At 43.2% G+C, this 71,075-nt stretch overlaps 3 protein-coding genes across 5 annotated transcripts; all 3 read left to right on the top strand.

The window, feature by feature from the left end:
* The first annotated feature begins 5,090 nt into the window (after positions 1-5,090).
* Positions 5,091-9,514, top strand: LOC149919793 (trypsin II-P29). Of its 2 annotated transcripts, XM_090149752.1 has the most exons (5): positions 5,091-5,278; positions 7,097-7,259; positions 7,959-8,212; positions 8,527-8,663; positions 9,289-9,514. In XM_090149752.1, exons 1-5 carry the CDS (start codon positions 5,272-5,274, stop codon positions 9,436-9,438), a joined length of 711 nt encoding a protein of 236 aa, XP_090005878.1. In that variant the 5' UTR covers positions 5,091-5,271; the 3' UTR covers positions 9,439-9,514. The 2 variants fall into 2 exon arrangements, with proteins under 2 accessions (XP_090005878.1, XP_090005868.1); XM_090149742.1 differs by lacking the exon at positions 5,091-5,278 and having other exon boundaries at positions 6,791-7,259.
* Positions 9,515-24,617: 15,103 nt separating this feature from the next.
* Positions 24,618-29,041, top strand: LOC149919792 (trypsin II-P29). Of its 2 annotated transcripts, XM_090149734.1 has the most exons (5): positions 24,618-24,805; positions 26,624-26,786; positions 27,486-27,739; positions 28,054-28,190; positions 28,816-29,041. In XM_090149734.1, exons 1-5 carry the CDS (start codon positions 24,799-24,801, stop codon positions 28,963-28,965), a joined length of 711 nt encoding a protein of 236 aa, XP_090005860.1. In that variant the 5' UTR covers positions 24,618-24,798; the 3' UTR covers positions 28,966-29,041. The 2 variants fall into 2 exon arrangements, with proteins under 2 accessions (XP_090005860.1, XP_090005854.1); XM_090149728.1 differs by lacking the exon at positions 24,618-24,805 and having other exon boundaries at positions 26,318-26,786.
* A 7,512-nt stretch (positions 29,042-36,553) lies between these two features.
* LOC116239754 (uncharacterized) lies at positions 36,554-70,829 on the top strand. Its single transcript, XM_090140009.1, has 14 exons — positions 36,554-36,642; positions 36,733-37,146; positions 44,457-44,695; positions 51,384-51,498; positions 54,482-54,817; positions 55,533-55,550; positions 57,403-57,509; positions 58,592-58,598; positions 61,677-61,780; positions 63,172-63,277; positions 68,609-68,944; positions 69,246-69,263; positions 69,921-70,027; positions 70,711-70,829. Exons 1-14 carry the CDS (start codon positions 36,600-36,602, stop codon positions 70,720-70,722), a joined length of 1,962 nt encoding a protein of 653 aa, XP_089996135.1. The 5' UTR covers positions 36,554-36,599; the 3' UTR covers positions 70,723-70,829.
* The last annotated feature ends 246 nt before the right edge of the window (positions 70,830-71,075 follow it).

Raw genomic sequence — 71,075 nt, 5'->3', positions numbered from 1 at the left:
TGATTTTTTTTGCTGTTGTAATTGTTGTTACTCTTTTTTCTTCATCATTAGTAAGCTATTACATGCTGAAAATCACGACGTTACTGTAGTACCTCAAATCTTTTACATGAACACTAAAAAACAGCTCTTCAACCTTGGAACATTTAGGGTGGCAAGTGCTAATGTAAGGTCTGTGAACTTATCAGAAGCCTCCAATGTCCAGCAAATAAATGACGTGGTTATAGACTGGTCACAGCTGTGCACTTCCCAGGTGCAGGAGAAAACCACTCAGATCTTGTTCTCTTCAGTTCTTGATATCAGGACATTATCATCCTGAAGTTCTGGAGCCACAGTGCCCTATTTTGGTTCTGAAAAAGCAATTCCTCCTAGGCAGTGCTTGTTTTTTGCAAGCTTGATGTGGCATTGCACAAGAAACAACTATTTTGAGAAAAGTTCTTCAAGAAATAGCTGTTCTGCTTGTGTCACTTCCTGTCTTTATATTTACTCTCCTTTGTTTCTGGCTCAGGAGGAGGCCAGGGAGTAGTTACAGAAACGATAGTACATAGTACATACTTAGAACAGAATCATTTGTGTTGGAAGGGACCTTTGCAGGTCATCCAGTCCAGCTCTCCTGCAACAAAGAGGGAGACGTAGTGCTAGATCAGGTTGCTCAGAGCCATGTCCAGCCCGATCTCAAATGTCTCCAGGGACAGTGCATCCACCACATCTCCAGATACCCTGTGCCAGTGCTTCACTACCCTGTTCCTGTAAAAAAAAACAACAAACAAACATAACAAAAACCAAAATGTTTTCCTTATGTCCAGTCTAAATCTCCCCTGTTTTAGTTTAAAACTATTTCCCCTTGATACTGTCCTGTCTGACAGGATATTTTCCATCTGAATCAGTTTGAAAGTTTCTGTATATTTTCAGCAGGCACTCTTAGAACAGTGTATTTCCTTGAAATTTCACGCAGGAAGAAGCTTGGTTTTCAGCACAGATCTGGCTGCTGCAGAGGTCGTTGCTATTGGCTTAAGGCAAATGGAAACAGACCTATATAAGTAAGTCCCTCGCAGGGCATGCTCTCTGACTCCTGAGGCAGCAATGAGAATGTGGACAGTTTGGTGCTTGGTCTTGTACTTCTTTGGAGCAAGTAAGGCATCAGCTGATATATCATGCCTGTTCTGCTGTGGGGAGAATGTAGTCTGCTTTCTAACTGTGTTACTTTTGCTTTGTCTCACAGGAGCTGAGATAACACAAAACTCAAGTCTGGTACTGAAAGAAGATGAGAATGCTACCCTGGGATGCAGTCAAAATGATAATCACAATTATATGTCCTGGTACTTGCAGCAGCCAGGGAAGGGGCTGCAATTAATCTATTACTCATTGGGAGTAAATCAGGAAAGTAAGGGTGATATTCACATGGGATACGAAGCTAAGCGGCTAAGCCAACAGTACTTTCGTTTAGATATCATGTCTGTAAAGAAGAACCACTCAGCTATCTACTTCTGTGCCTCAAGTTTGGACACAACACTTCAAAGTCACTTGCTTTCTGTACATAAACTCCTCTCCAGTACCTTCCCTCAGAAGGGAGTAGCTCTCAGCACTCCCAGGATAACAGTATGTAGGTCAAGTGGCTATTCACAAAACATAGGCTGCTGAGGAGCTGGTCCAAGAGATGTTCCCTTTCATTGCTGAATTCCCCTTTTCTGATCAGCAGTTCATCCTCTATCAGTCATAACAATCCTTAAAGTTTGTTAATCAAATCCAGACATCCAATGATAGTCACTGTGCCTGGAAAGGTTGTCCTGATATCAAGAACTGAAGAGAACAAAATCTCAGTAGAACAGAGAGGTGGGATAAAGTAGTATGCGACCTAAAATGAAATCACCTTCCAGAAAAACATAGATATGTTTTTATTCAGAAATTGATATAGATATATTCAGAAATTGCTTACACAATCCAGATTTCCTCTGCATGAAGCATCAGTTTTATACATGCTACAGCTATCCGTTTATGCCTCATATCTATGTCTTTGCTGCAGCCTGATAAACTGTAAGCCAATCTCTGTCCATTTGGTTTACCCCTTCCATCCTTGGATGAGTTGTGAGCACATTTCTGACAATCCTGTGATCTCTCTTCTTGCATATACTGAGAGTTCTCTTTGATTTTGAGCTAACTCTGAAGCATTCATAATTTGAAGACTAAAGAGCAGAAGGAGGAACAAGCAGGATGTGAATGTAATTTTAATTACTGTACGAAAACTTCCTGATGGAATGTTTCATGTGTGCACAAAGAATGTTAGGTCTCTCAGACACAGAGACCTCCCAGTGTCTTTCTAGGTAAGAGTTCTAAAGCAGCGTCTCTGTTCCATGCAGTGACCTTGAAGTAGTGGATTATTTCCAAAGCAAGAAACCACCAAGCAAAGTCCTTGTGAGGTACTGTGAAATCCAACTGCATAATATGTCCTTTCTGAAATAAACTACATATGTGTTCATGCACAGTTGGTATCATTTCCACAGCTGTATTGAGACTCACAGCCTGCCCCTTAACTGCTCCTCGATTCCACTCTCTGCATTTACTCCTGTGGACAGATTTCACACATTGACTCTGGGTTTACAGCTCTTCTTGGACAGCTGTGGGACGAACTTCAAAGGTTTGAGGCTGAAAATAGAAGGGCTGTCTATCCAACTTCTTTCCAGTAGGCAGCAATGTTACACAAGTCACAAAAGAAACACGATAGCTCTCTCATTGTGTCTTCCATGTTCATCCTTTGAACAACATTCTCTCCTTCCCGAGACAGAAAAGTTACACTGAATAAAAATGCTCATCTTGGAACAAGAGATAAACTCTCGTGAGTCTGACAGTAGAAGAATGTTTTGCGCAGCAGCACTTGCACGGTCTTGCCTTGACTCAGAGTACCTACTGAGCATAATCACAGAATAAGCTCCACAGACCTGTGAGGTGTAATTGTCTTCCAGAGGTATGAAGAGCACCTCTCCAGAAAGGAACAATGTATGTTTAAATTTACTGGAATAATGACCTTGGGAAAGATGTCCTGAATTAAAGCCACCGGGGAACATAAGCTAAAAAATCACTGATTGGGTCCGTGGCTGTTAGGCCCAGGGATACACAGAGATGAAACAGGGCAACATCCAGTCAGAAATTTTTTGGTCAGAAATTTTTTGGTCTGAAAACACTCCCACCTTTTTGTCATGAGCTCAGATCTCCGCTTCTCTGGCAGACCGGCCAAAGACATGCAAATCTTACAGCCACACAAGACTTGCTTTTGCTTTTAATGGCTCAACAACAGTGTTTTCAGATGTGAAACGTGCCGTGTCTGTCCTCTGCTCAAGCTGATGGGAAAATGTGAACAAGGCGAGGGGTATCAGTCTCTCCAGCCTCTCTCTCCTCCCCCATTCTCTTCTGGGACAGCTGCTCCTCATCATGCTGACCATTTTGCTTGCTCTTCTACATGGTGAGAGACTACAGATCCATCTGCACTATGGCTTTCCTACTGGACATGTGGGGCAGATGCAAAGTCAAGTAGCTTTTGAGGCCACTGTCTTTACTTTTTTTCATTTTCTCTCGCTCGCTCCTTCAGGCTCTGAAATGGGATGCGCCATCACACAGCGGCCTAAAGATGCCCTCAAGAGAGCTGGAGAGAGTGTGGACCTCACCTGTTATGCCACGCTTGCCTATATCTTGTGGTACCAGCAGCCTTCAAGAAGTAGCCTGAAGTTAATAGCCAGCACTTCTAGGTGGCATCAGAATTCTTATGAGGAAGGTTACAGTGAAGCCAAGTTTGAGATAAGCAGAGACAAGAACGATATCTCCATTATGACCATCAAGAATGTGACATCCAAGGATGCTGCCACGTACTTCTGTGCTGTGAGTGATCACACGATGCATCAAGAGCACTGAGCACTTACACAAAATCCTCACCCTGCCTGAAGGACAGACAAAGTCTCTGCAAAATGTGAGACTGACTGGAGAGGGGCAGAAGAAGAGCAGAGGTAAAACAAGGGCAACGTCGGGGAATGGAGCCCGGACTCTTGGGAGGGAAGAGGGTCTGGCAAAGCAATGCAGCAGCATCTATCTTAAAGACAAAGAGCCTTCAGAAAGACAAACCCGTAGCCCAGAATTAAGAACGTGGTACTGCTGGCTGACAAAAGGCACTAGACACTTCTGAGGATTAGTGCTACAGGAGCACAGCCAGGTTCTTGGTCGCTAGGTCCCCACAGGCCCAAAGATGGCACTAAGGAGAGTGTGTGGGAAAGCACAAAGCAGAAGGGAAATTCGAGGCTCTTTCATGTACTGCACAGCCAGGGAAAGGAAACCACAAAGGGCTGCTTTCACTTGGTGTTTCCATTGTGACGGAAGCTGCAGGCGGAAAATGAACACACCTTGGCCTGAGTGATGCCTAAGCAGACATTCCCTAACACACAAACATGCACGCAAACCCAAATGAGGCTCCCTTGGAGACTAAGGGAAGGAGCTGCCTTCTCCTGTGGGGAAGCACGTGTTGTGTGGGCAGTCGTAGTCCAGTCTGCTCAGAAGAATTTCAGGCACCTCAGCAGTGATAAGTGGGACTCTAACATCGTGGTCAGCCGATCAAAAAGAGCAGCAAAAAAGCACGCCCACAGGCAGCACTCTGTGCCCCAGGTCGGGCCTCAGCACACCTGCTTCCTCCCAAGGTCGCAGGAAGCCCTGATGGAAAAACAAACTTTTTCTTTTTTCTTTCATTTCTTTCCTTTTCTATGCCCCTTTAATAGAACTAGTCAGCCACTCTCAACAGCACAAAACACAGAACAGGGGGCCAGCCGGTAATGCCCTGAGAGACAAAGGTCTCTGTGAGCCTCTCTATGCTACCTGCTTACATAAACAAGAGGACACTACAGGCCTTTTCCCAGGCCAAGGCCGGAGCTTGCCTTGCAGAAGTCCTGCATTCTAGTTCCTAACTGCTTGATGACAAACATCTAATGCATGTTCATTTCCTAAACCTCTCCCCATTTTCCTGCCGGCCTGTTTGGAGAGGCATCCATGAATCCCAGCATCCCAGGATGCATACCTGCAGGCACAACAGTGCATGAGCACACAGTGCAAACTGATCTCACGTGGAGGCAAACGGGTTGTTTGTGATGCACAATTCAGAGATCATCCTGCAGACAGACCAATTCAGAGAAGAATTCGGGCCATTCTGTTGGATGATGAATGAACTCTGCTGAGTTCAGGTTAAAAGCTTGACACCTTCTCTCCACCCTCTTCCTCTTTTTAAAGAAGATACATCCCTTCATGAATGGTAAATATTCTCTTCTGCCCACTACAAGAGGACATCCCACAGGCCTGTTTTTCAGGCTCTTTCCAAAAATGAACTCCTGAGGTGTACGACTCTATCTGCAAACAGTTATCTTGTTTAACGCAGTGAGGCTGCAGCAGAGTGCTGATGGCTTCAGAGACACTGAGGAAGGCAGGCCGCTGAATGGAGGGCAGCTTGTCAGATATTACCAAGGGACAAGCAATGTCAGCTGCATTTCTAGAAATACGTGTTTCTGCTTTAGGTATTACAGTCAGCTGTACTCAGATAAAATAAGTAAATTTGTCCAGGCTGGTGCAAGGCCCTGGGAAAGTTAAAGCTGGTGAGACTGTGGGCTGGCAAAGATAAAGCTCTCTGGGAGCATAAAGCGGAGGAGTTTCTGAGGCTAGTCCTTGCACGTGTCACAGAGCTTGGTGGTGGAAGCACCATGTATTCTCTCCTCCTGATTCTGTCCTGCCTGGGAGCAGCTGGTATGTTCTTGAAAGCTTCTGGGCTCAACAAACCTTCTCCCACAACCTCTCGCTTCTCCCTCTCTACCTGCATTCTGCCTTTCTCCGGTGGCAGACTATTCTGCTTTTCTTCTCTTTCCGCCTACGTCAGCCTCCTAGACAGACAGAGAAGGTAGGATATGATGGGGCGTACAAAACTACGAGGAGCTGGCAGTCTCTTCCTGTACAAGAATTAGGGAGTATCCAACAAGGGTAGGTAGTCTGGCACCAAACAACGGACGATTCCTCTTCTTTTAGGAAGGCTGTGAACCCCTTTCTGCAGTATTTTTCTGGGCGCAAAAGATTCACACAGCTTCACCAAGTCGGGGGACACATTTGTGTAAAAAACAATTTTCAAAAGCTACGAGGTTGAAAGACACCCCACCTGACCAACAAACGTCAAGTCCCTGAGTTGCTGGAGGCCTGGGAGGGTCTGGGGATGTGTTTCATATCTTCTGCACTTGGCACATGTAATTGGTGGTCAGAGACAGGCTTCTAGCCTGCAACGTGCTTGTGCAGAGGTCTCTGAAGTGGGGTGCGTGCACCCTGGGATGTGCAAGATGATCCATTAGGGTGCAGGAAGAAAACATTAGAACTGTGGTAGTACGAGTACATAACTTGCAAATGAGTAAGCATACACACATTGCAGGGAGCGACAGGAGTGCTGAAAGGGTTTTTGCTGATAGGGCTGTGCGATCAAAAGTGGTTGGCTACCACTGTTCCATTGGCAAACGCGTTCTTTCTCACATTCAAACACGTCCTTTCCGACATTCAAAGACCTTCTTCCTTGCATTCTTCTCCAGCTCCACGGGATCTTTCTGTTTACCCTGATTCCTTTGCTACCAGCGTTTCCCTTCACCCTTGCTCACCGCTTCTTTCCCCCCAGAAGATTAGAAATTCTGCCAACTGCATTCTCAAGTGCATTTGCCCTCTTCCAATTTCCACGCTACACAGACGACCACCGTGAGCTGTCTACCATGCCATCGCTGTTGCGTTCCAATCCAAATGCGTTCCAAATGGAAGGAACACAGTGAAGCCTGCATACAGTTAATCTGTGAGCTTCTCTGGCAGCTTCTACTCTTTTGTTCTCTTCCTGACTTGAGGTGGTAAAGACATTTACATTTACCATAAAGCCTCACATTTCAGAGTAGCACTGGAAGAAGTCAGCAGGATGTTTCAGGTGTTGTGTGAAGACTTCTGAAGTTTCATGCTCTTTTGGCTCCTGCTAATTTGTCTGTAGCTCGCCGCCTGCTGCTACACTTGAAGAGAACGGAGTCAGGCCAGGTGCCGTGAAACCCAATGCTCTTTCTTGCAGTTGCTTTCCCTGGAGGTGCTGATGATGACAAGATTGTGGGAGGCTACACCTGTCCAGAGCATTCAGTTCCCTACCAGGTGTCCCTGAACTCTGGGTATCACTTCTGTGGAGGTTCCCTCATCAACAGCCAGTGGGTCTTGTCAGCTGCTCACTGCTATAAATCGTAAGTATGGATTGGGTTTTGTATCTGGATGGGTTCTAGTCAAATCTTGCAAACACATCCGATCCGGAACTCTGGTGCCTCATGAGAAAAGACAATCTGAGGGGGGCAATGCAAGGCATGGTATTCCTGTGGAGCAATGGAGAAACTCTACTCTTGGTCTCACCGCTTTACATGATCTTTCCAATACTTTCCAATACTAAGGTGCACTCTTAGCATCCTTTTCTGTGTACCCTAGCATGCTTTTCTGTCCCCATTTGCATGTCTACGTTTTGCTTACCATTACCATTTTGTTCTTTTTCATTCCTTCAGGTCTTCCCCGTGGAGCTTTCTTTGTCCCAGATTTAGGACATACTGCTGTGCAGAGAGAGCACAGCTTAGTGATCAGGCTCCCCTGCAGAGGGAGACTTAATCTCCCTTTCTGAAGCACTGCTCTAGGTGTCTGGAGTCCTCCATCCAGCCATCCATCCTGCACTGACACAGCTGCAAGCTGAGGATCCGCTGGACAGGATGCCCACCTGGCAAGGCTTTCCACACTCTGTCTTCCACAAAATCAAAAAGTTCCTAGAGCTCTGTGACACATTAACCTTTGATTTAGGGCAGCACTCTCTTCCTCTCTTCCCAGACTCTGCATATCCCATGGGGCACGAAGCTGTTCAACCCACGGCTAACTGCTGTTTTTCTCTGTTGGCAATTTTGCAGCCGTATACAAGTGAGGCTGGGAGAGTACAACATCGATGTGCAGGAAGACAGTGAAGTAGTCAGGAGTTCATCAGTAATCGTTCGCCATCCTAAATACAGTTCCATAACCCTCAATAATGACATTATGTTGATCAAGTTGTCATCTGTGGTGGAATACAGTGCTGACGTTCAACCCATAGCTCTGCCCAGCGCCTGTGCCACTGCGGGGACCGAGTGCCTGATTTCAGGGTGGGGAAACACGCTGAGCAATGGCTGTGAGTATCAACACGCACTGCAAGCAGCTGTTTGCGCTTCTCCCGCTCTACCACCATGTTCACGAGACCCCGCGCACATTTCACCTGACTTCTTTCCTTGTTCTGCCTGCCTGCACGGTCACCACACTGCCCTGCCCATGTGCCTCAGCATACAATGCACGTCAGATTTGCCCCTGTAGCTTGAGGGTTTGCTCTACCCTGCTTTGCTGGAGGGCACTCCTGGATGGCTCGCAGATAGGCCTTCAGGTCTGTTTGTTAACTGACAGTACTGGGTCTCAGGGAAAGAACAAGCGTTGTCCTCACTCTCCCGGCAGACAATTACCCTGAACTTCTCCAGTGCCTGAAAGCTCCAATTCTGAGTGACCAGGAGTGCCAAGAGGCTTACCCGGGTGATATCACCAGCAACATGATCTGCGTCGGGTACCTGGAGGGTGGGAAAGACTCATGCCAGGTAAGAGTTGATGCTGGAGCAGAGCCCTGGGCCACGCAACCCCAGGGTGCCCCATACGCCCGGTATGGCGTGTTTCAGCACTTGGCAGCGTGCGTAGGCCTTCTCATAGAATCGTAGAATGGCTTAGGGTGCAAGGGACCTTAAAGATCATTGAGCTCCGACCCCCCACCACAGGCAGGCAGGGTTGCCGCCAACCAGATCAGGCTGCCTGAGACCCCATCCAACCTGTCTTTGCACACCTCCAGATGGACGGGGCATCCACAGCTTCTCTGGGCAATCTCTTCCAGCGCCTCACTACCCTCTGACTAGAGAGGATGCTGCATCATTTAGTGTTCTTTTCTGACACAGTATCTTTCCAGCAGGGTTTGGCTGCAGCATGGACTTCACCAAAAATAGCAAGCAAGTCCAGCCACATCTGCTGGGAAAAGAATATTGAATTGTTAGAATAGTGAATTGTTAGGAACTAAGGGAGTCCAGCAAGCAAGGTCTGGTATCTGCCTGTGCTTCCATCTCAGGGCCTGCTGCATTTCCCTGTGCATTCCCTAGATTCTTTGTACCAGGTCACAGTCTTCCAGACGAGATTCTGCTTCTAAATCAGTTTATGCTTCTAAATTTTTCTCTCCAGGGTGACTCAGGCGGACCAGTTGCGTGCAATGGAGAACTGCAAGGAATTGTGTCCTGGGGAATTGGATGTGCTCTGAAAGGGTACCCTGGAGTTTACACCAAGGTCTGCAATTACGTTGACTGGATCCAGGAAACCATTGCAGCCTACTGACACCCAGACTGCCTCCTGGCTCCACGGCTGCTGCCCTCCTGCCCTTCTCACTTTCCTCCTAAGGGAAGGAAATAATAGCACAAATAAAACTCTTACTTAATCGAACCTTGCAGATACTTACTTTGGACACTGAAACTCATCAGAGCCAAGTCGGGTTCCCTGCAGCCTTACAGCAGCCCGTCCCCAGCCTTCCCTGCTGTTCTGGCTATGGTGTGCACACTGGTAGCAGTGCTCCAGAGTTGCAGGGCTGGCAGGCAGTGAGAGTGTGACAGTTTGCTACCAGTCCAGAAGTCTTCTGAGCCAGCCAGGAAAGGAGTTTCCTTTACTCCTGCTCTTCTTACTGACAAGGGAGCTGTTGGAGCAGGTCCCTGGGTGTGGTCTTACAGCAGCTGAGAAGAGTTCCATTTTGTTCCTGTCAAGGGTGAGATTATCTCCTCACTGTTCCTGTAAAAGCTTTGATGGTACCCATTGCAGCTATGGGGCTGGGTGAAACAGCAGTGAGAAGCCACAAGCACAGTCCAGTGGTACCTGTGGCCAGGGCTACTTTCTCCTTCAGTTGCTCAGACACACTGGAGCCAGGAGTACTCGGTCCACCAGTGCCTAAGAGGTAATCCAGACTAGCTGCTATGGAAAGATAAACAATAACAAATAGGTGGCAAGAATGTCAGGTGCTTGGTAGCACTGTAAAGCATAAAAGGAAGATCAACTGGGAGGAGGCAGAGAGAGAGGGAAGCAGAAAAAGGATGGAGGGAGGTAAGAAAGAAGGAAAGAAAGAAGGAAAAAAAAAAAGGAATGAAAAACGAAGGAAAGAAAGAACAAATGAGAGAAAGAAGGAAGAAAGGAAGGAACAAAGGAAGATAGAAAAGAAGGAGGGAAAGAAGGAAGGATGGAAGGAAGGAATGGATGGGAAGGAGGGAGGGAGAGAGGGGGAGAGGGAATGTGAGAGAGAGAAAGAGAAAGGAAGGAGTGCATCTTTTTGGTTGAGGGTGTTGAGGGAAGGCACTAACTGCCTATTTATGTTTATTCTGTAGCTATTCTTTTTTTTTCTTTGTCAGATTCTTTTCTTTAAAGCAAAGTAGGGGAGTTATGCCTTCTGTGAGTGTGCCTGCAGTCAGAAAGTAAGGAGGGAGACCTGGAGGAATTTGTGCCAGATGCAGTGAGAGAATGATAAAGTAGAGAGAGACCATGATGCTGAAAAATTAGGAGAGGAACTGTAGTCATACATGGAGCCTGTGTGTGGATACACAACCTGAGCCTCTGAGGCAGGAAGTATACGGTGTCCTGGGAGTTCATCAGCAAATGGCAGGAAATGGAAAGGGGATGGGAATGAGAAAGGGAAAAGGTAAGGGTGAGCGTGACAGAAGGGCAAGGATGAGGGAGACAGAAAGAGAAGGGGAAAGGGAAGGGAAGGGAAATCATAGCAGATGGGAGATTCCAGTTTCAGTGTATGTATTCAATCGGTGTCATCCCTTTCATAATCTGCCGACTGGGGCTAAAAAGCTCTCCCTTGAAGAATCCTGAGGCAGTGTGTACTGGGCCAGTACTGAACAATGTTATCTCCAAACCCAGAAAGCTGCCTCTTTGCTGAGAGAATCTAGGATGGAATGTTAGGGGGAGGAATGAGAGGACAAAGAGGGACTGGGAATGGTGCAAGATTCTTGCCAGAATGGTGAGGTGGAAAGTTGGGTGGTCTGCAAAAGCTAGGGAAGCTGGTTTAGGTGTAGGAGTTAGTGAGGCTGGCGCAGTGAAATAGCCTGGAGGAGAAGGGGGAAATCACACCACATGAGCAGACTCAGCTGGATTAGAAATGGAATCAGAATGAACTGCTTGGAGATGGCGGTGTGAAAGAGCGAGCACAGGCCTGGGTGGACAAGGGTTCTGCGATGGCAAGCCCAAGGAGGAAGGGTTTTTGCAAGAAGAATTGTCTGCAGACAGCTGGGCACAGAGAAACTTTATGCACCGATGCTGCCTATGTAAGAAAACTGGCAGCAGATGCCTTAAATCTGCTACGACTAAAGAGCCATCTGGTACTTGCACGCAGTGACAGTTGACACAACGCAAGTTGAGGTCTTAAGTGCCAAGTGTTTGTATCTAGCTCTGGGAACGGGCTGTCAGTGTCTTCCTTGTCATTTGGCAATGGTCATTTGTCCCTACCGGGGCACCAATGCATGCAGTATGGGCAACAAACTGGAGGAGCTGGAAGCCATTGTGTGGCAGGCAAACTATGACTTAGTTTCCATTACTGAAATCTCCTGGGGTCACTGCCACAACTGGAGTTTGGCTGCAACAAATGGCTATAAGCTCATCAGGAGGGACAAGCACGGAAGGAGGGCAGTGGTGAGGCACACTGTGTTAGAAAGTGTTTTGATGCTATAGAGCTTGGGGCTGGGAATGACAAAGTTGGGTCCCTGTTCCAGAGGGCAGACTTTGAACTGTTCAGGGCACTGGTAGGGAGTTTCCCTTGGGCGTCAGTCCTGAAGGGAGGAGGGGTCCATGAAGACTGGATGGTCCTCAAGAAGGAAGTCTAAAAGGCGCAGGTGACTGAACTGTAAGATGAGCCAGCGGGGAAGAAGACCAGTGTGGTCAGACAGGGAAGTTCTTCTATGGAGACTCTGGGTGAAGAAGAGAGTTTACCTCCTCTGAAAGTAGGGCTGTGCAACTCAAGGAGAGTATAAGGAATTTGCAAGCATATGCAGGGAGAAAATCAGAGAGGCTAAAGTTCAGCTTGAGCACAACCTGGCCACTGTGGTAAAAGACAACAATAAATATCTTTAAAATATATTAACAGTAAGAGGAGGACCTCCTTCATTTACCGGGTGTGGTGGGGAGGATACGGAAAAGGCTGCGGTTTTCAGTGCCTTCTTTACATCCATCTGTCTTTAATAGTCAGACAGATTAGCCTCAGGTGGGCACTCAGCTTCCTGACCTGGAAGTCCGGGGTGCGGGGCAGGATATAAACCCTTCCCGATTCAGGTGGAAACAGTTAGAGACCTTCTACTCCATCTAGACTGTCACAAGTCCATGGAGCCAGATGCGATTCACTCGAGGTTAATGAGGGAGGCGACGGAGGTGACTACCAAGCCACCTTCCACTATCTGTCAGCAGTCCTGGTCAACCAGAGTCATCCCAGCCAATTGGAGACTTGCTAGTGTCTCCAGTCTATAGGAAGGATTATTGGGGGAATCTGGGGGACTACAGGCCTGTCAGCCTGATCTCAGTGCCAGGGAAGGTTATGGAACAGATCATCATGAGTGTAAGCGCATGACATGTTCAGGACAACCAGGGGATCAGATCCTGCTTGACCAACCTCACCTCCTTCTATGACAGGGTGACCCAGCTGGTGGATGAAGGATAGGCTGTTGACGCAGTTTACCTAGGCTTCAGCAAAGCCCTTGACACTGCCTGTCACAGTATTCTCCTGAGGAAGCTGGCAGCCTGTTGCTTGCACAGGTATACAAAGAGCTGGCCGGAATGGAGTTAAAACCAGCTGGCAACCTGTCATGAGTGGTGTTCCCCAGAGTTCAGTATTGGGGCCCATCCTGTTTAGGATCTTTATTGATGATTTGGGTGAGGGAGTTGCGTGCACCCTCAGAAAGTTTGCAGATGACACTAAGCTGGGGAGAAGTGTTGATGCACCTGAGGGTAGGAAGGCCCTACAGAGAGATGTGGATCGATGGGCTGAAGCCTGTGAGATGAAGTTCAACAAGACCAAGTGTCTGGTCCTGCACTATGGTTCCCACAACCCCTGTGCGGGTTCAGGTCACAGTGACTGGCAAGAGGAAACAGAACCGGGAATGTTGCTGGATGCTTGGCTTAACATGATCCAGCAGTGCTTTCAGGTGGCCAAGAAGGCCAGTGACATCATGACATGATTTGACAATGGTCATTTGTCCCTACCAGGACTGGAAAGCTCTCATTTGTGATCATAGTCTCAAAATCCTGCACAAACCCCCACTTATTGTTTCCAGCCTTTGTAAAACACTAATCAGTAGGAAGATTTTCCCTGTCCTCTTGGTCCTCTTCCATGTAGACAGGAGACTTCTGCCCTTTCTTCATTGTCACATCTCTTCTTTTTGTCTTTTCCTCTTTAAGGAGGAAATTTCAGTAATTTCCCTGAAGCTCCCTAGTAGATGGGACTGCTGGAGTGGCTGCCACAACTCCACATCCCTAGGCCCAGCCTGCAGCAAGGCTGAGAATGTATTCTCAGGTAACATGCATAAATACTACACACATATATTTGGGGTCAACCACACAAATCAAAACTGGCAGACACACCCACTGCTCACACCAACAGGAACAGCACCAATGGCCTCATCTTGGGCATCTTCCTTTTCATGGCTTTTTACTTTTGTGCCTCACAGGCTTCTTTTCTGTTCACATTTGCGGAAATTCAGTAGTCTGGGTTCAGAACAAGGGAGCTCAATTCAAACCTGTCTTCATCTTAACAACAGAGAAGCACTCTGGTTGATCAGGATGAAGGACCATGGTTAGAAAGTATGTACGTGTTCTTGTACAATTGGTACGAGTGCTACTTGAATGCTACTTGATCCCACAGTTGGTAAGGGAAAGAATAGAGAATCAGTAGGGATCTTGTCCTGTAAAAGATCCTCCCACTTATACTCCAATTTACTAAAATTTCTGAGACTTATATAGTGCCAGGGTGGATCACTCACTGTCATGCCAGGATCCTAGTCTCCTGATTGACAGTATAAATGTTACTTTGCTTCCAGGCTCTTCCCTAAAATAAGCTATGGTATGCACGCTATTGAAGGACAACAATAAATATTTCTATAAATACATCAACAGTAAGAGGAGGGCTAGGAAGATTCTCCATCCCTTGTTGGACACCGAGGGCAACACGGTGACCAAAGATCAGGATAAGGCTGAGGTAGTTAATGCCTTCTTTTCCTTGGTCTTCAATAGTAGTACTAGTTACTCACTGGTGTCATGGTTTTATGATTTTTGGTTATCAGTATTCCACATCATAACATCATGTAGTACACTGGGAATTAAAGATTGTATTGACTGGGAATTAAATGTACCTGTCCCAGAAAAGAAGACCTACTGCATACTGCATACCCCAGAGGACTTTGTGTAATTTGTGTTTTTGTTTTCCGCTCTGGGGGAAAGATAAATACGGTCCACAAAATATTTTCCCTCCCCTTTTGATCTCAGCAGCATGTGAGCTTCCTAGACAGTCTTGTCACGGCATTAGAGGAAGGCCTTTGGCTTTCAAACACTCTCTCTCATTTTATTTGGTTTATTAGCTTCAATTCTAATTATACTGTGGTATATATATTATATTGTGGTAGTAGATTGTGTTATCTTGCATTCCAATATCTGTTTTAGTCAATTAATTTGTTTCTCCTCAGATCCCTGCTGCTGTTTTGTTTTTCGGCTCATCTCTCTATCCTTTTCACTTTTTTCCCTTTTCCCCTTTCTGGAGCATGAGTCTGTAGGTCCCCTCACCCCACTAGTCACAGACCTGGGCCAAACCATCCCGTAAACCGTTGACACCTGGGCACACAGCCGCTTGAGGTGGTAGGTAGGGATGGGGAACAGAATAGGCCCTGCATAATCCATGATGAGATGGTTTTGGACCTGCTCTGAAAGCTGCACACTCCCAGGTCCATGGGGCCAGATGGATTTTCACACCGCAGAGTACTGAGGGCTTTGGTGGATGCAGTTGCCAAGCCACTCTCCATCATCGTTCGGCAGTCCTGGCTAAGTGGGAATGTCCCAATGGACTGTAGGCTGGTAAAAGTGACACCCATCTTCAAAAAGGGCCAGAGAAGGTCATGGAACGGGTAATCTCGGGAGTCATCATGGGTCAATCAAAGGTCAACCAGGGAATCAAGCTCAATCTGCATGAATGGTAGATCCTATTTGACAAACCTGATTTTGTTCTATGACAAGGTGACTCGCTTAGTGGATGAAGGTAAGGCTCCCAATGGAATTAAATCCAGTTGGTGGCCGAACATGAGTGCTCTCCCCCAGGGCTCAGTACTGGGGCCTCTTCTAATTAACATTGTTATAAATGATCTCGACAAGGGGATTGAGTGCACCCTCAGTAAGTTTGCAGATGACACCAAGATGAGAGGGAGTGCTGATCTGCCAGAGGGGAGGAAGGCACTACAGAGGGACCTGGATGGACTGGATCGATGGGCCGTTAGAGGAGTTTCAATAGGGTCAAGTGTCACGTCCTGCACTTTGGTCACAGCAACCTCAGGCAACCCTACAGGCCTGGGTAGGAGTGGCTGGAAAGCTGCCTGATGGAAAGGGACCTTGGCGTACGGATGGACAGTCAGCTGAACACGAGCCAGCAGTGTGCCCAAGCGTCCAAGAAGGCGAATGGCATCCTGGCTTGTATCAGGAATGGTGTGGTAAGCAGCACTAGGGAAGTAATCCTACCCTGTCTTTGGCATTGGTGAGGCCTCATCTCGAGTCCTGTGTTCAGTTTTGGGCACCTCAATACAGAAAGGACATTGAGGCGCTGGAGCAGGTCCAAAGAAGGGCAACAAGGCTTGTGAAGGGCTTGGAGAATATGCCCTATGAGGAGTGACTGAAGGAACTGGGGCTGTGTAGTCGGGGGAAGAGAAGGCTGAGGGGAGACCTTATTACTCTCTTCCAATATCTGAAAGGTGCTGACAGCGAGAGCAGGGTTGGTCTCTTCTCACTGGTGATGACACGTGACAGGACAAGGGGAAATGGCCTCAGGTTGCACAAGGATAAGTTTAGGTTGGATATCAGGAAAAACTTCTATATAGAAAGGGTTGTTAAGCACTGAATTAGGCTCCTTAGGGAGGTTTAAAAACCATTTGGATGTGGTGCTCAGACACATGATTTAGTGAAAAGCTGTTAGGGTTAGGGTAGTACGGCTAGGTTGTCGCTGGACTGTTCAGTTTAGGGTGGCAAGTGCTCCTGTAAGGCCTGTGAACTTATCAGTAGCCTTCAATGTCCAGCAAATAAATGAGGTGGTTATAGACTGGTCACAGCTGTGCACTTCCCAGGTCCCAGTGGAATACCACCAGGACCTTCAGTGGACGTTGTTATCCTGAAGTTCTGCAGCCACAGTGCCCTAGTCCAGTTCTGAAAAAGCAATACCTCCTAGGCAGGGAATGAGAAAAGTTCTTCAAGAAATAGCTGTTACGCTTCTCTCACTTCCTGTCTTTGTATTTACTTTACAGGTCATCCAGTCCAGCTCTCCTGCAAGAAAGAGGGAGACCTATTACTAGATCAGGTTGCTCAGAGCCATGTCCAGCTTGACCTCAAATGTCTCCAGGGACAGGGCATCCACCACATCTCCAGATACCCTGTGCCAGTGCTTCACTACCCTGTTCCAGTAGAAAAAAAGAAAAAAAACAGAACAACAAGTTTTCCTTATGTCCAGTCTAAATCTCCCCTGTTTTAGTTTAAAACCATTTCCCATTGATACTATCCTGTCTGACAGAATATTTTCCATCCGAATCAGTTTGAAAGTTTCTGTATATTTTCAGCAGGCACTCTTAGAACAGTGTATTTCCTTGAAATTTCATGCAGGAAGAAGCTTGGTTTTCAGCACAGATCTGGCTGCTGCAGAGGTCGTTGCTATTGGCTTAAGGCAAATGGAAACAGACCTATATAAGTAAGTCCTTCGCAGGGCATGCTCTCTGACTCCTGAGGCAGCAGTGAGAATGTGGACAGTTTGGTGCTTGGTCTTGTACTTCTTTGGAGCAAGTAAGGCATCAGCTGATATATCATGCCTGTTCTGCTGTGGGGAGAATGTAGTCTGCTTTCTAACTGTGTTACTTTTGCTTTGTCTCACAGGAGCTGAGATAACACAAAACTCAAGTCTGGTACTGAAAGAAGATGAGAATGCTACCCTGGGATGCAGTCAAAATGATAATCACAATTATATGTCCTGGTACTTGCAGCAGCCAGGGAAGGGGCTGCAATTAATCTATTACTCATTGGGAGTAAATCAGGAAAGTAAGGGTGATATTCACATGGGATACGAAGCTAAGCGGCTAAGCCAACAGTACTTTCGTTTAGTTATCATGTCTATAAAGAAGAACCATTCAGCTATCTACTTCTGTGCCTCAAGTTTGGACACAACACTTCAAAGTCACTTGCTTTCTGTACATAAACTCCTCTCCAGTACCTTCCCTCAGAAGGGAGTAGCTCGCAGCTCTCCCAGGATAATGGTATGTAGGTAAACTAGCTATTCACAAAACATAGGCTGCTGAGGAGCTGGTCCAAGAGATGTCCTGTGATCTCTCTTCTTGCATATACTGAGAGTTCTCTTTGATTTTGAGCTAACTCTGAAGCATTCATAGTTTGAAGACGAAAGAGCAGAAGGAGGAACAAGCAGGATGTGAATGTAATTTTAATTACTGTACGAATTCTTCCTGATGGAATGTTTCATGTGTGCACAAAGAATGTTAGGTCTCTCAGACACAGAGACCTCCCAGTGTCTTTCTAGGTAAGAGTTCTAAAGCAGCATCCCTGTCCCATGCACTGACCTTGAAGTAGTGGATTATTTCCAAAGCAAGAAACCACCAAGCAGAGTCCTTGTGATGTACTGTGAAATCCAACTGCATAATATGTCCTTTCTGAAATAAACTACATATGTGTTCATGCACAGTTGGTATCATTTCCACAGCTGTATTGTGACTCACAGCCTGCCCCTTAACTGCCCCTCAATTCCACTCTCTGCATTTACTCATAGCTGGTCTCACGTACCCCCACACCTGCAAGTGCTTAGACTCACATGGACACTCACACAGGCACAACAGCAAGTTATTAATTCACTCTGGTTTGTGCTGTGTGACGTGTGGTCTGGCTGCAGTTTCTGATCCAGGGAGCTGCTCTCCTTGATTCCTGTGGACAGATTTCACACATTGACTCTGGGTTTACGGCTCTTCTGGGACAGCTGTGGGACGAACCTCAAAGGTTTGAGGCTGAAAATAGAAGGGCTGTCTATCCAACTTCTTTCCAGTAGGCAGCAATGTTACACAAGTCACAAAAGAAACACGATAGCTCTCTCATTGTGTCTTCCATGTTCATCCTTTGAACAACATTCTCTCCTTCCCGAGACAGAAAAGTTACACTGAATAAAAATGCTCATCTTGGAACAAGAGATAAACTCTCGTGAGTCTGACAGTAGAAGAATGTTTTGCGCAGCAGCACTTGCACGGTCTTGCCTTGACTCAGAGTACCTACTGAGCATAATCACAGAATAAGCTCCACAGACCTGTGAGGTGTAATTGTCTTCCAGAGGTATGAAGAGCACCTCTCCAGAAAGGAACAATGTATGTTTAAATTTACTGGAATAATGACCTTGGGAAAGATGTCCTGAATTAAAGCCACCGGGGAACATAAGCTAAAAAATCACTGATTGGGTCCGTGGCTGTTAGGCCCAGGGATACACAGAGATGAAACAGGGCAACATCCAGTCAGAAATTTTTTGGTCTGAAAACACTCCCACCTTTTTGTCATGAGCTCAGATCTCGCTTCTCTGGCAGACCGGCCAAAGACATGCAAATCTTACAGCCACACAAAGACTTGCTTTTGCTTTTAATGGCTCAACAACAGTGTTTTCAGATGTGAAACGTGCGGTGTCTGTCCTCTGCTCAAGCTAATGGGAAAATCTGAACAAAGCGAGGGGTATCAGTCTCTCCAGCCTCTCTCTCCTCCCCCATTCTCTTCTGGGACAGCTGCTCCTCATCATGCTGACCATTTTGCTTGCTCTTCTACATGGTGAGAGACTACAGATCCATCTGCAATATGGCTTTCCTACTGGCCATGTGGGGCAGGTGCAAGGTGAAGGACATTTTGAGGCCACTGTCTTTACTTTTTTTCATTTTCTCTCGCTCACTCCTTCAGGCTCTGAAATGGGATGCGCCATCACACAGCAGCCTAAAGATGCCCTCAAGAGAGCTGGAGAGAGTGTGGACCTCACCTGTTATGCCACGCTTGCCTATATCTTGTGGTACCAGCAGCCTTCAAGAAGTAGCCTGAAGTTAATAGCCAGCACTTCTAGGTGGCATCAGAATTCTTATGAGGAAGGTTACAGTGAAGCCAAGTTTGAGATAAGCAGAGACAAGAACGATATCTCCATTATGACCATCAAGAATGTGACATCCAAGGATGCTGCCACGTACTTCTGTGCTGTGAGTGATCACACGATGCATCAAGAGCACTGAGCACTTACACAAAATCCTCACCCTGCCTGAAGGACAGACAAAGTCTCTGCAAAATGTGAGACTGACTGGAGAGGGGCAGAAGAAGAGCAGAGGTAAAACAAGGGCAACGTCGGGGAATGGAGCCCGGACTCTTGGGAGGGAAGAGGGTCTGGCAAAGCAATGCAGCAGCATCTATCTTAAAGACAAAGAGCCTTCAGAAAGACAAACCCGTAGCCCAGAATTAAGAACGTGGTACTGCTGGCTGACAAAAGGCACTAGACACTTCTGAGGATTAGTGCTACAGGAGCACAGCCAGGTTCTTGGTCGCTAGGTCCCCACAGGCCCAAAGATGGCACTAAGGAGAGTGTGTGGGAAAGCACAAAGCAGAAGGGAAATTCGAGGCTCTTTCATGTACTGCACAGCCAGGGAAAGGAAACCACAAAGGGCTGCTTTCACTTGGTGTTTCCATTGTGACGGAAGCTGCAGGCGGAAAATGAACACACCTTGGCCTGAGTGATGCCTAAGCAGACATTCCCTAACACACAAACATGCACGCAAACCCAAATGAGGCTCCCTTGGAGACTAAGGGAAGGAGCTGCCTTCTCCTGTGGGGAAGCACGTGTTGTGTGGGCAGTCGTAGTCCAGTCTGCTCAGAAGAATTTCAGGCACCTCAGCAGTGATAAGTGGGACTCTAACATCGTGGTCAGCCGATCAAAAAGAGCAGCAAAAAAGCACGCCCACAGGCAGCACTCTGTGCCCCAGGTCGGGCCTCAGCACACCTGCTTCCTCCCAAGGTCGCAGGAAGCCCTGATGGAAAAACAAACTTTTTCTTTTTTCTTTCATTTCTTTCCTTTTCTATGCCCCTTTAATAGAACTAGTCAGCCACTCTCAACAGCACAAAACACAGAACAGGGGGCCAGCCGGTAATGCCCTGAGAGACAAAGGTCTCTGTGAGCCTCTCTATGCTACCTGCTTACATAAACAAGAGGACACTACAGGCCTTTTCCCAGGCCAAGGCCGGAGCTTGCCTTGCAGAAGTCCTGCATTCTAGTTCCTAACTGCTTGATGACAAACATCTAATGCATGTTCATTTCCTAAACCTCTCCCCATTTTCCTGCCGGCCTGTTTGGAGAGGCATCCATGAATCCCAGCATCCCAGGATGCATACCTGCAGGCACAACAGTGCATGAGCACACAGTGCAAACTGATCTCACGTGGAGGCAAACGGGTTGTTTGTGATGCACAATTCAGAGATCATCCTGCAGACAGACCAATTCAGAGAAGAATTCGGGCCATTCTGTTGGATGATGAATGAACTCTGCTGAGTTCAGGTTAAAAGCTTGACACCTTCTCTCCACCCTCTTCCTCTTTTTAAAGAAGATACATCCCTTCATGAATGGTAAATATTCTCTTCTGCCCACTACAAGAGGACATCCCACAGGCCTGTTTTTCAGGCTCTTTCCAAAAATGAACTCCTGAGGTGTACGACTCTATCTGCAAACAGTTATCTTGTTTAACGCAGTGAGGCTGCAGCAGAGTGCTGATGGCTTCAGAGACACTGAGGAAGGCAGGCCGCTTAATCTATTACTCATTGGGAGTAAATCAGGAAAGTAAGGGTGATATTCACATGGGATACGAAGCTAAGCGGCTAAGCCAACAGTACTTTCGTTTAGTTATCATGTCTATAAAGAAGAACCATTCAGCTATCTACTTCTGTGCCTCAAGTTTGGACACAACACTTCAAAGTCACTTGCTTTCTGTACATAAACTCCTCTCCAGTACCTTCCCTCAGAAGGGAGTAGCTCGCAGCTCTCCCAGGATAATGGTATGTAGGTAAACTAGCTATTCACAAAACATAGGCTGCTGAGGAGCTGGTCCAAGAGATGTCCTGTGATCTCTCTTCTTGCATATACTGAGAGTTCTCTTTGATTTTGAGCTAACTCTGAAGCATTCATAGTTTGAAGACGAAAGAGCAGAAGGAGGAACAAGCAGGATGTGAATGTAATTTTAATTACTGTACGAATTCTTCCTGATGGAATGTTTCATGTGTGCACAAAGAATGTTAGGTCTCTCAGACACAGAGACCTCCCAGTGTCTTTCTAGGTAAGAGTTCTAAAGCAGCATCCCTGTCCCATGCACTGACCTTGAAGTAGTGGATTATTTCCAAAGCAAGAAACCACCAAGCAGAGTCCTTGTGATGTACTGTGAAATCCAACTGCATAATATGTCCTTTCTGAAATAAACTACATATGTGTTCATGCACAGTTGGTATCATTTCCACAGCTGTATTGTGACTCACAGCCTGCCCCTTAACTGCCCCTCAATTCCACTCTCTGCATTTACTCATAGCTGGTCTCACGTACCCCCACACCTGCAAGTGCTTAGACTCACATGGACACTCACACAGGCACAACAGCAAGTTATTAATTCACTCTGGTTTGTGCTGTGTGACGTGTGGTCTGGCTGCAGTTTCTGATCCAGGGAGCTGCTCTCCTTGATTCCTGTGGACAGATTTCACACATTGACTCTGGGTTTACGGCTCTTCTGGGACAGCTGTGGGACGAACCTCAAAGGTTTGAGGCTGAAAATAGAAGGGCTGTCTATCCAACTTCTTTCCAGTAGGCAGCAATGTTACACAAGTCACAAAAGAAACACGATAGCTCTCTCATTGTGTCTTCCATGTTCATCCTTTGAACAACATTCTCTCCTTCCCGAGACAGAAAAGTTACACTGAATAAAAATGCTCATCTTGGAACAAGAGATAAACTCTCGTGAGTCTGACAGTAGAAGAATGTTTTGCGCAGCAGCACTTGCACGGTCTTGCCTTGACTCAGAGTACCTACTGAGCATAATCACAGAATAAGCTCCACAGACCTGTGAGGTGTAATTGTCTTCCAGAGGTATGAAGAGCACCTCTCCAGAAAGGAACAATGTATGTTTAAATTTACTGGAATAATGACCTTGGGAAAGATGTCCTGAATTAAAGCCACCGGGGAACATAAGCTAAAAAATCACTGATTGGGTCCGTGGCTGTTAGGCCCAGGGATACACAGAGATGAAACAGGGCAACATCCAGTCAGAAATTTTTTGGTCTGAAAACACTCCCACCTTTTTGTCATGAGCTCAGATCTCGCTTCTCTGGCAGACCGGCCAAAGACATGCAAATCTTACAGCCACACAAAGACTTGCTTTTGCTTTTAATGGCTCAACAACAGTGTTTTCAGATGTGAAACGTGCGGTGTCTGTCCTCTGCTCAAGCTAATGGGAAAATCTGAACAAAGCGAGGGGTATCAGTCTCTCCAGCCTCTCTCTCCTCCCCCATTCTCTTCTGGGACAGCTGCTCCTCATCATGCTGACCATTTTGCTTGCTCTTCTACATGGTGAGAGACTACAGATCCATCTGCAATATGGCTTTCCTACTGGCCATGTGGGGCAGGTGCAAGGTGAAGGACATTTTGAGGCCACTGTCTTTACTTTTTTTCATTTTCTCTCGCTCACTCCTTCAGGCTCTGAAATGGGATGCGCCATCACACAGCAGCCTAAAGATGCCCTCAAGAGAGCTGGAGAGAGTGTGGACCTCACCTGTTATGCCACGCTTGCCTATATCTTGTGGTACCAGCAGCCTTCAAGAAGTAGCCTGAAGTTAATAGCCAGCACTTCTAGGTGGCATCAGAATTCTTATGAGGAAGGTTACAGTGAAGCCAAGTTTGAGATAAGCAGAGACAAGAACGATATCTCCATTATGACCATCAAGAATGTGACATCCAAGGATGCTGCCACGTACTTCTGTGCTGTGAGTGATCACACGATGCATCAAGAGCACTGAGCACTTACACAAAATCCTCACCCTGCCTGAAGGACAGACAAAGTCTCTGCAAAATGTGAGACTGACTGGAGAGGGGCAGAAGAAGAGCAGAGGTAAAACAAGGGCAACGTCGGGGAATGGAGCCCGGACTCTTGGGAGGGAAGAGGGTCTGGCAAAGCAATGCAGCAGCATCTATCTTAAAGACAAAGAGCCTTCAGAAAGACAAACCCGTAGCCCAGAATTAAGAACGTGGTACTGCTGGCTGACAAAAGGCACTAGACACTTCTGAGGATTAGTGCTACAGGAGCACAGCCAGGTTCTTGGTCGCTAGGTCCCCACAGGCCCAAAGATGGCACTAAGGAGAGTGTGTGGGAAAGCACAAAGCAGAAGGGAAATTCGAGGCTCTTTCATGTACTGCACAGCCAGGGAAAGGAAACCACAAAGGGCTGCTTTCACTTGGTGTTTCCATTGTGACGGAAGCTGCAGGCGGAAAATGAACACACCTTGGCCTGAGTGATGCCTAAGCAGACATTCCCTAACACACAAACATGCACGCAAACCCAAATGAGGCTCCCTTGGAGACTAAGGGAAGGAGCTGCCTTCTCCTGTGGGGAAGCACGTGTTGTGTGGGCAGTCGTAGTCCAGTCTGCTCAGAAGAATTTCAGGCACCTCAGCAGTGATAAGTGGGACTCTAACATCGTGGTCAGCCGATCAAAAAGAGCAGCAAAAAAGCACGCCCACAGGCAGCACTCTGTGCCCCAGGTCGGGCCTCAGCACACCTGCTTCCTCCCAAGGTCGCAGGAAGCCCTGATGGAAAAACAAACTTTTTCTTTTTTCTTTCATTTCTTTCCTTTTCTATGCCCCTTTAATAGAACTAGTCAGCCACTCTCAACAGCACAAAACACAGAACAGGGGGCCAGCCGGTAATGCCCTGAGAGACAAAGGTCTCTGTGAGCCTCTCTATGCTACCTGCTTACATAAACAAGAGGACACTACAGGCCTTTTCCCAGGCCAAGGCCGGAGCTTGCCTTGCAGAAGTCCTGCATTCTAGTTCCTAACTGCTTGATGACAAACATCTAATGCATGTTCATTTCCTAAACCTCTCCCCATTTTCCTGCCGGCCTGTTTGGAGAGGCATCCATGAATCCCAGCATCCCAGGATGCATACCTGCAGGCACAACAGTGCATGAGCACACAGTGCAAACTGATCTCACGTGGAGGCAAACGGGTTGTTTGTGATGCACAATTCAGAGATCATCCTGCAGACAGACCAATTCAGAGAAGAATTCGGGCCATTCTGTTGGATGATGAATGAACTCTGCTGAGTTCAGGTTAAAAGCTTGACACCTTCTCTCCACCCTCTTCCTCTTTTTAAAGAAGATACATCCCTTCATGAATGGTAAATATTCTCTTCTGCCCACTACAAGAGGACATCCCACAGGCCTGTTTTTCAGGCTCTTTCCAAAAATGAACTCCTGAGGTGTACGACTCTATCTGCAAACAGTTATCTTGTTTAACGCAGTGAGGCTGCAGCAGAGTGCTGATGGCTTCAGAGACACTGAGGAAGGCAGGCCGCTGAATGGAGGGCAGCTTGTCAGATATTACCAAGGGACAAGCAATGTCAGCTGCATTTCTAGAAATACGTGTTTCTGCTTTAGGTATTACAGTCAGCTGTACTCAGATAAAATAAGTAAATTTGTCCAGGCTGGTGCAAGGCCCTGGGAAAGTTAAAGCTGGTGAGACTGTGGGCTGGCAAAGATAAAGCTCTCTGGGAGCATAAAGCGGAGGAGTTTCTGAGGCTAGTCCTTGCACGTGTCACAGAGCTTGGTGGTGGAAGCACCATGTATTCTCTCCTCCTGATTCTGTCCTGCCTGGGAGCAGCTGGTATGTTCTTGAAAGCTTCTGGGCTCAACAAACCTTCTCCCACAACCTCTCGCTTCTCCCTCTCTACCTGCATTCTGCCTTTCTCCGGTGGCAGACTATTCTGCTTTTCTTCTCTTTCCGCCTACGTCAGCCTCCTAGACAGACAGAGAAGGTAGGATATGATGGGGCGTACAAAACTACGAGGAGCTGGCAGTCTCTTCCTGTACAAGAATTAGGGAGTATCCAACAAGGGTAGGTAGTCTGGCACCAAACAACGGACGATTCCTCTTCTTTTAGGAAGGCTGTGAACCCCTTTCTGCAGTATTTTTCTGGGCGCAAAAGATTCACACAGCTTCACCAAGTCGGGGGACACATTTGTGTAAAAAACAATTTTCAAAAGCTACGAGGTTGAAAGACACCCCACCTGACCAACAAACGTCAAGTCCCTGAGTTGCTGGAGGCCTGGGAGGGTCTGGGGATGTGTTTCATATCTTCTGCACTTGGCACATGTAATTGGTGGTCAGAGACAGGCTTCTAGCCTGCAACGTGCTTGTGCAGAGGTCTCTGAAGTGGGGTGCGTGCACCCTGGGATGTGCAAGATGATCCATTAGGGTGCAGGAAGAAAACATTAGAACTGTGGTAGTACGAGTACATAACTTGCAAATGAGTAAGCATACACACATTGCAGGGAGCGACAGGAGTGCTGAAAGGGTTTTTGCTGATAGGGCTGTGCGATCAAAAGTGGTTGGCTACCACTGTTCCATTGGCAAACGCGTTCTTTCTCACATTCAAACACGTCCTTTCCGACATTCAAAGACCTTCTTCCTTGCATTCTTCTCCAGCTCCACGGGATCTTTCTGTTTACCCTGATTCCTTTGCTACCAGCGTTTCCCTTCACCCTTGCTCACCGCTTCTTTCCCCCCAGAAGATTAGAAATTCTGCCAACTGCATTCTCAAGTGCATTTGCCCTCTTCCAATTTCCACGCTACACAGACGACCACCGTGAGCTGTCTACCATGCCATCGCTGTTGCGTTCCAATCCAAATGCGTTCCAAATGGAAGGAACACAGTGAAGCCTGCATACAGTTAATCTGTGAGCTTCTCTGGCAGCTTCTACTCTTTTGTTCTCTTCCTGACTTGAGGTGGTAAAGACATTTACATTTACCATAAAGCCTCACATTTCAGAGTAGCACTGGAAGAAGTCAGCAGGATGTTTCAGGTGTTGTGTGAAGACTTCTGAAGTTTCATGCTCTTTTGGCTCCTGCTAATTTGTCTGTAGCTCGCCGCCTGCTGCTACACTTGAAGAGAACGGAGTCAGGCCAGGTGCCGTGAAACCCAATGCTCTTTCTTGCAGTTGCTTTCCCTGGAGGTGCTGATGATGACAAGATTGTGGGAGGCTACACCTGTCCAGAGCATTCAGTTCCCTACCAGGTGTCCCTGAACTCTGGGTATCACTTCTGTGGAGGTTCCCTCATCAACAGCCAGTGGGTCTTGTCAGCTGCTCACTGCTATAAATCGTAAGTATGGATTGGGTTTTGTATCTGGATGGGTTCTAGTCAAATCTTGCAAACACATCCGATCCGGAACTCTGGTGCCTCATGAGAAAAGACAATCTGAGGGGGGCAATGCAAGGCATGGTATTCCTGTGGAGCAATGGAGAAACTCTACTCTTGGTCTCACCGCTTTACATGATCTTTCCAATACTTTCCAATACTAAGGTGCACTCTTAGCATCCTTTTCTGTGTACCCTAGCATGCTTTTCTGTCCCCATTTGCATGTCTACGTTTTGCTTACCATTACCATTTTGTTCTTTTTCATTCCTTCAGGTCTTCCCCGTGGAGCTTTCTTTGTCCCAGATTTAGGACATACTGCTGTGCAGAGAGAGCACAGCTTAGTGATCAGGCTCCCCTGCAGAGGGAGACTTAATCTCCCTTTCTGAAGCACTGCTCTAGGTGTCTGGAGTCCTCCATCCAGCCATCCATCCTGCACTGACACAGCTGCAAGCTGAGGATCCGCTGGACAGGATGCCCACCTGGCAAGGCTTTCCACACTCTGTCTTCCACAAAATCAAAAAGTTCCTAGAGCTCTGTGACACATTAACCTTTGATTTAGGGCAGCACTCTCTTCCTCTCTTCCCAGACTCTGCATATCCCATGGGGCACGAAGCTGTTCAACCCACGGCTAACTGCTGTTTTTCTCTGTTGGCAATTTTGCAGCCGTATACAAGTGAGGCTGGGAGAGTACAACATCGATGTGCAGGAAGACAGTGAAGTAGTCAGGAGTTCATCAGTAATCGTTCGCCATCCTAAATACAGTTCCATAACCCTCAATAATGACATTATGTTGATCAAGTTGTCATCTGTGGTGGAATACAGTGCTGACGTTCAACCCATAGCTCTGCCCAGCGCCTGTGCCACTGCGGGGACCGAGTGCCTGATTTCAGGGTGGGGAAACACGCTGAGCAATGGCTGTGAGTATCAACACGCACTGCAAGCAGCTGTTTGCGCTTCTCCCGCTCTACCACCATGTTCACGAGACCCCGCGCACATTTCACCTGACTTCTTTCCTTGTTCTGCCTGCCTGCACGGTCACCACACTGCCCTGCCCGTGTGCCTCAGCATACAATGCACGTCAGATTTGCCCCTGTAGCTTGAGGGTTTGCTCTACCCTGCTTTGCTGGAGGGCACTCCTGGATGGCTCGCAGATAGGCCTTCAGGTCTGTTTGTTAACTGACAGTACTGGGTCTCAGGGAAAGAACAAGCGTTGTCCTCACTCTCCCGGCAGACAATTACCCTGAACTTCTCCAGTGCCTGAAAGCTCCAATTCTGAGTGACCAGGAGTGCCAAGAGGCTTACCCGGGTGATATCACCAGCAACATGATCTGCGTCGGGTACCTGGAGGGTGGGAAAGACTCATGCCAGGTAAGAGTTGATGTTGGAGCAGAGCCCTGGGCCACGCAACCCCAGGGTGCCCCATACGCCCGGTATGGCGTGTTTCAGCACTTGGCAGCGTGCGTAGGCCTTCTCATAGAATCGTAGAATGGCTTAGGGTGCAAGGGACCTTAAAGATCATTGAGCTCCGACCCCCCACCACAGGCAGGCAGGGTTGCCGCCAACCAGATCAGGCTGCCTGAGACCCCATCCAACCTGTCTTTGCACACCTCCAGATGGACGGGGCATCCACAGCTTCTCTGGGCAATCTCTTCCAGCACCTCACTACCCTCTGACTAGAGAGGATGCTGCATCATTTAGTGTTCTTTTCTGACACAGTATCTTTCCAGCAGGGTTTGGCTGCAGCATGGACTTCACCAAAAATAGCAAGCAAGTCCAGCCACATCTGCTGGGAAAAGAATATTGAATTGTTAGAATAGTGAATTGTTAGGAACTAAGGGAGTCCAGCAAGCAAGGTCTGGTATCTGCCTGTGCTTCCATCTCAGGGCCTGCTGCATTTCCCTGTGCATTCCCTAGATTCTTTGTACCAGGTCACAGTCTTCCAGACGAGATTCTGCTTCTAAATCAGTTTATGCTTCTAAATTTTTCTCTCCAGGGTGACTCAGGCGGACCAGTTGCGTGCAATGGAGAACTGCAAGGAATTGTGTCCTGGGGAATTGGATGTGCTCTGAAAGGGTACCCTGGAGTTTACACCAAGGTCTGCAATTACGTTGACTGGATCCAGGAAACCATTGCAGCCTACTGACACCCAGACTGCCTCCTGGCTCCACGGCTGCTGCCCTCCTGCCCTTCTCACTTTCCTCCTAAGGGAAGGAAATAATAGCACAAATAAAACTCTTACTTAATCGAACCTTGCAGATACTTACTTTGGACACTGAAACTCATCAGAGCCAAGTCGGGTTCCCTGCAGCCTTACAGCAGCCCGTCCCCAGCCTTCCCTGCTGTTCTGGCTATGGTGTGCACACTGGTAGCAGTGCTCCAGAGTTGCAGGGCTGGCAGGCAGTGAGAGTGTGACAGTTTGCTACCAGTCCAGAAGTCTTCTGAGCCAGCCAGGAAAGGAGTTTCCTTTACTCCTGCTCTTCTTACTGACAAGGGAGCTGTTGGAGCAGGTCCCTGGGTGTGGTCTTACAGCAGCTGAGAAGAGTTCCATTTTGTTCCTGTCAAGGGTGAGATTATCTCCTCACTGTTCCTGTAAAAGCTTTGATGGTACCCATTGCAGCTATGGGGCTGGGTGAAACAGCAGTGAGAAGCCACAAGCACAGTCCAGTGGTACCTGTGGCCAGGGCTACTTTCTCCTTCAGTTGCTCAGACACACTGGAGCCAGGAGTACTCGGTCCACCAGTGCCTAAGAGGTAATCCAGACTAGCTGCTATGGAAAGATAAACAATAACAAATAGGTGGCAAGAATGTCAGGTGCTTGGTAGCACTGTAAAGCATAAAAGGAAGATCAACTGGGAGGAGGCAGAGAGAGAGGGAAGCAGAAAAAGGATGGAGGGAGGTAAGAAAGAAGGAAAGAAAGAAGGAAAAAAAAAAAGGAATGAAAAACGAAGGAAAGAAAGAACAAATGAGAGAAAGAAGAAAGAAAGGAAGGAACAAAGGAAGATAGAAAAGAAGGAGGGAAAAAAGGAAGGATGGAAGGAAGGAATGGATGGGAAGGAGGGAGGGAGAGAGGGGGAGAGGGAATGTGAGAGAGAGAAAGAGAAAGCGAAAGGAAGGAGTGCATCTTTTTGGTTGAGGGTGTTGAGGGAAGACACTAACTGCCTATTTATGTTTATTCTGTTGCTATTCTTTTTTTTTTTTCTTTGTCAGATTCTTTTCTTTAAAGCAAAGTAGGGGAGTTATGCCTTCTGTGAGTGTGCCTGCAGTCAGAAAGTAAGGAGGGAGACCTGGAGGAATTTGTGCCAGATGCAGTGAGAGAATGATAAAGTAGAGAGAGACCATGATGCTGAAAAATTAGGAGAGGAACTGTAGCCATACATGGAGCCTGTGTGTGGATACACAACCTCAGCCTCTGTGGCAGGAAGCATACAGTGTCCTGGGAGTTCATCAGCAAATGGCAGGAAGTGGAAAGGGAATGGGAATGGGAAAGGGAAAGGGTAAGGGTAAGGGTGAGCGTGACAGAAGGGCGAGGATGAGGGAGACAGAAAGAGAAAGGGAAAGGGAAGGGAAGGGAAATCATAGCAGATGGGAGATTCCAGTTTCAGTGTATGTATTCAATCGGTGTCATCCCTTTCATAATCTGCCGACTGGGGCTAAAAAGCTCTCCCTTGAAGAATCCTGAGGCAGTGTGTACTGGGCCAGTACTGAACAATGTTATCATCTCCAAACCCAGAAAGCTGCCTCTTTGCTGAGAGAATCTAGGATGGAATGTTAGGGGGAGGAAAGATAAGCCAAAGAGGGACTGGGAATGGTGCAAGATTCTTGCCAGAATGGTGAGGTGGAAAGTTCGGTGGTCTGCAAAAGCTAGGGAAGCTGTTTTAGGTGTAGGAGTTAGTGAGGCTGGTGCAGTGAAATAGCCTGGAGGAGAAGGGGGAAATCACACCACATGAGCAGACTCAGCTGGATTAGAAATGGAATCAGAACAAACTGCTTGGAGATGGCGGTGTGAAAGAGGGAGCACAGGCCTGGGTGGACAAGGGTTCTGCGATGGCAAGGCAAAGGAGGAAGGGTTTTTGCAAGAAGAACTGTCTGCAGACAGCTGTGCACAGAGAAACTTTATGCACCAATGCTGCCTATGTAAGAAAACTGGCAGCAGATGCCTTAAATCTGCTACGACTAAAGAGCCATCTGGTACTTGCATGCAGTGACAGTTGTCACTGCCACAACTGGAGTTTGGCTGCAACAAATGGCTATAAGCTCATCAGGAGGGACAAGCACAGAAGGAGGGCAGTGGTGAAGCACACTGTGTTAGAAAGTGTTTTGATGCTATAGAGCTTGAGGCTGGGAATGACAAAGTTGGGTCTCTGTTCCAGAGGGCAGACTTTGAACTGTTCAGGACACTGGTAGGGAGTTTCCCTTGGGCGTCAGTCCTGAAAGGCAAAGGGGTCCGGGAAGGCTGGATGGTCCTCAAGAAGGAAGTCTAAAAGGCGCAGGTGACTGAACTGTAAGATGAGCCAGTGGGGAAGAAGACCAGTGTGGTCAAACAGGGAAGATTTTGTACTGAGACTCTGTGAAGAAGAGAGTTTACCTCCTCTGAAAGTAAGGCTGTGCAACTCAAGGAGAATATAAGGAATTTGCAAGCGTATGCAGGGAGAAAATCAGAGAGGCTAAAGTTCAGCTTGAGCTCAACCTGGCCACTGTGGTAAAGGACAACAATAAATATCTTTAAAATATATAAACAGTAAGAGGAGGACCTCCTTCATTTACCGGGTGTGATGGGGAGGATACGGAAAAGGCTGAGGTTTTCAATGCCTTCTTTACATCCATCTGTCTTTAATAGTCAGACAGATTAGCCTCAGGTGGGCACTCAGCTTCCTGACCTGGAAGTCCGGGGTGCGGGGCAGGATATAAACCCTTCCCGATTCAGGTGGAAACAGTTAGAGACCTTCTACTCCATCTAGACTGTCACAAGTCCATGGAGCCAGATGCGATTCACTCGAGGTTAATGAGGGAGGCGACGGAGGTGACTACCAAGCCACCTTCCACTATCTGTCAGCAGTCCTGATCAACCAGAGAGGTCCCAGACGACTGGAGACTTGCTAGTGTCTCCAGTCTATAGGAAGGATTATTGGGGGAATCTGGGGGACTACAGGCCTGTCAGCCTGACCTCAGTGCCAGGGAAGGTTATGGAACAGATCACCTTGAGTGTAAGCGCATGACATGTTCAGGACAACCAGGGGATCAGATCCTGCTTGACCAACCTCACCTCCTTCCATGGCAGGGTGACCCAGCTGGTGGATGAAGGAAAGGCTGTTGACACAGTTTACCTAGGCTTCAGCAAAGCCCTTGACACTGCCTGTCACAGTATTCTCCTGAGGAAGCTGGCAGCCTGTTGCTTGCACAGGTATACAAAGAGCTGGCCGGAATGGAGTTAAAACCAGCTGGCAACCTTTCATGAGTGGTGTTCCCCAGAGTTCAGTATTGGGGCCCATCCTGTTTAGGATCTTTATTGATGATTTGGGTGAGGGAGTTGCGTGCACCCTCAGAAAGTTTGCAGATGACACTAAGCTGGGGAGAAGTGTTGATGCACCTGAGGGTAGGAAGGCCCTACAGAGAGATGTGGATCAATGGGCTGAAGCCTGTGAGATGAAGTTCAACAAGACCAAGTGTCTGGTCCTGCACTATGGTCCCCACAACCCTGTGCAATGCTATGGGATCAGGTCACAGTGACTGGCAAGAGGAAACAGAACCGGGAATGTTGCTGGATGCTTGGCTTAACATGATCCAGCAGTGTTTTCAGGTGGCCAAGAAGGCCAGTGACATCATGACATGATTTGACAATGGTCATTTGTCCCTACCAGGACTGGAAAGCTCTCATTTGTGATCATAGTCTCAAAATCCTGCACAAACCCCCACTAAGCTAGCTCTTATCATTTCCAGCCGTTGTTAAACACTCATCAGTAGGAAGATTTTCCCTGTTCCTTTGGTCCTCTTCCATGTAGACAGGAGACCTCTGCCCTTTCTTCATTGTCACATCTCTTCTTACTGTCTTTTCCTCTTTAAGGAGGAAATTTCAGTAATTTCCCTGAAGCTCCCTAGTAGATGGGACTGCTTCTGGTAGCCCAACAGTGGAGCGACTGCCACAACTCCACATCCCTAGGCCCAGCCTGCAGCAAGGCTGAGAATGTATTCTCAGGTAACATGCATAAATACTACACACACTATATTTGGGGTCAACCACACAAATCAAAACTGGCTGACACACCCACTGCTCACACCAACAGGAACAGCACCAATGGCCTCATCTTGGGCATCTTCCTTTTCATGGCTTTTTACTTTTGTGCCTCACAGGCTTCTTTTCTGTTCACATTTGCAGAAATTCAGTAGTCTGGGGTCAGAACAAGGGAGCTCAGTTCAAACCTGTCTTCATCTTAACAAAGGAGAAGCACTCTGGTTGATCAGGATGAAGGACCATGGTTAGAAAGTATGTACGTGTTCTTGTACAATTGGTACGAGTGCTACTTGAATGCTACTTGATCCAACAGTTGGTAAGGGAAAGAATAGAGAATCAGTAGGGATCTTGTCCTATAAAAGATCCTCCCACTTATACTCCAGTTTACTAAAATTTCTGAGACTTATATAGTGCCAGGGTGGATCACTCACTGTCATGCCAGGATCCTAGTCTCCTGATTGACAGTATAAATGTTACTTTGCTTCCAGGCTCTTCCCTAAAATAAGCTATGGTATGCACGCTATTGAAGGACAACTATAGATATTTCTATAAATATATCAACAGTAAGAGGAGGGCTAGGAAGATTCTCCATCCCTTGTTGGACACCGAGGGCAACACGGTGACCAAAGATCAGGATAAGGCTGAGGTAGTTAATGCCTTCTTTTCCTTGGTCTTCAATAGTAGTACTAGTTACTCACTGGTGTCATGGTTTTATGATTTTTGGTTATCAGTATTCCACACCATAACATCATGTAGTACTCTGGGAATTAAAGATTGTATTGACTGGGAATTAAATGTACCTGTCCCAGAAAGAAGACCTACTACATACTGCATACCCCAGAGGACTTTGTGTTATTTGTGTTTTTGTTTTCCACTCAGGGGGAAAGATAAATACGGTCCACAAAATATTTTCCCTCCCCTTTTGATCTCAGCAGCATGTGAGCTTCCTAGACAGTCTTGTCACGGCATTAGTGGAAGGCCTTTGACTTTCAAACACTCTCTCTCATTTTATTTGGTTTATTAGCTTCAATTCTAATTATACTGTGGTATATATATAATATTGTGGTATTAGAGTGTGTTATCTTGCATTCCAAGGGGATTGAGTGCACCCTCAGTAAGTTTGCAGATGACACCAAGATGAGAGGGAGTGTTGATCTGCCGGAGGGGAGGAAGGCACTACAGAGGGACCTGGATGGACTGGATCGATGGGCCGTTGGAGGAGTTTCAATAGGGCCAAGTGTCGTGTCCTGCACTTTGGTCACAGCAACCTCAGGCAACCCTACAGGCCTGGGGAGGAGTGGCTGGAAAGCTGCCTGATGGAAAGGGACCTTGGCGTACGGATGGACAGTCAGCTGAACATGAGCCAGCAGTGTGCCCAAGCGTCCAAGAAGGCGAATGGCATCCTGGCTTGTATCAGGAATGGTGTGGTAAGCGGCACTAGGGAAGTAATCCTACCCTGTCTTTGGCATTGGTGAGGCCTCATCTCGAGTCCTGTGTTCAGTTTTGGGCACCACAATACAGAAAGGACATTGAGGCACTGGAGCAGGTCCAAAGAAGGGCAACAAGGCTTGTGAAGGGCTTGGAGAATATCCCCTATGAGGAGTGACTGAAGGAACTGGGGCTGTTTAGTCGGGGGAAGAGAAGGCTGAGGGGAGACCTTATTACTCTCTTCCAATATCTGAAAGGTGCTGACAGCGAGAGCGGGGTTGGTCTCTTCTCACTGGTGATGACAGGTGACAGGACGAGGGGAAATGGCCTCAGGTTGCACAAGGATAAGTTTAGGTTGGATATCAGGAAAAACTTCTATATAGAAACGGTTGTTAAGCACTGAATTAGGCTCCCTAGGGAGGTGGTTGAGTCACCATCCCTGAATGCATTTAAAAACTGTTTGGATGTGGTACTCAGACACATGATTTAGCAGAAAGCTGTTAGGGTCAGGGTAGTAGGTTAGGTTGTGGTTGGACTTGATGATCTGTAAGGTCTTTTCCCACCTGAGCAATTCTACGATTACAGGATTCTACGGTTCTTGGCTGAGGAGATTGAGATGTGTGACAGATGCCTGTGTACTTTGTATTCCTGCACTGGGCGCGGGGAGAGATTTGAGGAAGTTAAGTTCAAATGCTGCCCGCAGCTAATCGAGTCTCCAAAAGCCATTTCTGAAGGACGCACATCTGCACATATCACTCCTGTGTGCCTTTCACATCCTGGAAACCTGTGTTCTTCTGACTCGATGGGCTGTTCAGCAAGGAGAGTAGCACACCATTCCTTGCAACCAGGAACAATCTCAGGGCTGTGATTTACTCACTGTTTGTATCAGGCAAGAGAAACACAATCAGGAAAGCACTGGGAAACCATTGTCTCTCACAGGCTGACTTGCTTACTCTCTTCTGCCTCTTATTTGCAGCTCATTTTTACTGCACTCAGTTGCCATCTAGGGATTGTTACTAGTGATCCACCCATCCTGCGAAAGTTCCGGGAATTCTATTTTGTGACAGAAGCCCTAAGGAATATAAACACCGTGGTGGCTACTTTGGGAGTGACATCTGAGTGATTTTATTGGCTGTTCTAATTGTTGTTATTCTTTTTTCTTCTTCAGTAGTAAGCTATTACATGCTGAAAATTATGACGTTACTGTAGTACCTCAAATCTTTTACATGAACACTGAAAAAAAACTCTTCAACCTTGGGAGCATAATGTAACCATCTCTTTCCATTTCTCAGCTCCCAGGCATGTTCAGTTGAGGGTGACAAGTGCTCCTGTAAGGCCTGTGAACTTATCAGTAGCCTTCAACGTCCAGCAAATAAATGACGTGGTTATAGACTGGTCACAGCTGTGCACTTCCCAGGTCCCAGTGGAAAACCACCAGGATCTTCAGTGGACGTTGTTATCCTGAAGTTCTGTAGCCACAGAGCCCTATTTCGATTCTGCAAAAGCTATTCCTCCTAGGCAGTGCTTGTTTTTGCAAGCTTGATGTGGCATTCCACAAGAATCAACTATTTTGAGAAAATTTCTTCAAGAAATAGCTGTTCCGCTTATCTCACTTCCTGTCTTTATATTTATACAGGTTATACAGTCCAACTCCCCTGCAACAAAGAGGGAGACCTAGTGCTAGATCAGGTTGCTCAGAGCCATGTCCAGCCTGATCTCAAATGTCTCCAGGGACAGCGCATCCACCACATCTCCAGATACCCCATGCCAGTGCTTCACTACCCTGTTCCAGTAGAAAAAGAAAAAAATCAGAACAACAATTTTTCCTTATGTCCAGTCTAAATCTCCCCTGTTTTAGTTTAAAACCATTTCCCATTGATAGTATCCTGTCTGGCAGAATATTTTCCATCTGAATCAGTTTGAAAGCTTCTGTATATTTTCAGCAGGCACTGTTAGAACAGTGTATTTCCTTGAAATTTCACGCAGGAAGAAGCTTGGTTTTCAGCACAGATCTGGCTGCTGCAGAGGTCGTTGCGATTGGCTTAAGGGAAATGGAAACAGACCTATATAAGTAAGTCCCTCGCAGGGCATGCTCTCTGACTCCTGAGGCAGCAGTGAGAATGTGGACAGTTTGGTGCTTGGTCTTGTACTTCTTTGGAGCAAGTAAGGCATCAGCGAAGACATCACGCCTGTTCTGCTGTGGGGAGAATGTAGTCTGCTTTCTAACTGTGTTACTTTTGCTTTGTCTCACAGGAGCTGAGATAACACAAAACTCAAGTCTGGTACTGAAAGAAGATGAGAATGCTACCCTGGGATGCAGTCAAAATGATAATCATGATTATATGTCCTGGTACTTGCAGCAGCCAGGGAAGGGGCTGCAATTAATCTATTATTCATTGGGAGTAAGTCAGGAAAGTAAGGGTGATATTCACATGGGATACGAAGCTAAGCGGTTAAGCCAACAGTACTTTCGTTTAGATATCATGTCTATAACAAAGAACCATTCAGCTATCTATTTCTGTGCCTCAAGTTTGGACACAACACTTCAAAGTCACTTGCTTTCTGTACATAAACTCCTCTCCTGTACCTTCCCTCAGAAGGGAGTAGCTCACAGCTCTCCCAGGATAATGGTATGTAGGTCAACATGCTATTCACAAAACATAGGCTGCTGAGGAGCTGGTCCAGGAGATGTCCCCTTTCATTGCTGAATTCCCCTTTTCTGATCAGCAGTTCATCTTCTATCAGTCATAACAATCCTTAGCGTTTGTTAATCAAATCCAGACATGCAATGATATTCAGTGTGCCTGGAAAGGTTGTTCTCTTCCCTTCTTGATATCAGGACAAGATCTCAGTAGAACTAGAGAGGTGGGATAAAGTAGTATGCGACCCAAAATGAAATCACCTTCCAGAAAAATATAGATATTTTTATTCAGAAATTGCTTACACAATCCAGATTTCTCCTGCATGAAGCATCAGTTTTATACACGCTACAGCTATCCGTTTATGCCTCATATCTATGTCTTTGCTGCAGCCTGATAAGCTGTAAGCCAATCGCTGTCCAGACTAAAGAGCAGAAGGAGGAACAAGCAGGATGTGAATGTAATTTTAATTACTGTACAAATTCTTCCTGATGGAATGTTTCATGCGTGCTCAAAGAATGTTATGTCTCTTACACGCAGAGACCTCCCAGTGTGTTTCTAGGCAAGGGTTCTAAAGTAGCATCCCTACTCCATGCAGAGACCTTAAACTAGTGGATTATTTCCTTAATCATACTGAGCACGATTTTTTGCCTCCATTATCTTTTGCTTCTGTCTGGCAGAAGTCCTGAGTTGAGAGGTGTAATTGTCTTCCAGAGGTATGAAGAGCACCTCTCCAGAAAGGAACAATGTATGTTTAAATTTACTGGAATAATGACCTTGGGAAAGATGTCCTAACTAAAGCCACTGGGGAACATAAGCTAAAAAAAAAAAAAAAAAATCACTGATTGGGTCCATGGTTGGTAGGCCCAGAGATGCACAGAGATGAAATGACGGACAGGGCAACATCCAGTCAGATGACTAAGAGAACACTCATTTTCTTGGTACAAAGATTGAACAAAACTTATTTATGTGGTACAAAGATACAGCTCTTCCAGTTACCTAAACCAACTGCAGGGCTGTCTATCAATGTACACTAGCAAGCTTAACAATATTGTTACAAATATATGCAAACTGAAATGAAAATGGTATTTTCCAACCTTAATGATCCTACGCTTCTATGTATGAGGATTGCTCCAAAAGCAATGTCTCCTATTTTATGAGGTTGACCCTCAACTACCAGATGTTGGGATTATTTCAATAGAGATTGAGCCTTCCTGCCAATATTCTACTACATTTTGCTGCCCTGGGACAGATAGTGATGATAACAAAAGACTTAAACAATTCAGTATTCAAAGAATAGATTCCTTGATGCTCCAGATAAGAATAGGCCCTTTTGTATAGACATTGTGGGAGGCACCAAAGAGCAATCTAAGAGAAAGAAATGTCTAAGAGAGATCTACAAGACAAGCAGGTTCCAATATCAGTACCATCTATGAGCCAACTGAAAGACTCCTTGAATAACAGATGCAGTGTTAGATTTACTATGAAGTTTCCATAGAAAAGGTGGGATCTTTCTGAAAATTGTATAAGTATTCATATGTTAAACACATATAATCATAGAATAGCCTGGGTTGAAAAGGACCATAATGACCATCTAGTTTTAACCCCCATGCCATGTGCAGGGTGCCAACCACTAGACCAGGCTGCTCAGAACCATATCCAGCCTTGCCTTCAACGCCTCTAGGGAATGTTGCTTACATCACCTCTGAACAAAGACTATATTACTACATGTCCATACATTTATAAATATATATGTGTACATAGCTATAGAAGCATATAAATGCACATACTTTTACAGTAAGCTGTGCAGTACCCAGAATAGCTGCTCCAATTCCAATATGTCAGCACTGAGGAAAGCTAACTGCTTCAGAGATCACCAACATTTAGACTCTGCCTTATGTTGCCCCAGGGAAATCATCTTCCACAAGAGTTACATTTCTCTGGACTCTTACTGTCAAATTCTTCCCATGAGAACTCCATAAACATGAACACAGAACATTCTACTTCACCCTCTCTTTACAAGACCTATATATGTGTAAGGAGGATGAAGGAGCAAGGAGGCCAATCCATTCACAAATGTTTTTGTATAACTTCTGCCCCTTTTTAAAAAAGCAAACAAAACCTACATATGCACACACATTCTACATCTAGTGTTTTAAGGACATTCTTCACTGCAAAATGCTAATGTGATTTAAATGTTATTTTATGTTTCTATAAAGCAGAAGTTCTATGATGATTCGTACAATTACAATTTTCAAGGGATATAGCTCTGAGGTGTGCATGGTTTCTAGAAAGACCCCCAGGCACCCAGCACTGTAATAAACCAGTGTCAGCTTTGTGAACTATCATTTGGTTTGGAGAATTTTCTTGTTAACTGTTTGAGGTAACCAAGGATTTGGCACCCCCAGATGGGACAAGCTCTTTGGAATCTCAAGAGACCAGAGGAATCATGAGGACTACAGATGAGTGTTTTCAGGAATACTCTCCAGTTCCACGATCAGGTGATTTTCCATGTCAGCTACCTGTTAATGACATTGATCACAGGTTGGAATGCCTACATGTAAATCATATCTGTTTTAACTATGTACTGTCAGGCTATTACTGGTATTAAGGTACAATTGCATGCTATTGTGGAGACTCTCAGAGTCCAGATTTTGGTTGGCATACTGAATCAAGGAGACAGTGTATAGCCTTATTTAAACTAGTTCTTAGAATTAGCATAGGTAACTCTAGGAAGAAACACAGAAATTGTAGGGTTCCATGAAGATAAGCAGAGCTGCTGTTTATAACACAGTGGGGGGGGGGGGGTCCCATGAAAAGAATGAGGCAGAGTTGATGTTCCAATACAATACCAGTTGAGCTACAATTGCCTCTAAAGGTTAAAAGTTCACGATGAGGAAAACTTTGAGCCTTTGCAAGGATGACTACTAGCCTTCATTCAGTGACCACCAGATAGAGCCCAGAGACTCCTCCCAACATTTTAAAGTGCATGAACAAAAGGGAGAAACAGTATGTTAATGAGTTCCTGGAAATTCAACACACATGTAACCCACTTTGGAGAAATCTGATTAATGTGTGGGTACTTTGCCTTTATACGTATAGCTGTATGTCCCTTCTTCGTGCTTGTTTGGTGGAGTGATGCCCCATGCACCCAGCACTGTATTAAAGGAATACCCGCCTGACATAAATCACTGGCATGCCAAGTTATTCATTTTTTTTTTTTTATATATCAATACTTGTATAATTGTTTTGGTTTCTGAACTTAAGCACACCACCATGATCATGAGATTTCACAAGGATAGGCTCTGTTAACTTTTGGTTATGGCTAGCTTAAGGAACTGTGTGCTACTACAGCCACTCCTGGATTCCATTTCCAGTCTTGTTTTGGGGTTACAGTCCCCCAGTGGATTAGAGTCCCACAAGTCCAACACACAAAGTTTGCGAGTTCGAGTCCCACTAGAGTTACCATAAGACCACATTACAGTGGTGTGGGGGAAATGCTAAGTCATGGCTTGAAACAGTGATTGAGCACCTGGTGGTGAAGCAGGACCAACCCAGGGGAGCTCAGGTGCAAGCAGTGCACCTGAGTGACTGGAATATATGGAGCCAGGATCCACCCCTTCCCAGACCTCACTTAAGGGATGGCAGTGGAGGCAAGGATATCTTGTTGGTGATCCCTAAGTGTACCTGAGGCCTTCCAAGGGTAAGCAGATTCTTTCATTTGTTTCTGTGTCCATGGCTGTTGCATTTGAAGACATCCTTATTTGCTTTACATAATGTTATGGTGCTATGCTTGGCAAGCCAGACCCAAGTTGCAGCAGTATACATATTCACAATGAATTATCTTAAAAATGTGATATGTTGGGTGGTCACTTGGGCCCCTAATACACCAAAGCAGGAACTCTCCGGGGAAACCCTAGGATTTCTGGTTTCCCCATGGCCGAGTGCTTCATGAATTATTGAAGGATGGGGACCTATAAGGGACAATAGTCCTGTTATTAAATCACCTTGGAAGATGGCTGAGTTTTTGAAAAAAAACTAGAATAAACCTTTTTGACAACTGAGGAAAGAGTAGTAGCAGCATCCACTGTAGCATGGCCACTACTAGTAACTACTAATGCATATCATTGCTCCAAGGATTGAAAATGAGCTTTTAAAGGCTAGTATCAGACAACTGGAAAACGAAATTACACTTCTGATGGAGCGAACTGCCTTATCTTCAAATGGCGCTTCCCTTTTGAAATTAAGAACCACATCATTAGAAAGGGAAAAGGACTTAAATCAGCAGGATCCCTGGATCCCAGATGAATTTAAGAACAAAAAGGAAGTCAAGCTGACTAAAACCCAACTAAAGAATCTGGGAAACTCAGATCCTCTAGAAATAAGACTAGTAATAACTCAAAAAATGAAGGAATTCCAAGATAGACCAGCAGGGTTGTCACTTGAGGAGTGGCCTCCTGTCTACACCACATTATATGTAAAAGAGCACCCATACACAGCCACCAAACTCACAGAATTATTTCAATGATTTAAGCAAAAAACATGAGAGCGCATACCAGCTTGACTCTTGAGGTTATGGGACATAGGGACAGAAAGTGTACTAATTAACAGACTTGAGATTTCTAAATTTGCATCCATCACCACACATCCAGCACTCAAAGACTGTATGCAAATGTGATACATAATGAGGAAAGAAATTTACTAATTCAATGGATAATGGCAGCATGTACAGTCGCATGGCCAAATAAAAGTGGGGTACAAATAAATCATAGAATTGCAAAGTTGAAAAAGACCTGCAAGATGATCTCGTCCAACTGTCCTCCCACTACCACTGCTACCACAAGCCTCTAAACCATATCTCATAGCTCCTCATCCAGGCACTTCTTGAACACCGCCAGGGACGGCAGCTCCACCACCTCCCTAGGCAGACCATTCCAGTGCTTAACAACTCTCTGACAGAAAAATTTCTTCCTTATGTCTAACCTAAACCTCCTCTGGTACAACTCGTGTGCATTTCTTCAGGTCCTGTTTGTTGCCTGGGAGAAGAGGCCAAACCCCTCCTCATCACAACCTCCCTTCAGGAAGTTGTAGAGTGCAACAAGGTCACCTCTGAGCCTCCTCTTCCCCAAACTAAACAATCCCAGCTCCCTCTGGAAGAGGGAGACTGCTCATCAGTTTCGTTGCCCTTCTCTGGGCACATTCCAGGGCCTCATATATACTGGTCTTGAAAATTATGTTGGAGAACTGGGAATGAAGGGAGCAATTTATCGTGATGCTTTTGAGATTCCAGACCTGACTAAGTTTTCAGCAGGGATGAGGGACCTCATATTACAAGACCCTCCCCACAAGTATGGCATACTGAGCTCTTCAGTGGCCTCAGAGACCATTATCCAACAAGCCACACAGTTGGTGGCTGATCTGGGGTAAACAGCATCTTCAGACCAGGTGGAATATCTGGATGTTATAGTGGACAGGGGCAGAGGTCCTCCCTGTAATTAAAACTAGGGGAGAATGACAGTGGGTTATAGAATTAAATAAGGACACACCACTCATTCATGCTCATTGGGAGCAACCCAAGATTGCCTCCCTGATGGACACATTGCGGAGAAAGATAGAAACCTACCCTTGTGTCTTAGACTTGTCAAATACATTCTTCAGATTGTTCATAAAGAATCACAATATGAATTTGCATTTATGTGGGGAGGCAGGCAGTGGACCTTTCAGGTCCCACTGCAAGGGTACATGCATTCACTTATATATTGTCATAACTCAATGGCACATGACCTAGCAGAATGGAATAATTCTAATAACATCAAACTGTACCACTATAGACTTCCCCTGCTCCAGGCACTCGTGCTCACAATGCTGGTTTATGCTGAGACCTAGCAATTCCACTGCAACATCTGACTCACTGGAGGCATTAGAAGGGCTGTAGATTCATTGACTACTAATTTACAAGAGAAAGGATGGGCTCTATACACATGCAAGGTGCAAGAACCAAGCCTGTCGGTGAAATTCTTGAGTGCAATTTGGTCAGGAAAGACCCAAGTACTATCCACAATAATAACGGATAAGTTCAGGCATTTCCAGTCCCTACTGCACCAAAGCAGGTGCAAGGATTTGGGGGGTACATTGGAATACTGGCATTCCTTTGTACCCCACTTAGAGTAGTTGCTGAGGCCTTTATACTGACACACAAAGAAAGGCCAAAAATGGGACAGATGAAGAAGGGAACAAGCAAGCAAAACTAGCTGTTAAACAGGTCCAGGCACTGGGCATATTTGATCCCATCCTTCCAGCTGAACTAGATGCCCATGTAACTCAGGACAGATATGTGGTTAGACATATGGAATGTGGTTAAACAGAGGACCATCTGTGTCTATCACGTTTCTATCCACCAACCTCTACAGTCATGGGGAAGTGATGAAGCCAACAAACTGGCTCAAGTTTGATAGACTGACAATTCACCATCCAAGAATATCACCCACCGGTTCAGCTGTGGCAAAGAAAATAGGCCTATCCAGGTCCAAGAGTGAACAAGATATATATCACTCACTAAGTTGATGGCTGCCTATGGGACACCTCAAGTCACTGAGAGTGACCAAGGGATTAATCTCATTTGCACAACGATAAACACTTGGCAGAAGAAAACATTGAGTGATGATTCCTTGAAATCTAGTATGGGGACAGGCTATACTTGAACACTATAACAGTATTCTTAAGGCTACCCTGAAGACAGACTCTCAGTCCGTGCAGGGGACAAAGAGACTCTATGAAACCCTGTGGGACCTGAATGAAAGGCCTAGAGATGGCAGACTCTGAAGATGCTACTGGCAACATGGCCTTCCTACTTAGGATCCAAGTTAAAGGCACCAATAATTGTGTAAAGCCACAAATTGGGAACCAAAATTATTTTTAGCTCTATACCCTGAAGAATTTAAAACCTGGTACCCATAAAAAAGAATGGCCTTTGAAGGTGCAAGTAGGACTAAAGCAGTGTGACCTACTTGCACCTTAGAAAAGATAACTGGAGGTTGGGGGATTTGTAGTCTTCCTGATAATAGGTACATGAACTGCAGACATCATAGTCAACACTCTGGTCTTTATCACTAAGGGGACCAGAATCACATCCCTATGGCAAATGAGGACTCCCTCTTTGGTATGTGATATAGTTATGTAGCTCCAGATATTGAACCAAAGGGTGTGGTACAGACAGCTACAATATGCTCAAGCACAAGCTGAAGTGTTGACCCAGGACAGGAACAAGGCCTGGAGAACAGACCTACACCTTCTAGTAGGTCTGAAACATCTATACTACTCCCTGTGAATCTCTTTTAGTCTACATGATCATTGGGTGGAATACCACAGCATCAGGATGCTTCAATGTCACTGTAGCAATTAGACAGATTAATACAATGGGAAAAGCATTACAGCAAAGGCATGATGACAAAAGGACTAGCACAATAGAGAAGTGCTATAAAGGAAGGAAAGAAGATTACTCACCCACATCAGAAGATTCTAGGTTTGCAGGGGAAAGCTTCTCCAAGGAAGAACCTCCAGGAAGAGACTCTTCCTCAGTGGGGCTCAACCCTTATATGAGTTCTAAGAGAGGTGCAGCCAGGCTCCAGTCCTTCTGGTCACACAGGTGAATTGCCTTCATCTGTGCTCCCAAGGCTGACTGGGTCCTTTCCCCAGGTGCTCAATCAAAGGTTCAGGCCGTGACTCAACAGTTCCCATACATTCACTATAAGATCAGTGTGACATCTGGTGGTGGACTATATGGGACTGATGAAACGTGAGCAGAACCTTCCCTGGTCCAACCAATTATGTACCTCCAAGGGAACCATCAAGTACTGACCCATGAAGGAGCATGATCTTCAACTATGAACCAATCATCAATTGTCTCATCATCACAACAGGCAAACTGTACAAGTACCAGGGTAAACCGGATCACCATAATGGAAAGGGCTTATCTTTAACCTACTCAATCATTTATTCATGCTGTGAAAGGGTGGAGCATAGCAGAAATGCTAAGTCATGGCTTGAAACATTGATTGAGCACCTGGTCGGAAGGCTGGGCCAATCTAAAGGAGCTCAGGTGCATTAATTTGGGCATATCCTCACTTGCTGTAGCTGAGGACTTTGCTGCTATGCTGTCATTGCTGTGCTTTCCATTGCATTACAGTGTTATAGGTGGTCCTAGAAAATGATAAATTTTTTCTAACTGTTTTGATCTCTAATTGTTTTAGTTTCTGAAACTGTAATTTGGGGAGCAGAATATCCACTGAAGAAGATATAGGCAACAAATATAAAGAGAAATGAGAGGAAGACAAGGATGTTGAGATGTTGGTCAGACCAAGAAGGGGCAATGGAGCAAGGAGAAATGAACAGGATATGGTAGCACAGGGCTAAAAGGGGATAGAGGGAACAAAAGGATAGTGATGCCCATTGTTGAGATGAGGGGGAAGGTTTTCAGTTTCAGACCAGTGGTGTGTAGGCCTGATTGGGTATGGAAATGCCTGGAACGTACAAGTGCCTCTTAGGCAAATGATAGGACTGAACACGCCAGTTTGAGTCAAGTGCCATTTTCAATATTGGATTTAAAGGCTTAGAAGGAGATGACAGGCATGAATGGTGACTACCCTCATGTGGGTAGTAAAGGTTATGGAAACTATAGTTGAGAACTGGGATCCAGATTGAAATGATCTGCAGGTTATCTTAAATGAAGTGATTTACGGGGAAAAGAAAATTGTGATGGCCAAGACTAAAGAGGAGATGAAACAGGTGCATGTTCAAGCCAAAAACAGGATAGATAGAGGATCATTTTCCTTCCAACCATCCCTATTTTGGATTCCTATGTCCCTGCTCAAAGGTTATTATTAACCAAAAGCAACAATTTTATATGGGATTTGATATGCTATTCTGAAGTCAAATAATTGGTGTAAACTTTATCAGGTCATCCAAGGGAAGAATGAGAATCCCACCTCTTTCTTTGAGAGATTAAAGGAGGCTGCAGGAAAATATACTGATCTGAATCTGAATCTGGGAGCAAGGTGGAAACTATTCACCTGTGTGACCAGAAGTGGGGGAGCCAGGTTCCACCCCTCCCAAACCTCTTGTGAGAGCTGACTGCTTTGAGGGAAAGTTTTTTACTTGGAGATTGCCTTCTTTGGAGTATTTGGTGAATCCTGATCCTTGGAGTGGCCTAAACAAGTTCTTCTTTATTACTGGATTGTGAACTTTATTTTTCATAGGTGACCCTAAACTGATTTAAAGCAGCTATATCTGCTATTGCCTGTCTTTGCAGGGCAGATGCCCGTTCATTGGTTTAAATATTAGAAAATGTCTGGAAAGTATATAACAATAGAGAAAAGGTGGATGAAGAAAAACTTAGCAATAATAAGATGCTAGTGACAGTTATAACCCAAGAAATTGATAAGGTCGGGGGCAGGGCTATTGGTACCTGAAGGGAAGAAGGTTTTAAGTGGAGTGCAAAGGAACAGAAAACCATTAGGAGAGGATCAGTGTGCTTCCTGCAAGCAGAAAAGGCTCTGGAAAAGTGGATGTCCTCTATTAAGCTGCCAAGGCCTTTGGGAAATACTTAGGCAGGATATTAAATTTGGACTAAAAACCTCCTGGCTTCTCTGTATCTTGCATTTTATGTAAGCTAGAAAAGAATCCAAGACTGATATAATCAATGAGATCATTACTTTTCTGTGAAAATTTCTGCACTAATGTGATACTATTGTTAGAAAACATGGCCCTAAACATCTCTTATTCACAGACTCTCACCTTTCCCTCTTGGCTGAAGCTTTACATATCTCGGCCCATGAAACTTTCTGTCAGACACATGAAAACTAAAAAGAAGGGATGACCTTTCCTTCACTCTCTCCCTATCATTTTAAATTATAGCCTAAAATACCTATATGGACTATATATGAACTCTAAAGTGGGACAAGACTGCTGTCTGCTGGCACTTCTTGGATATTACCATGTGATAGTGCCCATCTATGTGATAGTGCCCATCTGTGTGATAATAGCATCACATAGAACTTCTCCTTAAAATTAATACAGAGGAAGTGGTTTGCATGCTTTTACACAAAAGACAGCATGTTTCAGATAGCGTGCTACTGACAGTAAGACCCATAAAGGGATTTAAGTAGGAAGGTTTTAGACTTGGAACAAATGCTAGTGATATAAGAGAAAGTCTTGATTCAATGAAGGCAAGTAACATCCCTCTAGTGTCATAATTTGGACAGAAAAAGTCCTAATTGTATTTTTAAAAATAATTCAATCTGAACAAACAAAGAAAAAAATGTTCTCAATCATTTTTTAAATTAGTGAGCTAAGCATACTGTTTTGCTGCTGTAGAAAAGAGGATATTGCAGAGACAATTGCCTGTCCAGTATTTGAAATAACGTTCTGTAGATTTCTGTCTTGATCCTAAATGTTTCATTTTCCCTGGAGCCCTAACACCTCTTCCTAGCTGAGCAGGATAAACTAAGGGAAAGCAATTTGTGATTTTTTTCCCAGGAGAACTACCTTATTTCAAAGGATTGTATCTTCTGCTGACTGATTATCAAAACAGTTTCAAGTGAAGCCATTAGACAGCAACACGAACTGCAGGTGCTTATTCATGCAGCTATACCTGGATAGTTTCTGTGAGAAGACAAGGCCTGGATGGGCTGAACGTACCCCATGTCTAAATATTACACGCACCTTTTTTCACTGTACTGCCTCAGTGTCCGCCAGTCTGCAAAGTCTCACACAGATCTTTCATCATACCTGGGCTAACTGAATATAGGGGGGGAAAAATGCAGTTTTGTGTCTTCATTTAGTTATGTGTAAGAAAGAAATATGAAAGTACCTTATAACTTGTCACTGGAAGTCCCCTCCCCTTTCAGTCTCCAAAATGAAGGCAAGCTCTTGTTCATAGATTAAGCTTTTTCATCAGTCAGAAGCAACCTGCAGAAGACTGTATTTCTGCTTCCTGCAACAGGCAGCCAGAGAATGCAAGCTAATTGCCCAGCATCCTGCTTCCATCCCTTTCAGAGCAAATGGCAAGTACAACAGAGATTGAAGAAAATATTCACAATCAAGGCTATAAAGAGAAATGCTAGTATATAGTAAGCAAATCACTTTCAGTGTAAAACAACTACAGAAGGCTTGAGTTCTGTTATCATCCTGAAGCAGAAGAGAGGGAATGAAAGCACCATGACTATTGCTGTGAAATTACATAATGAAAAATAAGTGCAAATAAAGCTAGGTAATCATAACAAAGAATCATTTTTGTCTAAAGGAAGAACTGTTGGAATGATATATTAATGGATAACGTATACAACAGGAGATAATGGGACTATCACAGACAGAGCAGTGGCAGAGGAAGGAAGTGGCCTGTGGTTTCCACAGAAAAATTTTATGGTGACTGGATGACAAAATGAGAGTGGAGACACAGGTGGAATTGTTTTTGTATGAGACTGTACCGTTGTGGGGACAGGGGGTTCCACGATGATGCATTTCCCAGGAGGTCTTTACAAAAACCTGTACTTGCGTAAGTCACATGGGAGAGTGTGCTAAGACAACTAGAGAGCATTCTATAGCACAATGGACATGTTCTGTCTTGGTTTCTCTTGACAGACACAGTATGTTTTTGAACTTACCTTCATCGTCTGAGAACTGCAAGCCTATCCTGTCTGGAAAGCAAGCCAGTGGATTCTGATGACCTTGAAATAATTTTCAGCAAACCAGATTGACTGCAGATGCACCTAAATCTACCACAGTATGTGAAGCAAACAATATCTTTCTGATGCAATAATGTTTGCTGCTACCCTCAAAATGGTTCTTTATTAATGTGACAGAAGAATCTGAAAGGTAGCATATATCTTTCAGAAGCAATATATAAAAAGGTTGTTAGGGCTTTCTCTTGCAAGCAACTCTCCAGCATTCACTGAATGACTCATGCCTGTCGAGGCAGTGTTTTTCTCAAATCCTTTTCCATGATATCTCTGCAGTTTTTCCTAGTGATGAGAAAGGATTTGTCTGAGACCAGCCAACTGATTCTTCTGGACAATCCTTGTGTGAATTACTTTCAACCTATCAGAAAATTGAATGGAATCCTGCAAGACTATCAGATGGCTGAAGGGGAAAAAAGATGGGTTTGCCTTAATTCACTATCACAAAGGAGAAGCAACTAAATGAAAAGGTGTGCAACTGTGACCACCAGAAATCGACTTTATTATTAAATTTCAGAAGTTAAAGAAATAAAACATTCTCAGTGTTTAGAGTATGAGCCTGACAATATGGAAGCTGTAGTTATGGAGGAATTATATTTCTAGACATTGACCCCCTTACACCACTTTGAACACCTCCGTACAGTTTATGTCTACAAAATGAGAATAGCACATGATATCAGTGAGGAAAACATGGCAAATAGTTTTTTCAGAACCTCTCTCTAAGAATGAAATATAGACAAAAATACAAATGAACTCTGAAAAAATGCTCTTATAAATGCTACAGATGATACAATGAGATTTCAAGCTATTGCTCTGCCACGGTCATTTAGATAGAGATTGAGTTTCAAGATATAGTTCAAGCTTCTCCTTACTAAACTCAACTGCAGTGCACTCTTTCTCTTAACTTATGATACAACAGTATGTCATAGTGAAGTAACATGAATTTTGGTGATGGCACGAAACTTACAGTGATCGGTAAGAAAATTTTCTTTTCTCTTTTAAATCACTTTAAATCCTGGGTATTCTCATCAGATTATTTCACTTTAGCATTATTCTCTTCTTCTTTATTAAACTGATGTTTTACTGATGTGCTAGTTGCCCAGTCTATCTTGGAGACTAGATTAAGTTCACTAATCTAAGTAAGGACACACATCTCACTTTGAATAACTGAAAGAAAACATTTTCTGTAATAAAGAACTGTCTGTCAAACGAGTTAGGTTGAGAATGGGTTGAAAAATATATGCATGTCATCAATATTTTTTTTAAAAATGACATCTGCAAAAATCACTGTTCTTGAAAAGTGTAACTGTGCTTCCAGGTTATTGTGGAGATACCACTGAAAGGCTATCTGAGTTACAGTTACATTTAGGAGAGGTCTCAAAAAGAAAATCAAGACTCTAAAAGCAAAGTACTTTAGATCTTATGGGGTAAACTAAAACATGTTAAATCAGGTAACTGGGAAAGACATATATCTGCTGATTTTTAGCTATCAGAACAGAAGAAAAAGGTATTCAGATTTATCACAGGCAATACTAACAGCTCTATGCAGCTGTTTAACAATTGATTGTTCTAGAAAACAGCTCTCCACAGCATGGCAAGATTCTTTCTGTATAATCTGTCAGGATTGTGCTAAAAAGTCTATTTGGAATAAGAGTCATACTGTTTCAGAATAGATGATAAAAGCTGATGAATATCACCAAAAGCCTATTTTCAAATTAAAATAACTTCTGGAGAACATTTATTTCTGGGTCATAGTTCAGGATTTGGACTCCTTCCACATCCAGAAGAAAACAAATGTGTTTCTAAGACTGATAGATCATAGAATCATAGAATGACTTGTCTTGGAAGGGACCTTAAGGATCATCAAGTTCCAACCCCGCTGCTGCAGGCAGGGTTGCCAGTGATGGTGATCTCTTCTTCTCATTACTATTATTCCTGGAATTAGAAGAACTGATGCCTCATGCTTTTATACCAGGCCCTTCATTGCAGAGCAAAAAAAAACCATTCAGGTGATAAAATTCTGTCTCCATAGGAAAAATGGAGGCCCTCAATTGGAGATGATCAACTAATTATTATTATTTTTTTTAACTACGGTGTGAATCTGAGGTGCTGATGAAAAACAATACGCTGATCCATCATTGACTGCTGACACTATGAACCACCTTGTATGCTAAAAAAACCCAAAATACTTATTTTACAAGAAAAGGCTATTCATGACATTGAAAGGAGATGGGGAAATAAGGAATTGAGTCTTTTCAGCTGAAAATAAGGAAAGAAATCTGTTTTCTATTTATGAGGAGTGTGTTCTAATACTGCATGTCCTTAAGTGTCCTGTAAACAATTTTTGAAAGCTGCGCAAATTGATTCACCTGTTCCTGAATCAGAGAGCCTGAAGAGGAATTTCTGGGACTTGTCTCACCAGATTAGACAGACATGCAGTTGCTGTTCCTTTACAGACCTTTCCTTTATTTCCTAGGAGACCATAAATTAAGGTATTTTGTGTTTCACTATCTACCACATGAGGGAGGGTTAGTCCAGAAGCTTTGTTCAGAGAACGGACAGTAGCAGAGAGGTTTTAATGCAGCTACAAAATAGTGTGAATAATGAAAGACTGTTCTTTGGCACTGGGACAAAACTCACAGTACTAGGTAAGTTAAAAGTCAGATCTCTGTAGTATATGTAATATTGTTTTAGGGGATAAAAGAATTTCTTAATTAATAGCAGAATAATGGTAATTTTTCCCCCATCCACAAGGACAGGACAGATGCTTTATAGATTGTTTATTAGAAGAAAAAAAAAGAAAGAAAGAAAAGGAAGATGGATATGGAAACATAGGGTTTGCAGACACTAATTTTAGGATCCTTTTTAGCTTTGACTTGTGCTGCTGTCTTCTCTGGCTGAAAGCTTCATGATGGGAGAAATGAAAAAAATAACTCTGCTCCCATTGTCCAAGAAAACAGATCCCTCTTTGGTCTGCACGTTTTGTGAGTTCTTTTGTCACTGTGTATCAATAAAAAGCAACATTTAGGAGGTATGACCATGCTCACTGTTCATGCTCTTGTGGCTGCTGAATGTGGCAGGGAAGGAACTGATTGCTGGTACTTTGCTTTTCTTACCATAGATGTTGAGCAGGCTGCTTAAAGTTGCACTGGGACACTGGCTCCATTTATCTTTCTTTTTCACTGTTCCTGATTTTTAAAAAGTCTATGTTCTCTTCCTCTCACTTTTCTGATCAGGGAAAGTGCACTATCCTCCTCTATTCTTTCTATTTTTCTCCATCTACTTTTTCAGCCTTCTCCTCTTGCAGAAAATAATTTAACACTGCTTACCTGATCTGTTGAGCATTTTGGAATCCCAGAGTAAAACTACTTTTTCCATCTGCCGCTGCAAGCTCTGATAGCAAACTGTAGAAATACACACCAGAATACGTTCCTTTGAATATTCCCATCTTAAGGAACTCAGTGACTGATAAGGGCAACACAAGGACTGTGGGTTGTAGTCTGAGGAGTTACAGCTTTGCTTTTTAACTGCACCAGTTATATTTGGAGTTGACACCGTAGTCAAAGTTATGCACAAGCTGCTGTGATTTTGCCCAAGTGCTTAATGTAAAGGGCAATTGAAAATTTCCCTTAATGATATATAGTGTATACATTATTTTCAAATGAAAGTACGGCTTAAAGATAACAAGAAATCATGAAAGTGATCTTAATATGATGAAAATGGAATGGAAGAACTGTGATACGTTTTCTCTGGGATGAGTGAAGAGTGTAAGGCAGGGCATACATGCATTTATGCATGAGAGTGGTTAAGCATTGCATCAGTGATCTTATATGACCAACATGGATGATCAGAACAGAATGGGCTGTTGACAACATGTTTTATGATTGCCTCTATTCTTGCTTGCATCAGTCTCCTAATTCCATTTTAAATATGCTAATTCTCTGGCTATGTTTGGTTGGTTTTTTTAAAATTCTTTTTACTTTGATTCTCTGTGTAAGCCTTTTTCACAGCTTTCCTTCTTTGTTTTATTGTTGTTTGTTTGTTTTTAAACCTCCCTCACTACTACTTTGTGTTTTCTTTTCTTCATGTGTTTCCATGTCTTCACTCATTAGCCACCACACTGATGTTATATTAGAGATACATTAAGAGCTAAAATAAACAACAAAGATACAACCAGGTACTGGAAGTAAAAGTAATCAACCTTAGTTTGTGTAGCTGGAATGGAAGCAGAGGAGTTCAAAACTTTTAGTGAGTTGACTATGAAGACACATTACTATGAATTACTATACCTCTTCTGAGGCTCGTATGAACTCGTGTATGGGCTCAAGGTTCTTTGTGGAGTAAGCACTAACAATCATGATTAAGGCTAACAATTGAAAGAAAATACTGAGGCTTCATGGGGTCAAGATCGTGCAAGATATAAAACTCTTTTTATTTATATGTGTCCACTCTAGAAAAGAGGAAATGATCATGAAAAGCATCCACAATTTATAATCCCATCACATAGAAAAAGTACAAAGTCTTCATCCATAGTTCTCTCCATGAATTTCTCTTTCCATGTGTGTTCTGCAGACCTGGTGGATTCGTCATGCTAGATAAGAATTTAAAAAAAAAAAAAAGGACCTCTAGAAAAATATATATGAAATATATATCCTTTTTGACTGTAGATGTTGTATAGATATAAGGACACGGATCATCTAGGACATGGAACATTTTTTTTTCTTGTGAGTGTATACACATTTATTTGGAAAGTCTTATATGAGTTTTTCTTATTCTGAGGATAACCTAAACAATAAATGACATAAAGCAATACTTCATAGTCTTAAAATAGGATAGTAAGTTAAGAACTAAAGATAAACTTGTCCTAGTCAGTTTTAGATTATGTACCTGAAGTGATTCAGACAGTGAGAATGAATAACTCTTTCCTTTCAGATCGTATCATACCTTGAGTGACAAGTAAGGTATAACATGGAAGTAAAATTTTGAAAACAACAATAACCATCATGTCTTACTATAACTTCAGGAATGTGCCACAGTCAGCTGAAGATGCTTATGAATTTTATCTCCTAGTACAACAACACAAATACAGGCCTACTGTGTACTTTTCTGCCAATACGTTTGCTCAGCTTCTTATCAACTGTTCTGTTCTAATAGAGACAACATGAGAAATGCAAATAGTACTGTGTTTCTGTTGCTTGAGCTTTTATAATACTGTATAACTAATGATTTTTGCACTTGTGCATATCTGTATTACAGATAATTATCTGTCTACTAGGAATTTATTAAAAGACCAGTTGCACAGCCCAAACAATTCATAGTTAAAAGGGGTTGCTGAGAAGAATAATGAAGCCTCTGGGCTACGTTACTTTCTACATTACTGTTTCAGGGAAGAACAATGAAATCATATCACCGACTGTGGTACAAGTCTTACTTTTCCTCGGGCTCACAGCAGTACTGTTGCCTGAAGATTAAGTTCAGCTCTATAGTTCTTATTTAATCTTGAATTTGACATCCAGCCTCCAGTGAAAATACTTCTGCAAAAACAAATTAACAAACAAAAACCACCACGGTTAGTTATTTGTTAGTTAAATCATTAATGGAGGCTCTGAGCTACACTGTTTTTTGTTTCAGAGAAGAACAAAGAAATCATATCACCGACTGTGGTCATCTTTTCACCATCAAAGCAAGAGATTCAACAGAAGAAGAAGGCCACACTGGTATGCCTGGCCTCTGGTTTCTACCCTGATCACCTCAGTTTAGTCTGGACAAAGAATGGCAAGAAGATGACAGAAGGAGTGGGAACAGATGAGACTTCCACACCAAATGGGAGCACTTACGCATTGACCAGCAGACTGAGAATCTCAGCCCAAGAGTGGTTCAACCCTCTGAATCGTTTTGAGTGTACTGCTGAATTTTTTAAGAATGGAAGTCTGGAATTAATACATAAATTCATCTATGGTGATGCTGGTAAGTAAAAACAAAAGAGTATCGCTGTGGTTTACATAGTGGAAATGCTAAGTCATGGCTTGAAACAGTGATTGAGCACCTGGTAGAAAGGCAGGGCCAACCCAGGGTTGCTCAGTTACATGCAATACACCTGAGTGACTGGAAGGAGTGGAGCCAGGATCCACCCCCTTCCACAACCTCATTTTAAGGGCTGGCAGTGGAGGTGAGGATATCTCACTGGAGATCCCTGCCTATCTGAGGCCTCCCAAAGGTAAGCAATTTTTCTTCCTTTGTTTTTGTGTCTATGGCTGCTGTATGTGGGCTTATCCTCTTCTGCTGCAGTTGAAGACTTTGCCACCCTGCTATTATTGCCACACTTTTCATCGCATTCTAGTGTTACAGTGTACAAGTTAGAAGTCACTTAAAAGATGAAAAAAAAGGATATGGGCTATTTATTTCTATACAGTGGTTTGTTCATGACACAAATATATTTGTAATTGTACAGGTATTTGTATGTATCTACAGTGTTATCTATATATAGAGAGAGATTTTTGAAGGTTTATTCAAGTTTTCTTAGTGAAAGAACATAGTACATTATAAAATATATTCTATCGTAAAATGAAAAATACAGAGTATATTAAAAAAAAAAAAGACACACTGTAAATGGAAATGTCAAAAATATATTTTTGTTCACACCAAAGAAAAATGTGACTTTCTGTTTTTATTTGTCTTTCAGGCTGTGCGCTTACTAAAGGTATGTGTACATTCTTACCTTCTCATAGGCAAATAAACATCTGTATTTCAATTTCAGTTTTACTGATGGTAAGTGTAAGAGGTGAGTGAGATATATATTAGATCTTTCTTCTAGAAGATTAACTTATTCTTTCAGATCTGAGTGACACCTCTGTTATTAAAAACAAACAAACAAAAAAAGGTGAAGGTTGGAGTAGCATTCTGTATGGTTCTTATCTACATTTACCTTATGAAATAATGGAAGAAGATGTGGAACCTTTCCATGCAGTCACTTGCTCTTTCTATCTCCCCCAGTCTTCAACATCACCCTCTATAGGAAAGCTACATGTTTACCTTTTTTCTAGCAGAAAGTTCATCCATGAAAGAAAAAAAAAATCATGCTAACCAAGTGATTATGACATCAAAACTGAAAATCATAGAATGGCCTGGGTTGAAAAGGACCACGATGATCATCTAGTTTCAACCCCCCTGCTATGTGTGGGATCACCAACAAGTTGACCAGGCTGCCCAGAGCCACATCCAGCTTGGCCTTGAATGCCTCCAGGGATGGGGTATCCATAACCTCCTTGGACAACCTGTCCCACTGTGTCACCATTCTCTGAGTGAAAAACTTCCTCCTAATATCTAACCTAAACCTCCCCTGTCTCAGTTTAAAACCATTCCCCTTTGTCCTATCACTATCCACTCATGTAAACAGTCATTCCCCCTCCTGTTTATAAGCTCCCTTCAAGTACTGGAAGCCACAATGAGGTCTCCCCAGAGCCTTCTCTTCTCCGAGCTAAACAATTCCATTTTCCTCAACCTTTCTTCATAGGAGAGGTGCTCCAGTCCTATGATCATCTTAGATGCCCTCCTCTGGATCTGTTCCAAGAGTTCCATGTCTTTCTTGTGCTGGGGGCCCCAGGCCTGAATGCAGTATTCCAAATCGGGCCTCACAAGAGCCTTTTTGAACCTCATTAGGTTTTCATGGGCCCACTTCTCCAGCCTCTCCAGGTCCCTCTTGTTGGCTTCCCTTCCCCCTACTATATTGACTGCACCACTCAGCTTGGTGTCATCCACAAACTTGCTGAGGGTGCACCCAATGCCATTATCTATGTCATTGATGAAGATGTTGAAGAGCACCGGTCCCAAGACTGGCCCTTGGAGGACACCGCTTGTGACTAGCCTCCACCCCAACATAGAACCATTGATCACAACCCTTTGGCTGCAACCAGCCAGACAATTCTTAATCCACTGAACAGTCCATCTTTCAAATTCATACTTCTCCAATCTAGAGAGAAGGATGTGGTAAGAGACCATGTCAAAGACTCTGAAGAAGTCCAGGAAGATGACATCCATCGCCCTTCCCCTGTCCACCGGTGCCTCTACTCCATCATAGGAGACCACCAGGTTGGTCAGGCAAGATCAGAAAGCTATTAAAATAAAAGGCTAGATAGCATGTTATTTTGTGCTGTAAAACTTACCTGATATGACAGCATTTACTGACAATAACAAGCGAAAACAAATGTATCTTGTAATTCAACTTAATTCAAGTTCCTAAGGGGGATTTACATGACCAGCCTACATTTTTATCAGGTGTGGTAACACAAAGGTTAACTATTCCCAGTCAGAACATAGTTTCTTATCATAAAGCCAGTCTCTGTCTTTTCTAGGATTGCTTTCTCCTGTCTTTCTCCTGTCATTCTTTGAATCACAGTATTCTTTCCCATTCTGTGCTATCTCAGATATCAACATAACCATTCATTTGACTGTAATTCCTTTGCTTGGTTAAAGATTTCAAGTATTTCTGGTACATCGTATCAAGTCTCTCCTGATGATGATAATTTAATACACAAATTGCATTTGCTTTGCAGAATCCTACTTGCATTATGGAAATTCTATGAAGCTCACTTACCTCATTTTGTGTGGCAAAGCCTTCCTCTATGCAATTTTGGTGTGCACTCTGATGTGGAAAGTCAAGGTATGCTGATGTGTCACTTTCAGGCTGAGCTTGTTCACTAGTACAAGGATTAGGGGACAAAACAAAATTTACAATCACAAAAAATCACAAGTAGTAAGTTTTCTGTTACAGTTTTTCCAGAGCTCAAACAAAATTAATGCTGCCCAGCAGAGAAATTCTTTCTGAAAACATATGGAAAAAAAGATAAGAAGTAGTAAGCACAACTTCTCCAGAAAGCAAAGCAGGGAAATATCAGACACATGATGCTTTTCTGTAATCACTGAGAAGGGACACTTGCCTGCAGCAAAAGTAGAAATCAGGAGTTTGAAGAAGATACATACAGTGAATGGGATAAATCTAAAAAAATAGGAGAATTTTAGGAAGCTTGTAACAGACGTAGAACACTTTTTATCTGTAATCTTTTCAAATACCTGATATTTTCTGGTCAGAGTAGTGGAAGCCTCAGCACCAACTTCCTTTAGATGTGGACTGGGAATTGTGTTTGAGAAGGGACATAATAGAGTTAAGAGTGAGTATGAGTACAACCCCAGTTATTTTCAAGACTTTTTTTCCTCCTTTTTGAAGCCTACATGAGAAAGTACATTACTGGGTCACAATCATTTGTGATTTTTTTTTTTTTTTTTTTTTTTTTTTTTTTTTTTTTTTTAAGCTATTAACTCAGTATGTAAGTAAATAATATGTCTGGGTACTTTTGTAGCAAGATACATTCTTGCTACTAAGAAAGAGTGAAGGCTTGGAGCTACAGCTTCATAGAAGCACAGTGTCACATAATTGTAGGGGTTGAAAGTAACCTCTAGATATCAGCCACCTGCTAAAGCAGGTTCTCTACAGTAGGTTGCACAGGAAAGTATCCAGGTGAGTCTTCTTCCTTTTATTTAGATGGAACTTCTTATGTTCCAGTTTCTGTCCCCTGCCCCTTGTTCTATTCCTGCATGACACTGAAAAGAGTCTGGCCCCATCAACTTGACATGCTCATTTCTGTGCATGCTCTCAGGAAACACAACAGTACAGGCAGTTGTAAATTTGGACTATTGTTAACCATGCTCTTGTTTAATTGTTTATTCTGTTTTGTTTTCATTTAGGCTGGTAGCAAGCCATATAAAGAATAAGTGAATAATCTCCTCCATCTCATCAACAGGAAAACAACAAATTCCACGTTTTTCTTTTCTGTGGTAGAGTCCAAGCTTCTAATATCCTCTTTCTTGATGGTTCTCTGTTCTCTCCTGTTCTTTCAGCTTTGTTTTAATCACTGCCAGATTTCCCATGGACGTGCAGGGTAATCTCTGTCTTAGCTTTAAAACACCTCCTTACTGCTCAGAGATGTCAGCTTCTTAAATTAGGAATAAAGTTTGTGTCACTCCATTCAAGAAGCTTGAGTGTTTTTTCCCAACTTGATATTTTGTTGCAATACTATTCTACACCAAAACTTCAGTGGCACTTAGTATTATAAAATATACACATTAAGATACATTCAGTGACAATACTGAGCGGAAGAATCTATCTGTTATGCAAATATTAGAAGGCTCATCCATTGCTGATATTGTGTTCTAGCAAATAAAGTGGGGTTCCAAGATTTAAATCTTGCATGCCCTACTATCAGTGACTGAGAGAGTGAGGATCCAGATCAATTGCTAAGAGACTGATAGTGCATACGTGTGGGTCTCAGTGTGTGTGTCTGTGTGTGGGGGGAGGGGAATACGGAGGGGTGTGGAACTGAAGTTTTGCATCTGTGAAAAGGAGGGAGGGTCTGTACAAGGAAGCAGAGTGAGACTGTAGTCTTCAGAGTTTCATATGTTCCTCTACAAGCATGTGAGGAGACCAACGATTTAGGGCCAGTTCCTGAATAGCCTGAGTGTCCAAGGTGAGCTGCTGGAGGGATTCATACCTTGTAGAATTTCTGTTAGTAGACTTTTATCCTGATCAGCCAGAAGAGAAAAAGGTGATGCAGCTGTTGATGTCTGTGCTTGCATGGTGCTAAGTTTTTCTCCTCGTGTTACGTTGCATGACTTGCTGCTGTGGCAGGCAGATAAGCACCAAACAAGTGCTTGCTCACTCCTTCCAGCAGTGAGATGGGACAGAGAACGGGAGAAAAAATAAAACTCATAGGCTGAGATAAAGGTAGTTTGATAGGACCAAAAAAAAAGGAAGGCAAAGCAATCAAAATAATAATAACAAAAGAATATTAAAAATATGTTAGATTCAATAACAACAAATAAAACATTTGGAACTTAGAATCATAGAATCACCGAGGTTGGAAAAGTCCTCCAGAATCATCCAATCCAACCATCTACTTACCACAAATATTTCCCCACAAAACCATGTCCCTTAGTACAACAACTAAACATTTGTTGAACACCTCCAGGGATGGGTACTCAACCACCTCACTAGGTAGCCCATTCCAGTGCTTGAACAACTTCTTTCAGAGAGGAATTTTTTCCTAAAATTCAACCTGAATAATCCCTTGGTGCAACTTGAGGCCATTCCCCTCTAGTCCTACGTGAGAGAAGAGGCTGATCCCCACCTCACCACAACCTCTTTTCAGGTAGTTGCAAAGGGCAATATGGTCTCTCCTGACCCTATTCCTCTCCAGACTAAACAGTCCTAGTTCCTTCAGCCTAAGTATAGTGGTCCAGCATGGCCAGATACCTCTGTAGGGCTTTCCTACTCCCAGGCAGATGGACATTCCTTCCAATTTGGCATCATCTGCAAACTTACTGAGAATGCACTCAGTCCCCTCATTCGGGTGATCAGCAAAGGACAAGCCCCAGTACCAAACCCTGAAGAAAACCACTTGTGACTGCTTGCCAGCTGGATTTAACTCTGTTCACCACCGCTCTCTGGGCCCAGCAATCTGTCCAGTTCTTCACTCAGCAAAGAGTGCGCTTTTGTCCAAGACAGGAACTGTCAGCTTCTCCAGGAGAATACAGTGGGAGACAGTGACAAAGGCTTTGCTAAATCCTAAGTAAACTACAGCAACATTCTTTCCCTCATCCAAATGACCAGGTGGGTCATTTGATCACAAAAGGAGATCAGGTTGGTCAAGCAGGCTCTGCTTTTCACGAACCCATGCTGGCTGGGCCTGATCTCCTGGTTGTCCTGCACGTGCCAAGTGATCCCATTCAAGATGTAACCCTCCCTGGCATGTAGGTTCAGCTGATAGGACTAGAGTTCCTCGGATCTTCCTTATGACCCTTGTAGATGGGAGTCATTTTATCAAGCCTCCAATCCTCTAGAACCCCTCTGGTTGACCAGAAACTGTGATGGTGGAAAGTGCCTTGACAATCACCTCTGCCTGCTCCTCAGCACACTTAAATGGATCCCTTCTAGCCCCATGGACTGGTCACAGTCCAGGTGGAGTAGTAGGTCTCTAAACATTTCCACCTAATGGTGGTTTATTCTGCTCTGCACCCCAGACTTCCAGATCAGAAGGATCCTTCCATCAGGATATCAGGATATTTGTTCTCTTATACTACAGTAGCTCAGCTACTGTAGAGCCTGCTCCTGCACCTCTAAGACTTCCTTGCTGAGGAGTAGTCAGCCTTCCTGGATCCTTTTCTGTTCAGGGCAGAGTCTCCAACTTCCATATTTAATACGAGACGAGGCTGCCCAGGGCTGCATCCAACCTGGCCTTGGGGCCCTTGGGCCCCTCCAGGGCATCCACAACTTCTCTGGGCAGCTGATGTTGACTTATGCCAGCCATCTAAGCCAGAGAAAACAGTTGAGACAAGAGTTCCTCCAGATAAGCACATTAATGAATATCCAATACTGTAAAAGACTGATCCTGAGTTATAAGCCAGGTGACCTCAAAAGACATAGAAACACCAATGAGTGAGTATCCTGTTCACCCAAGTCCAGGGTGCTGGCCACAACTTATACTGGAGAGTCTAACTGCTGGGTTTGCTGTACAGAGCATGTATATGCATGTGCATGTCAGAAACCTTAGGATAAAAGCTTCTGTCCAGCTGTCATACCCATTTTAATATATTAGCAAATTTATTTTAGATACTTTGTCACTTGATGGTATTGTTTTCTTCTTGTGACTGCTTTATCCCTAAATTACCCCATGACAGAAACCGTAATCATTTTTCTAGTGCACCTATGCTGTTTATCCTCTTACTGGTATTTAGCATCTGTTTGGTATGCTCATACACATCTGTGTCTTTCTAGTTTTCAGTCTGTCACAGCCATCTTCCTGCTTCTTACCAGATATATATACAAGATTGGAGATTGGATTGCTGAGTGGCAATGTGTTGGAGGAGACAAATGGCACAGTACAATTCATCATGCAGAGATATAGAAGCATTTCTATCCCAACAGTTGTCTTTGAAAGTCTTGACAGTCAAGACCATTAATTTTCCATAGTACAGTCGGTATAAGCACAGACTTATAAATATTTTCTAAAATTTGTCCGCAGTCTCTTAAGACTTGAAGGAAGCATCATGTTCAGTCATCATAAGAACACTGGCAGGAAAGTCTGATGCATTTCTTTGGAAGGAATTTACAGAAGCACTCCTTGAAAAGTGTGAACCGATGCTCCTGAGGAGTTCACTCAGCCAGAATGGATAGACAAAAGATAGAGATCTCTCTCCTCTTGGAGAGGTCACCAACATGAAAATTCTTTGATGCCATGATGAAATCCTGGCGGTGTTCCTATTTTTCTTCACACAGGAAGATTTGTAGTCTAGACTTCATTGCAGCCCGTATAAGTAGAAGAACGTTTTGCTTATTCCATCATTGATCTATAGGTATTTCCACCATGAGAGGACATATTCATACAGGAATCAGCAAGTTTTTGATCATTACTTAATGGCCACATGGGAACCATACTGCTTCAAGCAGTATCTATCTGCTCCCACACGGATACCTTTAAGATTCTGCCTGGTTGGGGCTTGAGGAGAGATGAATAAAATATTATCACACGAAAAACAAAACAATTTTGACAGGTCTACAACACTGTTCTTGCTAGGAAAAAAGCACTAAGTCAGGTAAGTAACTTCTAGGAAGAGAGCTACAAGAATGCTTACTACATCTAACTCCCACTCCCACATTATCCTTTTGAAAATATATCCAACAGAATACTCCTTTGAATGTAGTATGGACTAGTTTCTAGCAGAGTTTGATGCTGGGACCCTAGCAGTGGTACCAGATGAGAAAAAGAAGCCTGTACTTTTAAAAAATTCATGGTTTTTTAAATTCTTTTCTTTTCTTTATCTTTTTCTTTTTCTTTTTTCTTTTTTCTTTTTTCTTTTTTTTTTTTTTTTTTTTTTTTTTTTTTTTTTTTGTAAAAAAGTATTAAAGGGCTGCATGAAAATTAGACAGGAGGGAAGCTGAGGGAAATAAATGCAAGATGGGTGGATGGGTGAGTTCCAGAAATTCAACTGTTCATTAGCAAAGATTAGTGATGGCAGAAAGAGGAGAGATTCACTGCTTCTGCTTTTATTTACAAAAGATGCCTCAGGCTGAATTCTGAAACTAATGCTGAGAAGCAGGGTACAGAAATGAAAATTGTTACTTCCTAGATAGGCTGGGTTCGCTGGATACAGTACCTCCTGAAATAATATTCTATATATTTCTGCAAAAAGTACATTTTTTCTAATATAGATGAGAGTAGAAAGGTCCCTTCTGTATGTGATCTAGTGCAAGATATGATATATCTTGATAGAGGTTTTATGAGCTGTTGATAGTGGCAGCCAATTCTGGTACTTCTTCAAATTACTGTGCAAACTCACCACTGAACTTCGGACAGGGCACCCATCTGACAGTGCTTGGTAAGTCTCCTTTGTATGCTTATTTGTTACTCTAGGATAAAACTTGACTTATTTTTCCTGCCTTGTGCTTGTCATCTCCTTCACCTCCTCAAAATACTTTGCTTTGAAACAGGTAGGGATATCATACTGAAGAAGTTTAGTTGGTGCTCTGATTATAGCTGTTACTTATGTAGTCTTATGGCTGGTTGAATCAAAAGGGTGGATTGTCTCCCAAGAGATTGCTTTTCACAAGAATGCCTATGTGGGTCAAAGTTACAAGGCACAAAGAAAAGGAGGCCTTTTTGAAATCACCTACTAAACAATTTAATGATCCTCTATAATTTACACAAAATCTCAGCATTTTTTGTTCACTTAGGAAGGAAACTTGAGTTGATTTCTCTTTCACATAAACTTGGACTATGAAAAGCATCACAGTAATTTGGGCTTCGGCTTATAATATTTTAGAAATAAGTGTTTGCAAAAAATGTTAACAGTGCTTCAACAGTGCCCTTAAAGTTTAGAGCAGATATCAAGAGGACTGTTACAAGTCAGGAAATGCCACTTACAATGTGTATTTGAAATTAAAGAAGACAGAAACACTACTTAGAAAAATTCTGTCGTTCAGCTGTTTTTGTTTAAACCACTATTTCCTATTTTAGTTGAGCATGTTTAAGTTATTCTCTGTACAGTGCACAGGATGATCAATCTTACAGCTGTAGTTAATATTTTCAGAACTTATAGAGTGGTAAGTGGAGGCTGACAGCAAAACTGAGTGTGTCTGCCAATTCTTTTTCACCTTACTTGACACAGGTTTTTGTTAACACATGCCATAGGTACTGATCTTTCTGTGGAAGCTACCTTTTGCACATTCAAAGAATCATCCCCCAAGAAACATGTGTAGTACAAATTCTTTCTGGTGGCTCTGATAAGACTTTACATTGAAAATTCCACATGGCTTTCAGTTCATCATCACTTAAAGTATTGAAAGTCGGTGTTGTCATAAATCTCTTGCTTAAAAACAGGTTTTTTTGTATGTTCATAGAAAAGAGGATTCTTTAAATGAAAAATGCTTTTGTTGTTACACCCGAAAGAAAGAGGAGAAAATGTACTAAAGGTCTACAAGGAAAGCATGGACAGAATCTTCCCAATGGTCTGAATATTTCAGTGCTGAAATATCATGCTTTATCTCCTGCGGCTTGTGAATCTCTTTCGAAGGTAGCTCTTCTGGGTATAGGGAAACTAGAATATAGAAAATTTGTGCCAACATGAAGGATGAAGACAAGGTCCTCAGATATTCTCATGTGAAGGTCAGCAACAATAACTTATTTTGAAAAAGAAATATGACTCACTGTTCTAGGTAAGAAAAAAATGTATAATGGAAAATCTTAAATTGAGTGTTTCAGGAAAGATAGACCAAAGAAAGATGCAGTTAGCAGGAATTCTGAAAAAGAAAGGGACAAATTAAAAAATTCATTTTATTATATTTCCTATGGAAAAGGATGTTTTTATATTAATCTGTTATGATAATAAATCTGTAGAAAGTAAGCAAGATTAATATAAGAAATTGGAGTCAGAATAGTGAGATGGGATCAAAGAAGAGAGCTCAAGCCAGATAAGACATGTTCTGGAAGAACATATACTGCATCTACAATGCAGAACTCCTAGAGACTCTGTCCATTGTTCACATAATATTCTGGTTGTCTTTCATTAGAAAGAAATTATATTCCTGACCAAATCTTTTTCCCAGAATTAGATTGCCTCCAAATGAACAAATACTTCTTATTCCTATGTTATTCCTATCTCCCGCTGTCATACCCAGATAGAATGTGTGTCCATGGGACTGGGAGCGATGTACTTCTACTCAAAAGGAATTGGCAAAAGACATGGAGGCTGGAGGGGAAAAAAGTGAGAGTGTGTCCAGAAGGTGGATGGATCTTATGTTATGTACTTTTATTCCTAAAAAGTGTGAGGATATATCAATGTCAAAGTGCAGTAGTAGACAATAGAGTGTTTTATTGATGACAGACAAGTGAGTAGTCATTTTCATGCTTTCATCCAAATCATTATTAGAACAAAATGCAGAATATTTAACGATAAAGTACCAAAGAGATAGCAGATTGATAGACCTTCTTTTCAGTACATCTTTGGGTACTACTGGACAAAAAAAAAAAAAAAAAAAAAATCAAATGTGAAGTTTTTAACATGTTGATCACTGCACAGGAGTGAGCAGTTTTGATATTACACTGTGAGGCTGTGTTCTGTCAATACCCAGTATTTTGGAGACGGAACAAAAGTAACAGTTCTGGGTAAGTGGGACTCGTGAGAAGTGTGTGTTTTGTTGTGCAAGGGGAAGGGTTCTAGGGCTGTAACAATGATAAGTAAGTAGAGAATTCAGTGGATTCAGACGAAGGATCCTCTCTTCAGAATTTCTATTATTTATGCTCTATAGTTAGCACAGACTAGAATGGAATATAAAAACTCAATTGGTATGGAATACCAACAGAATGCAGTATAAAAGTAATTCCAACTCTTTCTGGAATGCAGAAAGATGGATAAAATATATATAAGGATATTTGGTGAAAATGGCTGTATTTATTAAGCTTACTAAAAATATCCTGATGAACCTTATACTCACATATAAACTTACAGAGTGGTTTTAGTGGACCTTGATAAAAGTGAATAAGGGAGAGATTTTTGGGTGGGCATTTTAAAGTGTATATTCTGGAGTAGTACTGCAGTTAAGAGTTTTGTGTAAGAAAGAAAGAAATATACCAAATACTAGAGAGTTCCTTTAAGATTCTGAAATAAAAAGTAAGGGAATTTTCGGTGGGAATTTAATTGGCAAAATCTGGTGATCCTCACTTGGATTCTCTTGGAGAGCACAGAAAGAAAAGAGACAGGCAACACAACACGTTTAATAATAGGTAAGAAGAGGGGAATTTTGGTACCAAAGAAAGTGCGTATGTGCATGAATGAATTAACCTACTGTACTCTGGCTCTTCTGAAAACACACTAAGAAAACCAGTTAAAAGATATAGGTAATGCGCTAACTAGAAACAGTTTGAGAGAAAGTGACCTGCACGTCTACCTACAGGAAAACTGGGAAAATGCAATTTTTCTCAAATTAGGCAATCTAATGCTGACCCTGCACTGTACCATTTGATCCAGAGAACAAAAACAAGAATCCAAACATTGAAATGCTAGTTTCATTGAAATGAGTGATTAATCTTCAACAAATTTCACTATTTTTAATACTTCACTTCTTAGTTTCAATCAGACATCTATTTGCACTACTTAAAGTTATTTCTACCATGTCTGGCTGTCCATCTGCTGTCCGCCTACTAAGATTTCATAAGGATTCCAATCAGACAGATGGGGAAAGAGGAAAAAAGGAGAAAGGAATGGTCAAATGAATCTGAGAAAGAAAATCGGGAACAATTGAAAATGCTAAAAAGAGAGAGAGAGAATTCTGTAATATCATCCACGAGGACATAAGAAAAGGTAAATGTGGATTATGTCCCTGTAGCAGGGAAAATTTTACACACATATACACACAAAACCATATCATTCAAGTATTTACAGTTTCAGATATAGGCAAGTAGACTTAGGGTTTACAATTTAACCCTGTTTTTCTCTGATCTCCATTCTTTTCCAATTAACATCCATTGCAAGGAAAAGTAAGAGAAAGTTTTAATAGAAAAGATGGAGCTGACAAGTCCTGTGACATGGGAATGAGAAGCACAGTTGAAATCCTATTGGCCTTTCTTCAAGATATAATGAACTTTGTAATTTTTTTTTTTTTTTCCATCTAATTAGGACACCAAGGATATAGTCCACTTCTTTATTTCCAGGATGAGAGGAAGGGCAATCACCTTTGCAGAATTGAGCCTTCACAATTTAAATCCATATTTTACTCAGTAGATGATAAAGGAAGATTTATTCATAGAATCGTAGAATGTTCTGGGTTGGGAGGGACCTCAAGGATCATTAGATTCCAACCTCCCTGCCACAGGCAGGACTGTCAACTCCTAGGTCAAGTACTAGAACAGATTGCCCAAGGCCCGATTCAGTCTAGCTTTGAATGATTCCAGGGACCCAGGGCATCCACAGCCATTCTGGCCAACCTGTTCGAGCACCTCACCAGCCTCTCTGTGAAAAACTTCCCCCTGACATCTAATCTAAATCTTCCCTCCTTTCATTTGAAACCATTCCCCCTTGACCTACCACTATCTACCTGCCATAATCTATATCATTGATAAAAACCTTAAAGAGTACCAGACCCAAGACAGACCCCTGGGGGACATCACTTGTCACCAACCTCCACCTGGACATAAAGCCATTGGCCACAACCTTCTGGCTGAGGCCTTCCAAACAATTTCTTACCCATTGAATGGTCTACCTTTCAAATCTATATCTCTACATTCTTTCATATTACTTTTACTTTTTTTTTTTTTTGTATTACTGCATCTTGGTATTTTGCTCTACATATGAGCAATATTTTGTGACATAAATTAAACTGCCTGACATGGCTTACTATTTCTTTGACCAAAAAAACTCATCGTTCATCTTAGCGCAAAAGACAAGAGAATTAAATTCTTTTTTTTTTTTTTCAATTAGCAGATCAGCTTTATTAACTTTGGCTATCTGGACGATATTCGGAAAAACGTTTTATACATGCTCTGTACATTAACATTTTGAATACTTGAGCCACATTCTATTCAAATTTTATATTTATTTTTATTCAAAAGACATGTATAGCATAGCATACTTAGTATACACTATACAAAGATACTATAATCAAACGTGTATATAACTGTTTTATAGCCTGAAGTCCATGAACTTGCATGCTCATCAAGGCAGTGAATTCCCCTCTTCTTCTCCAGGGTTCCCTTATTCAGACAGAGCTTAGATCCAGTATCACAAAAGCATTCAGAGCCCTCTTTCTACCTTGTAAAAAAGGACTTCAGCAGAAGTGTCTATTTTGAGACCAGCTCTTGTAGTTGATGTGTGCAAAAGGTAAACTTTAAGCTGAGCCCATCGAGTATCTCATAAAACATTTCAGGCAAGAAGCAGGTTCTGGTTATGATAATGAGTTATTTTTGCAGCTGTATAAATGGGTCTACAAAAATCAGTTGCCTCCTACAAGTCTTACTTTTCCTCGGGCTCACAGCAGTACTGTTGCCTGAAGATTAAGTTCAGCTCTATAGTTCTTATTTAATCTTGAATTTGATGTCCAGCCTCCAGTGAAAATACTTCTGCAAAAACAAATTAACAAACAAAAACCACCATGGTTAGTTATTTGTTAGTTAAATCATTAATGGAGGCTCTGAGCTACACTGTTTTTTGTTTCAGAGAAGAACAAAGAAATCATATCACCGACTGTGGTCATCTTTTCACCATCAAAGCAAGAGATTCAACAGAAGAAGAAGGCCACACTGGTATGCCTGGCCTCTGGTTTCTACCCTGATCACCTCAGTTTAGTCTGGACAAAGAATGGCAAGAAGATGACAGAAGGAGTGGGAACAGATGAGACTTCCACACCAAATGGGAGCACTTACGCATTGACCAGCAGACTGAGAATCTCAGCCCAAGAGTGGTTCAACCCTCTGAATCGTTTTGAGTGTACTGCTGAATTTTTTAAGAATGGAAGTCTGGAATTAATACATAAATTCATCTATGGTGATGCTGGTGAGTAAGACATATGTAGAGCTCACTCTCTGTTGGCTCCTTTCTCCAGGACAATTAGGCATTATTTCAAGTATGTTTCTTGGAAGTCTAGTACATTTAACTAGATCTGTCAGTAACTAGAAAACTGAGAGCAATCAAAAGAATCTGATCATGTTTTTCTCCAAATTGGCTGAAATCCCTATCATTCTCATTCCCCCACACACCCTCTATTATGAAAGGAATTGAATAAGCGCAATGAAAGATGTTCTGTTTAATATCTGACCTCAATTAATAATGCTTATTTCTTTCTTTCTGCATTTAGGCTGTTATATCTTCAGAGGTAAGTTAAGTCATTGATTTTTTTCCCTTCTTGACAATTAGTCTGTTCATTTATCCAAAAATTGCTCACTGAAAGATGTGTCTTATGTACAAGTGTCTAGACGAATACTGTGCTTGTTTTCCTGTCAGATACTTCCATTTATACTTGTGTACACAGATACAGGTACAAGTATATACATATACATTCATGTTCTTATGTATGAATGTATGAAAATTCAACTTTTGTCTGCTCTCATGAAACCTTCCATAAGACTGAAAGCCAAAACTGAACATTTTAGTATAAAGTATCACTGAGAGACACAGTTATATACCATGAAGATAAGGGCTGATTTTCTAGTGAGAAGTTAGGTCACCAACTTAACTAAGTCATTCCGCAGCATGTTGTCTCCTTAGATACTCTGCAGAATTAGAATAAATGATATTCCTATGTGAAAGACTCCAATCCAATTTCATTTTATGTCTCCCCCAAATTCTCTTTATTCGGACAATTTCCTAATCAGTTGTACCGCTATGAATGCAAAATAATAATAATAATAATATTAAAATAAAAAAGTAATAAAATAAAATAAAATAAAAGAATAGAATACAATAATAATCTTGCCTAGGAAATTTCCCAAAGAAATGTTTGGTTTTTATTTTTATTTTTCTCCCATTTCAGAAAACTATCAGAGAAGTGCTACAGCTGGGAAGTTTGTATACATAATGCTCATTTTCAAGAGCATTTTGTATGGAATATTTGTGATGGGGATGATGCTTTGGTACAAGGTGAGGATCGAAGTTCTTCCACTCTGTACGTATTTATCCTAAATCATTCTGAGAAAACTTTGGACAAAGCGAGGTCTTGCAACTGATATTTATAGAAATCTATTTCTCTTAACACAACTGAATATCTTATTGATTTTAACAGAAAAATCTAGCAAGGATGAAGGGAAGGGCTTTAGGAAAAAAAATAAGGAAATATGACAGGGAGTTATTGCAAAAGACAATTAATTAAGTATTACCAAAATGTATGGTCTCTTTAAAGACGAGAAAAAATGAAAAATAGAAATGTGAAACAACACATAAGAAAAATAAGAAAGAACTCCAAAAAGAAAAAAGAAAAAAAAGAAAGAAAGAAAATAAAAGCATAAGAGAATTTAATCTATAAGGGAAGAAGAAGGGGAAAATAAGTGGTTCTCTAAAGCTATATTTATAAACACCATTGATTTGTTGTTGAAATCAATTCTCTTCTCTTCTCTTCTCTTCTCTTCTCTTCTCTTCTCTTCTCTTCTCTTCTCTTCTCTTCTCTTCTCTTCTCTTCTCTTCTCTTCTCTTCTCTTCTCTTCTCTTCCCTCACCTTCCCTCACCTTCTCTCCCCTCCCCTCCTCTTCGCTCCTCTTCCCTCCTTGCTTGTATTTCAGTAATTCTCATCTTAATCTCTTGTTCTTTTCCTTCTTTTTTTTTTCCAGAAAATGTACTAGATACGCTTTGCCCTGAAGAGGAGGACAGGTATTATGCAAGTGGAAAGCCTCAAATCTTTATATAAAAGTTCTAATTTGCTTCAGGATCCAATAAACAAATTATATGGCAATCTCCACCTATTTTGACTTCCTTTCAAAATTACCTTCTGATAAAAGTCTATCCTTAATAAGGCTTTCTGCATTTTCCTTTAAAAGCTATGATAGCACAACAGAAATGTTTGATTTCTGCTGTTCTCTAAGAACAGAATGGGTACAGTTGACTCTACAATCGGTGATGTAGGAAAGAAGTACAACTGTGCTTTTAGAGATGAAAACTTGGTTCTCCAACCCAGGTCCTCATGACACATTTTAAA

Source organism: Phasianus colchicus, chromosome 1 (genome assembly GCF_987193195.1).
Source record: "Phasianus colchicus chromosome 1, bPhaCol1.hap1.1, whole genome shotgun sequence".
Lineage (NCBI taxonomy): Eukaryota > Metazoa > Chordata > Aves > Galliformes > Phasianidae > Phasianus > Phasianus colchicus.
Note: the sequence above shows the minus strand (reverse complement) of the source record. Positions and strands in the feature narration are given on the sequence as shown.

Coding starts and splice junctions, on each gene's coding strand:
- LOC149919792 (XM_090149728.1), top strand. CDS start 26,608: ATGCTCTTTCTTGCAGTTGCTTTCCCTGGAGGTGCTGATGATGACAAG. Junction 26,787..27,485: donor GCTGCTCACTGCTATAAATC/GTAAGTATGGAT, acceptor GCAATTTTGCAG/CCGTATACAAGTGAGGCTGG. Junction 27,740..28,053: donor AAACACGCTGAGCAATGGCT/GTGAGTATCAAC, acceptor CTCTCCCGGCAG/ACAATTACCCTGAACTTCTC.
- LOC149919793 (XM_090149742.1), top strand. CDS start 7,081: ATGCTCTTTCTTGCAGTTGCTTTCCCTGGAGGTGCTGATGATGACAAG. Junction 7,260..7,958: donor GCTGCTCACTGCTATAAATC/GTAAGTATGGAT, acceptor GCAATTTTGCAG/CCGTATACAAGTGAGGCTGG. Junction 8,213..8,526: donor AAACACGCTGAGCAATGGCT/GTGAGTATCAAC, acceptor CTCTCCCGGCAG/ACAATTACCCTGAACTTCTC.
- LOC116239754 (XM_090140009.1), top strand. CDS start 36,600: ATGTGGACAGTTTGGTGCTTGGTCTTGTACTTCTTTGGAGCAA. Junction 36,643..36,732: donor CTTGTACTTCTTTGGAGCAA/GTAAGGCATCAG, acceptor TTTGTCTCACAG/GAGCTGAGATAACACAAAAC. Junction 63,278..68,608: donor CACCCATCTGACAGTGCTTG/GTAAGTCTCCTT, acceptor TTTTTGTTTCAG/AGAAGAACAAAGAAATCATA.